This window comes from Salvelinus alpinus, chromosome 11 (genome assembly GCF_045679555.1).
Source record: "Salvelinus alpinus chromosome 11, SLU_Salpinus.1, whole genome shotgun sequence".
In the NCBI taxonomy this organism is placed as follows: Eukaryota; Metazoa; Chordata; class Actinopteri; order Salmoniformes; family Salmonidae; genus Salvelinus; species Salvelinus alpinus.
Genome location: NC_092096.1, coordinates 51,111,888 through 51,183,976, shown reverse-complemented (window position 1 = coordinate 51,183,976; position 72,089 = coordinate 51,111,888). Strand labels below are relative to the sequence as shown.

The 72,089-nt window shown below is 43.8% G+C and overlaps 1 protein-coding gene across 1 annotated transcript; it reads left to right on the top strand.

Moving 5' to 3' along the window:
• The first annotated feature begins 25,890 nt into the window (after window positions 1–25,890).
• Window positions 25,891–71,016, top strand: LOC139534337 (astrocytic phosphoprotein PEA-15). Its single transcript, XM_071333412.1, has 4 exons — window positions 25,891–26,284; window positions 69,261–69,435; window positions 70,421–70,576; window positions 70,667–71,016. Exons 2-4 carry the CDS (start codon window positions 69,264–69,266, stop codon window positions 70,729–70,731), a joined length of 393 nt encoding a protein of 130 aa, XP_071189513.1. The 5' UTR covers window positions 25,891–26,284; window positions 69,261–69,263; the 3' UTR covers window positions 70,732–71,016.
• The last annotated feature ends 1,073 nt before the right edge of the window (window positions 71,017–72,089 follow it).

The following is a 72,089-nucleotide window of genomic DNA, read 5'->3' as shown; positions in this document are numbered from 1 at the left end:
AACTAAGGGGCCTAGCCCAAACCATGAAAACAACCCCCGACCATTATTCCTCCCCCACCAAACTTTACAGTTGGCACTATGCATTGGGGCAGGTTGCGTCCTCCTGGCATCCGCCAAACTCAGATTCATCTGTCAGACTGCCAGATGGTGTGGCGTGATTCATCACTCCAGAGAATGTTGAGTGTTGCAACTGAGGAAAGGTGCTTTTTACACGCTATGCGCTTCAGCACTTGGCGGTCCCGTTCTGTGAGCTTGTGTGGCCTACTAATTCGCGGCTGAGCCGTTGTTGCTCCTCAACGTTTCCACTTCAAAATAACAGCACTTACAGATGACCGGTGCAGAACTGACTTGTTGGAAAGGTGACATCCTATAACAGTGCCACGTTGAAAGTCACTGAGCTCTTTAGTAAGGCCATTCTACTGCCAATTTTGTCTATGGAGATTGCATGACTGTGTTCATTTGGTCAAGTCGCCCCAAAATGTTCAACAGTATGCAATTGCAGCCCGCAATTCGGGGCGTTCCCTAGAGCATCCCATTAGTGGAGCAACACCGCTTGCTAGTTAGCGACACCATGTGCTAGCTTGCTAGTTAGCTAGCACACAGTGTCGCCCCTGCCTGTTGTGTACCCGAGAAAACTGTGCCTGACAGGCAAGGCCAGGGACACTGTCTACCGGTGTCGCCCCAACCTACCTCTAGCTACTCTGGTATACAGCAGGCGGGAGGCAGGGGCGACACTGTGTGCTACCGACACAGTGTGCTAGCTTGCTAGTTAGCTAATTAGCACACGGTATCGCCCCAGCCTGCTGTGCCCTGGAGTACTCCGTAGGGTAGCTGTCTAAGCTAGCACACAGTTTCCTTCGCTCCCACCTAGTCTGGTTCTCCTAGTCTGTCACATGGTAGGCTGCTGTGGTCATTGTAAATTGTGTTTGCTGTCAAACAAATGAAGACAGAGGAGATGGCACTGTTTACACAAATGTGATAGTCATTTTACCAATCTTGGAGGTATACAAGGTAAATAAAGTGGAAGATAAAATATAAGCAAAGCAATCAACCTATACTATATTAAAGTTATAATAACCTCTGATACCAAAACAATGCAAGGTGAACTAAAATTATTTATCCTTAAATAAGTGAATGAATGTACTCTGTTCATCTAAATCAAGCCTTGTGAAATGCACAGTATGATACGTGTACTGTACATCCTGTCACCTCCTTAAGACCAGATGCATGGTGGGAACTGGGAATGTGACACTTCGACTTACAGTGCTAATGAGTGCTAGCGGAGGGAGGGAGGGAAGTGGTGAAAATGAGAGAAAAAGAGAGCGAGGCAGGAATACAGAGAGAGAGAGAGACAAAGGGAGACAAAGAGAGAGGCAGGGAGATTAAGAGGGAAAGAGAGATGATGAGAAAGAGAACGGGAGAGAGAGAAAGAGGGCGAGGGTAAGAAACAGAAAATGAGGGGAAATCCATAAAATGTGTTTTAGACAGACATTGCCGTTTTGATTCTATGAGAGAATAAAAAATGATTATGAAGAAAATATAAATTGTCACTCTGGCTTGCTATGTATCGCAGTAATTGCACTCAGTAGAGACACACTGAAAGACTCGCTGCGACTGTGTATAGTGCACACAAACACGTGCGTGCACACGCACGCATATCTTGCATGGGCACACATATACTGTATATTCGCACACACACACACACACACGCATATCCATACACACACATTTGCACACACGCAAGGTCATAAATGCTCTGCATGCTCACACACACAGACACAAAATAAGACACACACCTTTCAGAACAGTCCGTATTGATGTCAGCTTGAACCTCAGATCCATCAGATCATTTAACCCGCATACCCGCCTTATCCCACCACAGCCCCTAACCAGACCTCAATAACTTGCTCTAAAAGCAAACAGGAACACAGACTATAACATACCAAACACGCACTCACAAATAAACACACTGCTGGAACAGTAATGGCCTTAGCGCCTACTCCCCCTCTGTGGCTCGCCCCCACGGTACGTATGCTAGCCTAAACGTTGCTAAGCAGTATATGTGTGTGTGTGTGTGTGTGTGTGTGTGTGTGTGTGTGTGTGTGTGTGTGTGTGTGTGTGTGTGTGTGTGTGTGTGTGTGTGTGTGTGTGTGTGTGTGTGTGTGTGTGTGTGTGTGTGTGTGTGTGTGTGTGTGTGTGTGTGTGTGTGTGTCTCATTCTCCTCTGCTGCGAGCTCACCAAATGGGTTCGGGAAACCTGTGCCAGCCTTTTGCACTGGTGTCCAGGCAACCAGAAATGGCAGAAAAGTGTGTAAGACAGCCACAGACACACACACGCACACGCAGACACACATGCGCGCGCACCACAGCCTGTGGAGTGTTACGTTGTCATTCTACAGAGATTTTGAAAAGGGTAGTGCGTGTTATGGAATACAGATGATTTTGACTGCCTTGTATTGCTATCAAAATCACTATCCTTGTAGAAGCCTTCTATTAGACCTGGGTTAATACTATCTGAAAGTGTTTCAAATACTTTATCTGTGCTTGACTGAGCTTTAATGGACCAATAGTCCTCGCACTGAAAATCCTGCTCATCTGGCACTCCACGCAGACTAGACCAAAACGCTCAAAGTATTTGAAAGACTTCAAAAAGTATTTGTACCCAGGTCTGACACATATTTACATTATATTCCATATTTCAGGATGACAAGTGTTAGTCACTGTTTGCATCCTAAATGGGACCCTAGACTGCACTACGTTTGACCAGGGCCCATAGGGAATAGGTTGCCATTTGGAACAAAGTAACTGTAAAAATTGAAAGATTCTTTGACAGTTGGGACTCGGGGACAACATGTTGCTTGGTAACTGCAGAACCTGACAGAATGAAAAAAATCAAGGCTCCAATTGAACAGTTGGTGTTGAAAGTTGGTGGAGGTGTGTGTGTGTGTGTGTTTGTGTGTGTGTGTGTCGTCCTTGAATGAAATACATTTGCCTCAGTCAATGTAACTATGTCAAACACACTAAAGACACACACACACACACACACACACACACACACACACACACACACACACACACACACACACACACACACACACACACACACACACACACACACACACACACACACACACACACACACACACACACACACACACACTAAAGAGCCAGATCTGAGGCAGAGGGTTCTTTAACCAAAGAGCAGTTCAGAGGCCACTTTCTGTGGAAAATATCTTTGTCCAATCAGCCAATCACTTCAGTTCCTCAAATGTCAATGCTTTCCTCAATTCTAATCAACCTTGAATGAACTCAAAGCAGCCATTTCACACTCAAAAGATACTGTAACATGCATTTGTATTGTCACTTGTTTTGTATATTGTTACAAAGTCAATAAAACAAATCATAAAGAAGCAGAACATTCATTTAACTGGCTCTAGTTTTGCAACCCACCATTACATTTTTTCTCTGCATCTCACTGAAACTGCAGCCATTTTGGATCTTCTCCCTCTGCCTGTGCCAAACTGAAACTGCAGCCATTTTGGATCTTCTCCCTCTGCCTGTGCCAAACTGAAACTGCAGCCATTTTGGATCTTCTCCCTCTGCCTGTGCCAAACTGAAACTGCAGCTATTTTGGATCTTCTCCCTCCACCAACACAAACACGGCAGCCTTTTTGGCATCTAAATTAATCTTCTTCTTCTTCGATGGGGTTTAACGGCGTTTGGCATCCAATGTTAATGGGGCATTACCTGAAAAAAAGAAAACATTTCGGGAAAGGGGGAAAACGACATCATACAAAATAAAACACGTCAACTAAGAAAACCCATCACACTTCAATCGGAGTCCACTCCAAAATACATCCCTACACAGACTTAGGGGCCTGTGATGGGGGTACATTCACCGACGGGATTTCTTGCACGGCCTCGGCTGTGAAATCACGAAGACCCAAAAAACGTTCAGCAGCATTTCACAATGATTCCAATTTTCTTAGACTTGTTCTCTGCTTGTGCTGTACAGTTTATGACCATTACAATAAATAATACAAAGTCCACCTTTTTAACATGTATCATTTCACTATCCCTTGGTTGATGAGAAACCTTCACTGGTCGTGGTGGCTCCACTACCATTGCTTAGACGTGGATGTCGATTAAGGAAACGCCCCGCACCTCTCTGATTCAGAGGAGTTGGGTTAAATGCAGAAGACACATTTCAGTTGGCATTCAGTTGTACAACTGACTAGGTATCCCCCTTTCCCTTTCGATAGGCGACACGTTGGACACTACTTACCCTCGCCACCTCATTCTCCCTCACACTAACAGGGCACTCCAGAATTCAGGCTCATGTGCGCCGTCCACCATACAGGTCAGTCGACGTGCAAATCAAATCAAATTGTATTTGTTACATGTGCCGAATACAACAGGTGTAAAGCTTACAGTGAAATGCTTATTACAAACCCTTAACCAACAATGCAGTTTTAAGAAAAATAAGTGTTAAGTAAAAAAATAGATAAGTGAAAAATAAAAAATATATTAAAGAGCAGCAGTAAAATAACAGTAGCGAGGTTTTATACGGGGGGTAGCGGTACAGAGTCAATGTGCGGGGGCACAGGTTAGTCAAGGTAATTGAGGTAATATGTAGAGTTAAAGTGCATAGATAATAAGCACCAACCACTCCATCGATGTCTTCAGTTATATCCTTTGCCTTTATTTCTTGCGCCACCCCAGAAATAAGCCCCTTGATAGGCGCCCTGCTACGAAGATCCATGCAGGAAACATTCCACTCCGATATCTTTTTGTCTTAAAACACGCTTCTTCTGCTCCGCAGACACACAACAAAAATCTAAATAAGACCACTTCTTGTGACTCTCACCGACTCCACACTGTCCTCCAACACATTCCAGATTTTCTGGGAGACGTTAAACAGATTTCCTAAGTGGCATTGATCCAAAACCCTGACTCCGACTAAAAAACGAGTCTAGTGTTTTCCTATTTTCCAACATAGCTTTACTTCTCTTGTTTCCCTTTTTCTTCGTCACTGTAACCCACTCATTCTCACCCAGGTACGTGGGGCACATGATGTCACCGCCTAACTATAAAGCTCCACATTTCATTTTAAATGCCTGTCTGGCAAATTCCATTTTTTCAACTATAATTGTTTTGGTTTTTTTTGCAGGAATTTTTTTTTCCTGACTTTCAAGAATGCTTAAATTGCTTTGCCTTTTCTGGTTGGCTGGCAAGTTTCACCATCCAATTATTTCAGACCTTCAGGAGTGCAAGTTTCACCATGGCACGGACCTTGGCGATATGTTGGCACATGAGTATTAGAATATGGCAAATATTAGTCAATTATTGCATTCTATTCATGCTGGCTTTCGTGGGCTACCTGTGACATGGAGCAGACAGGTGGGAGGGTATACAGGCTGTCGCCAATTTATTAATGAGCAGTTAGTTTGAATGGGTAATCGAAACACTAGGATTTTGTAGATTTTAATTTTTTTTATAGGTGTGACGTCATTATTTCCAGATGTTTTCATCGACACAAGATGGTTAAATGGAATTGTTGCATCTATTTTTTTATGTGAACTTCCCTAAATGTCGACCCCAAAAAGTTCAGGGAAACGTACAGTTGAAGTCGGAAGTTTACATACACTTAGGTTGGAGTCATTAAAACTCGTTTTTCAATCACTCCACAAATTTCTTCTTAACAAACTATAGTTTTGGCAAGTTGGTTATGACATCTACTTTGTGCATAACACAAGTCATTTTTCCAACAATTGTTTACAGACAGATTATTTCACTTATAATTCACTGTATCACAATTCCAGTGGGTCAGACGTTTACATACACTAAATTGACTGTTCCTTTAAACAGCTTGGAAAATTTCAGAAAATGATGTCATGGCTTTAGAAGCTTCTGATAGGCTAATTGACATCATTTGAGTCAATTGGAGGTGTACCTGTGGATGTATTTCAAGGCCTACCTTCAAACGCAGTGCCTCTTTGCTTGACATCATGGGAAAATCAAAAGAAATCAGTCAAGACCTCAGAAAATACAATTGTAGACCTCCACAAGTCTGGTTCATCCTTGGGAGTAATTTCCAAACGCCTGAAGGTACCACGTTCATCTGTACAAACAATAGTACGCAAGTATAAACACCATGGGACCACGCAGCCGTCATACCGCTCAGGAAGGAGACGCGTTCTGTCTCCTAGAGATGAATGTATTTTGGTGCGAAATGTGCAAATGAATCCCAGAACAACAGCAAATGACCTTGTGAAGATGTTGGAGGAAACAGGTACAAAAGTATCTATATCCACAGTAAAACAAGTCCTAAACCACCATAAAAAAGCCAGACTACGGTTTGCAACTGCACATGGGGACAAAGATCAAACTTTTTGAAGAAATGTCCTCTGGTCTGATGAAACAAAAATAGAACTGTTTGGCCATAATGACCATCGTTATGTTTGGAGGAAAAAGGGGGAGGCTTGTGTAGGGTTAAAGTTGATTTTGGGGGTCTTCTAAAGACCCCCACCATTGATTATGTGTTATTAATTTGCTTACATGCCATTGTACTTATGCTCACTGTATAGCTGAATATTGAGGCCTCCGTCTGTGTCTAGCTCTCTGCCAAAACACGCAGCCCCGTGTCTGTGAGAAAAGGTGAGAAAAGGGACTGAGGGTGATAGCGAGACACAGAAAGACAGCGTCTGTTTTTCTCTGAAACAAGCATACCGCTGAGACAGGTTCTCAGAAACATTGTGTTAAGAATAACTTGTTCTTTTAGCTGCACATGCAGGGTTTGATATAGGATAAGGTGTGATCCCGGGGATATAAGATGCTGTCTTTCTTTTGTTCGAGGCAGAACTCAGGAGAGACATAAGTTGTATGTTGATCTTTGACTTCTGTCTATGTCTGTATTCTAATTAAAATATCTTAATTTTATATATGCACATTTTAAGTAATCCTTATTTGTTAAGTAAATAACAGAGCTCAGAAAAGTGGAGCCAACACTTGCAAGCCGAAGAGCACCATCCCAACCGTGAAGCACAGGGGTGGCAGCATCATGTTGTGGCGGTACTTTGCTGCAGGAGGGACTGGTGCACTTCACAAAATAGATGGCATCATGAGGAAGGAAAATTAGGTGGATATATTGAAGCAACATCTCAAGACATCAGTCAGGAAGTTAAAGCTTGGTCGCAAATGGGTCTTCCAAATGGACAATGACCCCAAGCATACTTCCAAAGTTGTGGCAAAATGGCTTAAGGACAACAAAGTCAAGCTATTGGAGTGGCCATCACAAAGCCCTGACCTCAATCCTATAGAAAATGTGTGGGCAGAACTGAAAAAGAGTGTGCGAGCAAGGAGGCCTACAAACCGGACTCAGTTACACCAGCTCTGTCAGGAGGAATGGGCCAAAATTCACCCAACTTATTGTGGGAAGCTTGTGGAAGGCTATCCGAAACGTTTGACCCAAGTTAAACAATTTAAAGACAATGCTACCAAATACTAATTGAGTGAGTAAACTTCTGACCCACTGGGAATGTGATGAAAGAAATAAAAGCTTAAATAAATCATCCTCTCTGCTATTATTCTGACATTTCACATTCTTAAAATAAAGTGGTGATCCTAACTGACCTAAGACAGGGAATTCTTACTAGGATTAAATGTCATGAATTGTGAAACACTGAGTTTAAATGTATTTAGCTAATCTGTATGTGAACTTCCGAATTCAACTGTAGCTATTGTTGCAAATGATGGGGAATAACCAATTGCAATAAGGGAGTGTTACGCAGAGGAAAATGGGGGAGGGTCATTATTTTTCAATTTCAGTCAGGGGGAGGGTTTACATTTTTTTTATTTAGTCCAGGGGAGGGTCATGTAATTTGTAATCGATTAACAAACCTAAAATTGGTCTAATTAATTGCATAGCTTTAATGTGGAAATATACACAAAGCATACACACTGATATTGGGGCTAGGCCTACTGTAAATGTCATTATGGCTGAGCAGGGACATGCCAAACACTGTCAATAAGCAAGATAAAATTCAGGCCTAAAAAGAGATCATTCGAATCAAATTCTAAACAACACAACAACTAGGCTATGTCTAAATAACTTACAGGCACCATAATTTCTCCCTATGGGCATATAATATTAAAACAACATAGACTATGCAGGGTTTTAAGACATCCAAACTTTTCACAATAGCTGGAATAATATCTAATATAAAGAGAAAGGGAGAATGTCCACTCACAGTGATGCTGCTCCCAAATTGAATGTTTTATATACTGTATATATCACATTTCTCTAGAAGTGACATTGCATACGCACCAAGGACGTTCTCGCCATAAAACCAGGATAGTGTGAATCATTCTAAGTTTAGTTTGAATCAAATTCAATGAAAAACAAGCAATCTGTTCGTCTATTTTTCAACAACAACAGTAACTGTACGTAAAATTGTATAATATCATCAAATTTGCCAGAAAAAAAAGATGACGCTTTGCTGTTGAACCAGCCTTCAATATAGTAGGCCTAGGATACGGGTAGCCTAAGGAGGGATTTGGGTTTTAAAAATGTGATACTGGAAACAAGCATTTGTTACAGGAAAATAACTTCTACATACGAGGTTTACCGGTATTCACCGAGGTTCTCATCTCTCGTTTCATGATGGGCATGGACACATGTAGCCTACATCATGGAGGGGGTTTTACACACCTCCAAAGCATGGCTAAAATAATATAGGCTAGCCTACAATAGATACAGTACCTTCGGAAAGTATTCCTGACCCCTTGACTTTTTCCACATTTTGGTAAGTTACAGCCTTATTAAAAAAGGATTACATTTGGGTTTTTCCTCATCAATCTACACACAATACCCCATAATGTCAAAGTGGAATTAGGTTTTTAGACATTTTTACAAATTCATTCAAAATGAAACGCTGAAATGTCTTGCGTCAATAAGGATTCAACCCCTTTTTTATGGCAAGCCTAAATAAGTTCAGGAGTAAAAATATGCTGAACAAGTCGCATAATAAGTTGCATGGACTCACTCTGTGTGCAATAATAGTGTTTAACATGATTTTTGAATGACTACCTCATCTCTGTACCCCACATACTGTAGATAAAAAGGGAACGTCAGCTCACTGTTTTCTGAATTGAAGGGGGGTGTGTGAGGGTATTGTTGCTTTTGTTAAAGAAAATGGGTAAAAGCATAGGGCTACCACTTGTTAGGTGAAGATTTTTTTCTTTTGATGGATCTGATTATATAAAGTGATCGATAGCAATGAAAAACGTGACTCCAATGGATATGGGATATCTTCGGTTTGACGCTATAACATTCAAATGCTGCGCTACAACCTTCTATAGCCGAGGAGACAAAAATGCACTTTGCTTGGGAAGTAATGTGTGATTCTGTCACTGTCAATTGACGTTGAATATTTCAACAACATACTAACTCTAAATCAGTCAGGAGCAGGCTATACCCTGCCATTTAAGAAATTAATCCGGAAGCGTTTGTGACACAAAACAGGCTGGCAGGAGCGCTCAGCTATTCAACAACACATCAACACCAGCACTTCAACAACATGCCTATACACTTTGCATTTAGGCTGTATAAAATGAAATTGAAATAATAATGAGACAAAAACTTCCTTATTAGGCTATACAGTCATTCTACAGTGCCTTAGAATTCAGTTTTAGAAACACGAGTTTGTCCAGTCTTTGGTTTGAAGATCATGTGGTGAGCTATGCATGCCTAGTTTGCTAATTTAGCCTAAGAGATGCGCTTATATTTCCATGCCCTAAACGCAAATCTATTTTCTAACAACAATATCATAGAATCAAATAGAATAAATTAGAAAATGATAGTTTCCAGGAATGAAAAATAGTTACAAGTGCATATATGCCTACCTGATGTTATGCGGCTGCTGTGTTAAAAAAACAAATGTATTTTTCCCGAATTCATTGATGATTAGATACTTCAGTTGTAACTGGTTCTGTTGCGCTACATTTTTACCGTTGATAGACATCTTCAGCACTGTTCCTGACTATCCTCTTTTTTAACAATAGCCTATATAGAAATCAACATACACTCATTCGTTGTCATGCTCTGTTGTGGTATTTCAAGATTCTTATTAGGGCCTCCCGAGTGGCGCAGCGGGCTAAGGCATTGCAGTGCTTGAGGCGTCACTACAGACCTGGGTTTGATTCCAGGCTGTGTCACAGCTGGCCATGACCGGGAGACCCATGAGGTGGTGCACAATTGGCCCAGCATCGGGAGGGTTTGGCCGGTCGGGATTTCCTTTTCCCACCACACTCTAGCAACTCCTTGTGGTGGGTCGGGTCCCTGCAAGCTGACTCCGGTCGCCAGCTGGATGGTGTTTCCTCCGACACATTGGTGCGACTGGCTTCCGGGTTAAGCGAGCAGTGTGTGCGGGCAGGGTTGTGTTTTGGAGGACGTATTGCTCTCGCCTCTCCTGAGTCTCTAGGGGAGTTGCAGCGCTGGGACAAGACTGGATTGGAAATCAGGGAAAAGGGGTACAAGTAAAAAATTCATTAAATAAAAACTATTCTGTTCTATCCCTGGACACTGGCTGTGGTGTCGCTGAAAGGAACGCTTGTTGTAAGAGAAGGGGGAGGGGGAAGAGCAGACAGAAAAGAGAAACAATGAAAATGCAGAGTCATTCTGCCCCTCTCTCTCCTTTTAAACCCCTGTCGCTTTCTCTGGCTGACACTGATCTGACAGCACTGATTAGGGACTGGACAGTAGTTTGTGTGTGTGTCTTACTGACTAAGTACCTAGGCTGGTCTTCTTTCGTAACACACATCACAAGTACTAATTGGACATCAATAACAAGCATAAAGAAGGAAAGACTGCATGCTTAATATTGACATGTCAAATGATGTAGAATTGCATTAAATGCGTTTATAAAAATGTTTTTTTTAATCAGACCGCAAATAAGATGATAGATCCAAGCAGTGCTTTTATTGTAATGAATATATTTTTACCCCTACCCTTGTCTGCGGTGGAATGTGAATCCACAACCTCTAGCTACTTTGTCATGTAGCCTAATGCTTACAAAACAAAGAACAGTTACTAAAACTGCATGTCTAAAGGCTCTGGTCTGTCCCCGGTGTAACACTTCCAGTGGTGGAATAAAAGAGTCAGGTGCAGAGAGCAGGAATATCTTCAACAAGTGGATGTTTATTTCCTTATAGAAATAACATACAATACGGCGACGCCACACAAAACACTGGGCGCGTAAAGAATACTGTCCAAGGAAAAATGTATCATAGAAATCCACTACTGAACACCACCAACACGAAACAGAAAAACAAGCCCGCACAAAAGTCAGCGGGCAAACTGGGTTTAAATAACCCCTAACCTAAACACACCACAGGTGAAACAAATTAGACCAACTCAAAGGAAAACAGAAAAGGGGATCGGTGGCAGCTAGTAGACCGGAGACGACGACCGCCGAGCGCCGCCCGAACGGGAAGAGGCACCATCCTCGGCGGGATTCGTAACAGTACCCCCCTCCCGACGCGCGGCTCCCGCAGCGCGCCGACTCCGGCCTCGAGGACGACCCGGAGGGCGAGGAGCAGGGCGCTCCGGATGGAGGCGGTGAAAGTCCCTCAAGAGGGACGGATCCAAAATGTCCCCCACCGGTACCCAGCATCTCTCCTCCGGACCGTACCCCTCCCAGTCCACGAGGTACTGCAGGCCCCTCACCCGGCGTCTTGAGTCCAGAATGTCTCGTATCCTATACGCCGGGGACCCCTCGATGTCAAGAGGGGGAGGAGGGACCTCCGGTACCTCACCTTCCTGCAGGGGACCAGCTACCACCGGCCTGAGGAGAGACACATGAAACGAGGGGTTAATACGATAATAAGAGGGAAGTTGTAACCTATAACACACCTCGTTTATCCTCCTCAGGACTTTAAATGGCCCCACACACTGCGGCCCCAGCTTCCGGCAGGGCAGGCGGAGGGGCAGGTTTCGGGCCGAGAGCCAGACCCTGTCCCCTGGTGCGAACACAGGGGCCTCACTGCGGTGGCGGTCAGCGCTCCTCTTCTGCCGTTCACTGGCCTGCTTGAGAGAGTCCTGGACCGCTCGCCAGGTCTCTCTAGAGCGCTGTACCCACTCCTCCACCGCAGGAGCTTCAGTCTGGCTCTGATGCCACGGAGCCAGGACCGGCTGGTACCCCAGTACACACTCGAAGGGCGACATGTTCGTTGATGAGTGGCGGAGTGAGTTCTGGGCCAACTCCGCCCACGGAACGTACCTCGCCCATTCTCCTGGCCGGTCCTGGCAGTACGACCTCAGAAACCTACCCACCTCCTGGTTCACTCTTTCCACCTGCCCATTACTTTCGGGGTGATACCCAGAGGTGAGGCTGACCGAGACCCCCAGACGCTCCATAAACGCCCTCCATACCCGGGACGTGAACTGGGGACCTCGATCAGATACGATATCCTCCGGCACCCCGTAATGCCGGAAGACGTGGGTAAATAGAGCCTCCGCAGTCTGTAGGGCCGTAGGGAGACCAGGCAATGGGAGGAGACGACAGGACTTAGAGAACCGATCCACAACGACCAAAATGGTAGTGTTCCCCTGAGATGGAGGAAGATCCGTCAAAAAATCTACCGATAGATGAGACCATGGCCGTTGTGGAACCGGAAGGGGTTGTAACTTCCCCCTCGGTAGGTGCCTAGGAGCCTTACTCTGAGCGCATACCGAGCAGGAGGAGACATAGAGTCTCACGTCCTTAGCCAAGGTGGGCCACCAGTATTTCCCTCTAAGACCACGCACTGTCCTCTCCACCCCCGGATGACCCGAAGCAGGTAGTGTGTGAGCCCACCGAATCAATCGATCACGGACACCAAGCGGTACGTACCTAAGGCCAGTCGGACACTGGGACGGCGCAGGTTCTACCCTCAACGCCCGCTCGATGTCCGCGTCCACCTCCCATACCACCGGAGCCACCAGACAAGAGGCGGGAAGGATGGGAGTCGGATCGATGGGCCGGTCATCCGTGTCATAGAGACGAGACAGCGCGTCGGCCTTAGTGTTGAGGGAACCTGGTCGGTAAGAGATCGTAAATCTAAAACGAGTAAAGAACATGGCCCACCTCGCCTGACGCGGATTCAGTCTCCTCGCCTCTCGGATATACTCCAGATTGCGATGGTCAGTCCAGATGAGAAAAGGGTACTTAGCCCCCTCAAGCCAGTGTCTCCACACCTTCAGGGCTTTTACCATAGCTAGTAGCTCCCTGTCCCCCACATCATAGTTCCGCTCCGCCGGACCCAGCTTCTTAGAAAAGAAAGCACAGGGACGGAGCTTCGGTGGCGTGCCCGAGCGCTGTGATAGCACGGCTCCAACACCAGCCTCGGACGCATCCACCTCCACTATGAACGCTAATGAAGGGTCCGGATGCGCCAACACGGGAGCCTCAGTAAACCGTGCCTTCAACTGGTTGAAAGCTCCCTCTGCCTCGGCCGACCACTGTAGACGCACCGGCCCTCCCTTTAGCAGTGAGGTAATGGGTGCCGCCACTTGGCCAAAACCCCGGATAAACCTCCGGTAGTAATTGGCAAACCCTAAAAACCGCTGCACCTCCTTTACCGTGGTTGGAGTCGGCCAATTACGCACGGCGTTAACGCGATCACTCTCCATCACCACCCCTGAGGTGGAAATGCGATAACCCAGGAAGGAAACGGCTTGTTTGGAGAACACACATTTCTCAGCCTTGACGTATAGGTCATGCTCCAGCAGCCTCCCAAGGACCCTGCGCACCAGGGAGACATGCGCGGCGCGTGTAGCAGAATAGATCAAGATGTCATCAATATACACTACCACACCCTGCCCGTGCATGTCCCTGAGAATCTCATCTACAAAGGATTGGAAAACGGCTGGAGCATTCTTTAACCCATACGGCATGACGAGGTACTCATAGTGGCCTGATGTGGTACTAAACGCTGTTTTCCACTCGTCTCCTCCCCGAATACGCACCAGATTATACGCACTCCTGAGATCCAGTTTTGTGAAGAAACGTGCTCCGTGGAATGATTCCACCGCCGTAGCGATGAGAGGTAGCGGATAACTAAATCCCACTGTGATTGAATTTAGACCTCGATAATCAATGCACGGACGCAGACCTCCCTCCTTCTTTCTCACAAAAAAGAAACTCGAGGAGACGGGTGACATGGAGGGCCGAATGAACCCCTGTCTCAGAGCCTCCGTGACATATGTCTCCATAGCCAACGTCTCCTCCTGTGACAAGAGGTACACATGACTCCTGGGAAGTGCAGCGTTCTCCTGGAGGTTTATCACGCAATCCCACCGTCGATGAGGTGGTAATTTGGTCGCTTTCTTCTTACTAAAAGCGATAGCCAAATCGGCATATTCTGGGGGAATGCGCACAGTGGAAACCTGGTCTGGACTCTCCACCGAGGTGGCACCGATGGAAACTCCCACACACCTACCTGAACACTCCTCTGACCACCCCTGAAGAGCTCCCTGTCTCCAGGAAATGAGGGGATTGTGAATGGCTAGCCAAGGAACCCCCAACACCACCGGAAACCCAGGTGAATCAATAAGGTAGAAACTAATCTGCTCCCTATGATCCCCCTGCGTTACCATGTCCAGCGGAATCGTGGCCTCCCTGATCAGCCCTGACCCTAGCGGTCGGCTATCTAAGGAGTGCACAGGGAAAGGAGGGTCTATCTGTACCAACGGAATACCCAACTTACGGGCTAGACCGCGATCCATAAAACTCCCAGCTGCGCCTGAGTCTACTAGCGCCTTATGCTGGAGAGAAGGGAAAAACGCAGGGAAAAAAATAACCAAAAACATGTGACCGACAGGAAGCTCTGGGTGAGTCTTGTGCCTACTCACCTGAGGTGACCGAGAAGTATTCCGCCTGCCATCTCTACTCCCAGAGGCGCCTCTCCAACACCGGTCTGAAGTGTGTCCTCTCCTGCCACAATAGGTGCAAGAGAAGCCACCTCCTCCGGCCCCCCTAGATGCAGCCCCTCCCAACTCCATCGGAGTTGAAGCGGGAGGGCTGGGAGGTGGAACTGACAGGACCCCCTCTGAACGCCCGCGGGCAGCTAGCAGGTTGTCCAGTCGTATAGACATGTCAATTAACTCATCGAGAGAGAGTGTAGTGTCTCGACAAGCTAGCTCCCGACGGACGTCCTCCCGAAGGCTACATCGATAATGGTCCATCAGGGCCCTGTCATTCCACCCCGCACCAGCAGCCAAGGTCCGGAACTCCAAGGCGAAGTCTTGCGCACTCCTCGTCTCCTGTCTGAGGTGGAACAGTCGCTCACCCACCGCTCGGCCCTCCTGAGGGTGGTCAAATACGGCCCGAAAGCGGCGGGTGAACTCTGGGTAGTGGTCTCGAACCGAGTCTGGGCCGTTCCAGACCGCATTTGCCCATTCCAGGGCTCTACCCGTCAGACAGGAGATGAGGAGGCTAACACTCTCCTCTCCAGAGGGAGTCGGATGAACGGTGGCCAAGTAGAGCTCCAACTGGAGCAAAAACCCCTGGCACCCAGCCACCGCTCCGTCGTACTCCCTTGGGAGCGCGAGACGCAATGCGCCTGAACCAGATGCCGACGTTGATGGAGAAGGTTGCGCCGTCTGGGAAGGAGCTGGTGTAGATGTCGGGATACCACTCCTCTCCCATCGTTCCATCCTCTCCATCATCATGTCCATCGCCGACCCTATCCGATGGAGAACGGCGTTGTGATGAAGGACACGCTCCTCTATCGATGGAAGAGGGGTGGTTGCTGCTTCTGCTGACTCCATTACGTGGTGCGGGCTTCTGTAACACTTCCAGTGGTGGAATAAAAGAGTCAGGTGCAGAGAGCAGGAATATCTTCAACAAGTGGATGTTTATTTCCTTATAGAAATAACATACAATACGGCGACGCCACACAAAACACTGGGCGCGTAAAGAATACTGTCCAAGGAAAAATGTATCATAGAAATCCACTACTGAACACCACCAACACGAAACAGAAAAACAAGCCCGCACAAAAGTCAGCGGGCAAACTGGGTTTAAATAACCCCTAACCTAAACACACCACAGGTGAAACAAATTAGACCAACTCAAAGGAAAACAGAAAAGGGGATCGGTGGCAGCTAGTAGACCGGAGACGACGACCGCCGAGCGCCGCCCGAACGGGAAGAGGCACCATCCTCGGCGGGATTCGTAACACCCGGAGTGAGGGTAAACAGTAGTCATGTTCTCTGCTATCCACTTTATGTTTTAATTATTATTTTGGGTACAGGGGAGGGTCAATAGTTTTTTTCCCCAAGTGTTCAGGTAAAAATATATTTTACTGAAGGGAGGGCCATCCATTTTCATTTCAGAGAGGTCCGAATTGCTAATTAAATAATAAAAAGAAAAACACGTTTATTTATTAGCCTATTTGTTATAGTCATCGTGAAATAATTGTCAAAGGCATAAGATATACTGTTGGATGTAGGTCTAGATCAGTTATGGATCGATCATATACCCATAAGTGTAGGAGTACGACGTCTTTATTCTCCACACTTCAATACGGCGACCAATGTTCTACTCTGAGACGCTTCGTGGATAAAGGCCCAGGCCTTATCGACTCTCACACAGCACTAGGGAGGACACAAATGGAGGTGGATGGATGGCGGTAACTAAAGAACCACAGCTCAGACCTGCATGGGTTCCGCTCAGTTGGCTAAAACATTTTGCTACGTTTTGCAACGGCACATTCTGAACAACACATTCTCCCTGAAACAGACAGACTGGATAAATACCACCGACTGAACATGGTCTACCAGGGTTTAAAGCAACAAAAAAAGGTCAACTCAAAAAGCTGAAGTACCTCAGAAGGCAATTCAGGAGCAGGGGTTGCCATGCCTACCACCGGAACACACATCTCTAAGTACTAATTACATGTCAATATTAAGCATGCAGTCCTTACTTCCTTATGCTTGTTATTGATGTCCAATTAGTACTTAGTGATGTGTGTTATCTAAAAACGACCAGTCTAGGTACTTAGACAGTAACACACACACACAAACTACTGTCCAGTCCCTAATCAGTGCTGTCAGATCAGTGTCAGCCAGAGAAAGCGACAGGGGTTTAAAAGGAGAGAAAGAGAGGGGCAGAATGACTCTGCATTTTCATTGTTTCTCTTTTCTGTCTACTCTTCCACCTCCCCCCTCTCTTACAACAAGCGTTCCTTTCAGCGACATCACAGCCAGTGCCCAGGGATAGAACACACACAGAAGCACACACTCAGACACACAGTCCCTCTCTCTCTCTCTATCGTTCTCTGGCCATCAGATGACTAGAAGAAATGTGTTTAGGCTATATTGTACAGTAGCTTTCAGCATCCACAACAACAAAAATACTTTTGTATCGACAACAGCAATCTGTACATATTTTTCTTAATCTAGATTACCCTAAAACCATTTAATCTTCCTCTCCGCTATTTCTCTTACATTTTTTTCTTCTTTGTATCAGATATATTTATATATTTTTTATTTTCTTTCTTTCCCTTCCTTCTTTCTCAGCTAGCCTTGATGAGCATGGCCCATCAGGGAGGGAGGGTGTGTGTGTGTTTGTGTGTGTGTGTGTGTGTGTGTGTGTGTGTGTGTGTGTGTGTGTGTGTGTGTGTGTGTGTGTGTGTGTGTGTGTGTGTGTGTGTGTGTGTGTGTGTGTGTGTGTGTGTGTGTGTGTGTGTGTTCGTCTCTGAGAGCCTTTTTTGTTATTTTTCCTAAACAAGCTGATCTTGTGATGGGAAACGAGAACTTCCCGATTAGACTCTATCCTGGGGGCGAACAACTACACACACACACACACACACACACACACACACACACACACACACACACACACACACACACACACACACACACACACACACACACACACACACACACACACACACACACACACACACACCAAGGTTATAATTGTCACGCCCTGGCCATAGAGAGGCTTTTATTCTCTATTTTGGTTAGGCCGGGGTGTGACTAGGGTGGGCATTCTAGTTTCTTTATTTCTATGTTTTCTATTTCTTTGTGTTTGACCGGGTGTGGTTCTCAATCAGAGACAGCTGTCTATCGTTGTCTCTGATTAAGAACCATACTTAGGTAGCCCTTTTTTCCACCTGTCTTTGTGGGTTAACTTTGTTAACTTTGTTTGATGGCACATTGCCTTAAGCTTCACGGTTTGTTTTGGTATTGTTTATTGTTTTGTTGGCAACATTTACTATTAAAAGTATGTACGCTGACCACGCTGCACCTTAGTCCTCTTCTTACGACAGCCGTGACAGAACTTCCCACCAACAACGAACCAAGCAGCGTGGTAAGGAGGAGCAGGTTGTCCAGGATTCATGAACTTGGGAGGAGATCCTGGACGGTAAGGGACCCTGGAGGCAGGCTGGGGAGTATCGCCGTCCACGGGAGGAACTGGAGGCAGCAACAGCAGAGCGTCAGCGTTACGAAGGGACACGGCTAGCAAGGAAGCCCGAGAGGCAGCTCCCCAAAAACATTGGGGGGGATAACACGGGAAGTGTGGCTGAGTCAGGTTGGAGATCTGAGCCAACTCCCCGTGCTTACCGTGGTGAGCGTCGTACTGGTCAGGCACCGTGTTATGCGGTGGAGTGCACGGTGTCTCCAGTGCGCGTGCACAGCCCGGTGCGCTACCTTCCAGTTCCCCGAATCGGCAGGGCTAGAGTGGGCATCCAGCCAGGTCGGAGGGTGCCGGCTCAGCGCATCTGGCCGCCAGTACGTCTCTACGGCCCAGGATATCCTGCGCCGGCTCTGCGCACTGTGTCTCCGGTGCGTCTGGACAGCCCAGTGCGTCCTGTGCCAGCGCCTCGCATCTGCAGGGCGAAAATAGCCATCCAGCCAGGACGGGTTGTGCAGGCTCTACGCTCAAGACCTCCAGTGCGCCTCCACGTCCCAGTGTATCCTGTGCCTGTCCCCAGAAGGACAGGGCCTCCTGTATGTCTCTCCAGCCTGGTGAGTCCTGTGCCTGCGCCTAGAACTAATCCTCCTGTATGTCTCCCCAGCCTGGTGAGCCCTGTGGCAGCTCAACGTACCAGACTGCCCATACGTCTCCTCCCTCCAGGGATGATCCATGGCACGAAGCCTCCAGTGATGATCCATGGCAAGAAGCCTCCAGTGATGATCCATGGCACGAAGCCTCCAGTGATGATCCATGGCAAGAAGCCTCCAGTGATGATCCATGGCACGAAGCCTCCAGTGAGGAGTCATGGCACAAAGCCTCCAACGAAGGTCTCCAGTCCGGAGCCTCCAGCGACGTTCTCCAGTCCGGAGCCTCCAGCGACGTTCTCCAGTCCGGAGCATCCAGCGACGGTCTCCAGTCCGGAGCCTCCAGCGACGGTGCCCAGTCCGGGGCCCGCAACGAGGTTGCTCAGTCCGGAGCCCGCAACGAGGGTGCTCAGTCCGGGGCCCGCAACGAGGGTCCCCAGTCCGGGGTCCGCAACGAGGGTCCCCAGTCCGGGGTGGACGACGAGGGTCCCCGCACCAGAGGTGCCACCAAAGTGGGGTGAGCCAGTGGTAGAGCGGGGACTGCGTCCCGCACCTGAGCCGCCACCGCGGATAGATGCCCACCCAGACCCTCCCCTATAGGTTTAGGTTTTGCGGTCGGAGTCCGCACCTTTGGGGGGGGGGGGGGTACTGTCACGCCCTGACCTTAGAAATCCTTTTTATGTCTCTATTTTGGTTTGGTCAGGGCGTGAGTTGGGGTGGGTATTCTATGTTCTATGTTTTGTAGTTCTATGTTTTGGCCAGGTAGGGTTCTCAATCAGGGACAGCTGTCTATCGTTGTCTCTGATTGAGAACCATACTTAGGCTGCCCTTTTTCCCACCTGTGTTTGTGGGAGGTTGACTTTGTTTAGGGCACATAGCTTTTAGCTTCACGGTTTGTTTTTGTAGTGTTTATTGTTTTGTTCGGCGTCTTTTTTCCAAATAAAGAGAAGATGTACGCTCACCTTGGTCCTCTTCTTACAACGGCTGTGACAATAATGGTTTTGTGTTTTTATATTAGTTTATATTTCTATTAATTTTAGGATTCTTATGTGAAATTCAGTGTCGTCTTAGTTTGTTTTCTGACTTGATTTACTGGTTTTGATTCAGTTTAGGTTTGATTTAAAAAATTCTGTTTCATTTTTATATTATTTTTGTTTCAGTCTTAGTGTTAGGGACAGAAAGTACCCTATGCATGGGAGGCTAGGAGGCATGTATGTGTTGTAGGTTCTATTTCTTCCTGTTAGCTAGTGATAGCTAGCCATCTTGGAAATCCTAGACCTAGAGCAACAGCACTAGGTCTGGGGAGGATGTCAGATTCTCTTGGACATTTTCTGTTCTGGGGATGATCCTCTTCAGACAGACAACTCTCCCAACAAAACACAAGTTTGGGTAGGTCGGGCCAAGCCTGAAAAATCGAACTCTTTCCGAAGCGTTTTGGCAGTACAGGGGAGAATGACTGCCCCCTCCATGAAGTTCAAGGCTGACCGGGGTACTGCAGGCTGTTGTATCCAGAAAGAAGGATCCCCCATTATAGTCAATGGGAAAATAGCAATCTTTGTCTTCAATATTCTTGTAAATAATAAACAAATCGAAGACAATCATGGTACCAATCATTTATTCTATTACACCAGATGTATGTCCTTGGGCCGATTATTTTAAAATCGCACACAGAAGGAGTTACAAGGATAATTTAGTTGCTACCGGCAGCCTGCATTACCACAGTCGGCCTTCAACTTGAGATACTCAAAGAGAGGGGGTAGTTGGTCGCAGCCTGCAACATCACTTCCTGGCGTAGCTCAAACTGCGCATGTCATGTCTTGAGAATCCCCCCCATGAGACGCCATCTTACCAAGCTAAAACCGACTTCCTGAGCTTCAAATGAGCCATTGAGTCTTCACATAAGAATGAATAGTGTGATGTCATTGATGGCTTGGTCCATTCATATACTGTACAGTCAATGAGGCAGACATCTCAGAATGATTTGAAACCAAAGTTTTCGGGCAAAACCTTTTCCGTGGTTTCAGTGAAGGTAGATTATGCAAACTAGCCACTAGCGAAATGCACTCATTAAAAATAACAATATCGCTAGCTAGCTACTACTTTATGTCCGGCAGGGATGTTCACACTAGGGCAACAATCGGATAGGCGGTGACGTCACCGGATAAGGCAGTGACAGTCTTCCCTGTTCTGACTCCTCCTCTCTGTCCAGGTACTTGTAAGGATGTGTATGTTGGAATATAGGTACATTGTGGGAGGCAAACTGTCTGTCTAGAGCAGGGCTGCCCAACCCTCTTCCTGGAGATCTACTGTCCTGTAGATTTTCAGTCCAACCCTAATTTAGCATATCTGATTCAGCTAGCTAAGGTCTTGTTGAGCAGCTAATGAGTAGAATCAGGTGTGTTTAATTAGGGTTGGACTGAAAACCCACAGGACGGTAGATCTCCAGGAAGAAGGTTGGGCAGCCCTGATCTAGAGTACTAGATAGCTAATGATAGTGATGCTAAATAAGCTAGGCCTATTTGAAACATCACCATCTCCTGGCAGCATGTACTAGCCAGGTTCATAAACTTGAAAATTAAAACCCATTACAAAAAAAGCCTAAATTTAAAATAGAAAAAACTAAAACTGAACATAATTCATGATGTTTTTTTTTATCTAATTTAATTAGTTTTGGAGTCAAAGATAATAGTTTCAGTATAATTTTTGTTTTTCAAACAGGTTTGTTAATTATTTTATTTCAGTTGACTAAATTGTTTTTTCATGACTCGTTTTTGTTTTAGTTTCACATGGCAGCACGCGTGCTATGATTGTCAAACAAACATGTTAAAATATTAATGTGTGCAAAACACGTGAAAACATAATCCAGGATCCTGTCGAAATCTGTTGAGAAAATTATATAACGCCTCTGCATATCCAACCATCTAATTATTTTGGGTTAGGCTACCCTAATCTGCTGTGCTATTCAAACTTGGGTAACACTTTATTTGAAGGCTTTGGGACAAGATCTGTAAAAGACATACTCATTATCCATTGCAAAGTCCCTGAGAAAACATGGATACTTTCTATATGATATTTCTGTGTTTTCTGTTTGGTTATTGTGCTGTATCTATGTTGCTACGGCCACCTGACATCCCCCTTTAGATGTATGTAAATCAAGAACGGGATGATAATTTGCAAGTGTCAAAAACAATATGCAACTGTTATTCTTGAGCACAACAATAAGGCAAACCATGGGCCTATACTCTATTTGGACAAATGTAGTATATGCATTGTTGATACATATCAAATAATATGCAGGCATAAATTACAGGTATAATGAATCTAAATTATAAAAACAATCAATCTAGATTTTACAACTACCTATTTTTATTATGCCACATCCAATATTAATGTAATGGCGATATGTAATTACAAAGTAATGGATCTGCATCCCATCTTGTGGAGTCGATTTAATATGTAATATTGTCATTTTTATTCATACAATAATGATTATCAGTGCAAAGCAGAGTAATCCCCCCCCCCCCCCCCCCCCCACACACACACACACACACAAACACAAAAGAGTCCTCTCCTCATCTTGTATGGTATTGCCGAACACACCCACAACGGGACTATTATTCTCTCAACTTGAGATATATTTTTAGGATAAAACATTTGTACTTATTGCCAGTGGCGATTTTAGCATGTAAATCTTGGTGGGGCAAAAATAAAAAGTGGGATGCATGCCAGCAAAGCCACTACACATCACAACACTAAACAATACATTAATTGCACTATAACGGTGACAAACGGTGCCCACAAACTGTTAGAGCCAACAGCAGAGTTCCAACACCTTACCACTGCTACACCTGGCTTTCAGCGGAGCCTTGTCTGGCAGCAAAACAGTTCATTCAGCCTCATTTACTGCCTTTTAAAAAAGCATAGCTGATATGGCTTAAACAAATGTGGTTTCTACTGACAATTGAGATGTACAAACTATGGCATAAGGGGGCGACAAGTGGATAAGAGGCAATCCGTAATTTCGATTAAGACAATAATGAGTGAGCGACGATGGACGTTCTCAATATACCTATTTGTTCAGCACTTTTGATATGTACAGCGACAGAACTCAGAACATGGGCCGTTCTTACAGTGTACTCCCTGTACAACAAGTCAGAACCGTAGGATAAATAAAGGGGGCATATAAGCAGACAATGAAAGCTCTTACAATATTCGATGAATGCATTTCTCTAAAAACAGGTTATAGGCCACACGTGCACCACCAATTTAGAACAGTAGGTGAAATTAAGAGGTGAAAATAGACCAACTTATTAGGGTGAGGCACATTGAACGCCATTTGGGTCTTTGCGTGTCAAAAAAGATACACATCATATAACACTATTTGATGTGTTACATAAGCTTTTAATTTGACACGTCAAGTAACACAATTCTATTATAAAATGTTGTGTGTGCTGAATTTGCACGTGCAAGCCAAGCACTACCACTACCATCAGTAGCACTGTCAAAGCTGTAAAAAAAAGTTGGCAAACAAGCACACACCGGGCCACGAACAATGTGTTAACAATACCTCGTTGGTGAAAATAGACCAAATTATTCGGGTGAGGCACATGGGCTACTAACAGCTTACTACACAACATACACTTAGTATTACTTTCTTAGCTACAGTATACATATCTCCCTTGCATATTACATCATTTATGCAGCAGCATACAAGACATTTTTGGACTCACCTTGTGAAGGTGGCGCAGCGGTCCTTTGTGGGCAAATTTTGTCATCAAAGTCTGTCATTCTCTGTATTTATGGTGGGAACTCGGGGGGGAAAAACACACAGCCACTCCATTGAATATCAGGCTAACGTTAGTGATTGCTTTGCAATGCTTGCAGTTAGCCACTGATTCCTTCCAAACGACTCATTGTTGAATTTGAGATTTCCAACTTGTTGTGTAATCTTTATGTCCAATGGCCGATGGGCACCGATACGTTTTATCTATCATTTTTCTTCATTATTTCTCTTCATATGACAAGGATTAAAAAGGATTTGTCAGTAGATTGTCGACTTGATTCATGTTGATAACTGCTAGCTAAGACTTTGAAAGTAAGATGTTGACATGATCAGTCCAATCAAAGCTACTGTACATATAACGTGATTTGACGTAATTTTATCTGTGGCCAATGAAATTGAGCCTTCTTGGAAGGACACTTGTAATATAACTCTATGGCAGGCCCCAAAGTGCTGAAATTTTGGATGTCTACCCTTACTAAGGACTTAAACTTGGCGATGACATACTGTCCCCATGATTGACAGAACACTGAGCCAATCACAGCATAATGCTCCTGTTTTCTGCTGGCTCGCCCCACCACAGAAAGCACTGAGCTAAGCTGAAACACCTGCATTTTGGAGCTGCCTTACTCAAGAAACAAAAAAGAGACCATGTGTGTATGCAACTTTATTAATCAACTGAATGATATTTATTTTTTTACATTGTTTGCAAACTGCTTCGTGACACATATTAATGCCAAAATAACATGCAAAACAGGCAAGCCCCAAAAAATAAAAATATCTATCTATATATATATTTTTATAATTTTTTTTGCTAAAAATGTGGGGCTGTATGACGGGTCGACCACTGCTTATTGCACTTAAAACGTTTTGGCGGTAGGTATTCACATTTCATATCACGATATCCTGGGGTGAAACTTCCACTGTGTCCCCCCACATTCTGAAATGGCATTTTTGTCCCCCCCAGTTTGATCATTGGGATGTGATACAAAACGAGACAACGGTATACGACCATGCGGACGTCTCCGAGCGGTCGGGTAGGCTGTTCGGAGTGTTTATCCGACTGGACAAGAGAAATTATAATTAAGCAATAAGGCACGAGGGTATGTGGTATATGGCCAATATACCACGGCTAAAGGCTGTTCTTAGGCGCGACGCATCGTGCCTAAGAACAATAAGGTGCCTCATTGCTATTATAAACTGGTTACCAACGTAATTAGAGCAGTAAAAATACATGTTTTGTCATACCCGTGTTATATACGATATACCAGCCAATCAGCATTCAGGGATAGAACCACCCAGTTTATGATTCAAATATATATATATGCCCCCCCCGCCCCCACTTCTAAAACCAAATTTGCGCCCCCGTGGGCACTATTTTTTTTACCAGGGCTTCTGGTTTAAAGTGTAGTGCACTATATAGGGAACACCTCTAAACCATAAACACTGCTGTGAGTGTGGCATGTCTGGGTTTAAAGTTACACTTATTTTAAATAAAGGGATACATTTGCTATCCCTTCTCTCCATCTCTCTATTCTCTCTATCTCTCGTCTAATTCTCTGACCCACTACCATCCAACCACAACATGTCAATTTAATATAGTAGGCTAACCTAATATAGTAGGCCCACAAGTTACTATCGCTGAATATACAACTGCATCAGAGTGGAGAGAAAATGATATACAAATTGGGCTTGTTTTTACTGTGACAAAGAAACCTATTCCCTCAGTTTAGAGAATTCAATGTCATCTACCTCGCGCTCCTGGTTGGCGAGATGCCACGATTCTGATGCTCGCGATTCCGATGCCACACTGGATGTTAAATCGGAGGAAACAAGAGAAAAAGAGTTGGAGGACAATAACGTGTCGGGGGGTGTGGCAGTGATGGATAGCAACGGGATCAGGAGGAACGGAGGGATGGAAAAGGAGGTGGGATTTGCAAACCGGATAGCGCGGTGACATCATCTTGGAAAAATGTGTGTGCGCGAGTGTCTGCGAAACAACGGTATCAGACAGCGCGTGTGACTGGGAACGACAACCGAGAGAGAGAGAGAGAGAGAGAGAGAGAGAGAGTAAAGAAAAGGCGTTTCCATCAACGAACCGGCAAAACTGTGTATCCAGACAACCGGACGGACGGATAGAACTTGCCTTGAACAAAAAAAAGCACTTATCTACACTAGCCAATAGAATTTCGCCATAACAATTGCTTTTGTAATCGCTTTTATATGTTTATAAAATAAAATCCATCACTAGACGGCGTCCCAGAGCTGACAACATCCTAAACCAACTAGCCTACATTCTGGATAGAGGAGCTGACTGAAGAAGCCGATTTTGCAGCGAGATTGTCCGTCAATCGAATACAAAATCACATTTTGATAACTGGTAGAGAAGTGAACACTATCTCACCCACAGAACAGGGCATCTCTCTTCGCGGACTCATAGCCTACACAAAGCCCGGGGTAAGCCAACACATTTTATTAAATATTCTGGCTTCACTCACTATTTGTATGGGAGGTTATAATGTTGTCGTGTCATTGTATGCGAGTGTGTTTTTCTGTTTTTGCTTTTTGGATTTGTCATTATTCAATTATATAATAATGATTGTATGCTACTACTTGATTTATCATTATTTTGGCACCATCATCAGGGAATTCCGTTACATGATGAACCATAAACCTTACTTCCATAGCATGTATACTTTTGAGTTTCAAAACATTTGATATGACTTTCGTTTGGTTGTTGGGTTGTCTTTTGTCTTGGATGATAACCCACTTCCCAACAAGTGAACGATCCCGGCAATTATTTTTTGTTTGAATGATGGGACGTTGCTCAGGAAGAGAACCTGGCTTGAATGAACTGCTTAACCCATGAATTTGCATTATAGGCGAATGCCTTATCCTTCAAGGACCATTTCATTTACTCGATGTATTGATTAATCGCTATGATGATATTGTGTAAACTGTCACTTCTGCTTTCTCAATGTCGCTGTGTAGCCTAGCCTAGGCTAATCCCATTCGTTTTTTTTTTACATTGACATCCCTAACCACATTATCTGGAACGTTCTGTGGTGTTCAATATCGGAGAGTGGTTCAACAATAGCTTAATAATCGATGCTGTTAAACAACCTGTGACCTAGCTAATGTGTTGGTGTTTTGTCGTGCCTCATCATGACTGTGAATAATGGAAATGAGGAAAATGTTGAGCACATATCATCCTTAATCCCGACCGCTGCGCGAGCCCAGCATCAGCATGCACGAATGTGTGCACGAGTGAGCAATTGGGAAAGCGAACGACCATATAGACTACTTGCTGAAAACTACTGTTAGGCTATACTGCAATGAATAACATTGATGATTGAGACAACAATGGTGTTATTAGTGACAGTACTATAATGAAATAATAATACTAATGGTAATAATTAATATTGCTATTATTGTTGGTTAATTACATGGTTGGTTGGTTGGTTGGTTAATGCATTACTAATATATTGTCATCAAAATATTATTTTGTCATTTTTGTCAGTGATTTGGTGTACAATAAACCTTGCACTACTAGGCTACAGAGCTGGAGCTGTATCAAGCGTCTCAGAGGAGGATCTGATCTGAAATCAGTTTAGCCTTTTAAACAGTGTAAACAGTGTTAGGCACAGGTCCACACGTCTCCTGATCTGTGTGCAGTGCGCACACAATGGTTGTGTAAACTTTTTTGAAACAACCAAACCCATAGAAAATATTGGTTGTATGTCAGTCGATGTATTAAATGCGTTGTACATCTATTTCAGTACAAACTGAGTGTGTACTAGTCCAACAATAGTCAGAGGAGTTGGCTAAAAACACAGATTCGGCACCAGACTATATTTATATTGTTTCAAGTCATTCTGTAGGACGATATAACGACTACAACTGTCACGCTAAGAAAGCTACTCTGCTCTGTGCTATTTAAAAAAGGACCAGTTGATTTTGTGCTGAAGGTTTTTAAATAGTTTGTCTTCCCGAAAACCCCTTTGTGTTGACTTAGAGACTGACGAAACAATCGACCGCATACATTCCCACAGACACAGACAGGACGTAGCCAAGGGGGAAGCACATTTCTGCTGTGCTGAACAGTTTTGTCCGCCGAGCAAAAAAATAAAATCGATATATCAAATGGGAGAGGCATCCCGGCCCGGCATAGAGAGAAAGAGTGAGTGAGAGATCGAGAGAGAGAGAGAGCGAGAGAGAGAGAGAGAGAGAGAGAGAGAGAGAGAGAGAGAGAGAGAGAGAGAGAGAGAGAGAGAGAGAGAGAGAGAGGGGAGAGGATCATTAAACCAAAAAAGCAAGCTGTCTCAATGTCCTCTACCACCACGTCCAAGACACACACTCCGCTGTTCTCTTGACTCACTTATCGGAGCAGAACTTTCTTTACTGTGACCATTGAGCATTTTCTGACTGAGTCAATTGTGGAATCAGGAATGTCTCGCTCTGTACCTGAAGTAAAGGAAACTAATTGCATGAAATGCTTTGTCATGTTACGGTGTAAGATATGTCATTTAGCAGTGTTTCTGTATTGGGGTCTGCAGTCTCAGCACATATTTTGGAACCGACAGTAAGGGAGTCGGGATGTGCTTATGTGCTTAATATTTGCACGTTCTTCTCACTGACTTCCAGATGTAGAGGAAACTATGCCTTCAAGGGTGGGTGCTGTGTTGCATCGTTGAGCTGTCGGTGGTGTGTTGGGTTGAAGTTGAACCCTGCAGATAACTTGGGAATTTTGGAATTGGAACTCCTCCCAAAAATCTTTCAAACCGTGGTTCTGGAACATTATGTCATTCTGGAACGGATATGGAATTTTGATTCAGTCACACGCGAATGCACACGAATGCGCACACGCACGCACGCACCCACCCACCCACCCACCCACCCACCCACCCACCCACCCACACACACACACACACACACACACACACACACACACACACACACACACACACACACACACACACACACACACACACACACACACACACACACACACACACACACACACACAAATCCCCCCCCCCCTCTCTCTCTCTCGCTCTCTCTTTCACAAGGTCAACCATCCACTGTCTGGCAGTCCAGTGGTGTGGTGGAGAGAAGGGCTTAAGCCTCACCCAGCTCTAAGCTGGGTCGGCACAAAAACCTGATTAACCCATCCCAACAGTTGCTATGCTGCAGTGCTTCCATGCAGTCAGCGCCCTGGTAAAAAGTAGTGGACTATACAGTATAGGAAATATAGTGCCATTTGAGACACAGCCCATATGTAGGCTACACTATTCCTGGTTTGTTATGGATTATGGAATCCTCCTGGAATCGAGTGCGCACACACACACACACACAGCAGCCCCCCAATCCCCCCTCCTATATGTAATCCACTCTCTGCTTCCAGATGAAAAGTCTCAATAGCCGTGATTTGATTCGATATGACTTGATTCGATTGGACTGCTGTGTTTGGAGAAGGGTGATTAAGTGCACAGATGGAGGTAGTGTGTGTGTGTGTGTGTGTGTGTGTGTGTGTGTGTGTGTGTGTGTGTGTGTGTGTGTGTGTGTGTGTGTGTGTGTGTGTGTGTGTGTGTGTGTGTGTGTGTGTGTGTGTGTGTGTGTGTGTGTGTGTGTGTGTGTGTGTAGTGATATCGTTGTGTTCCACAGAAAGGGGCACCTCTAACTCTTCATCTTTGTTTCTCTCTTTCTCTTTCTCTGTCTCACTCTTTACTGTAGATGCTAGCATGTCTATCTGTCTGCCTGTCTCTCTGTTTGTCTGCCTCTCTTTCTGTCTGCCTGTCTCACTCTCTCTCTCTCTCACCATCTCTGTCTATCTCTATCATGTGTGTCTGTCTGTCCTCCCTATGAATTTGTCCTTCTACCCACCACAGTTTTGGTGGATTCCTCATACAGATGTAAGATCTTCATTTGATCACTCTTTTGTTGCAGAGAATGTTCCTGCACAGCAGCAAACGCAAACTTGTAGTGTATTCAAACGTTAGAAAGGCTTTTAAAGTTTGTAATTTCCACTTTAAAATGTCAGACTTGATTTGCCATAACGAAAAATGTATCAACCCCTACAACATTTTCCATTTATTATAATCCACATAATAATTCACATTTCCTGTTGCTGCATGGTTATTTTCCTGCGGTAGAATACTGGCTCAAATTAAGATCCAACATCTGTACCTTCAGTCTGATCAGTCCAGCTGTGTGTGCGTTGGTTTTCTCTGCCTCTCCTCCTGCCTGTATCTGTGGTGGGTATGGTGGCCTGTGTGTGTCATTCAGTACCAGCAGTCAATTGTTCTGTATCTTACTACACACACTGAGCTCATGCATACACATACGTGCATGCACGCGTGCACGCACACACACACACAACATTGGAAAGTTTATCTTCAGGGGGTCTGGTCTGTGTGTGTGTGATAGAGAGAGAGAGAGAGAAAGGGAAATAGAGAATTAAACTAGAGGAATTAGCAATACAAAATGGTGACATATGGACCACCCGTTTTAAAACACTCTACAACAACGTTCAAATTGATGCAAACGCAGAACAATGCAAAATACATGAGAATTTGAATGGATTAGAAAACGCTATAAAGGACAATCAAAATCCTTTGGACTCCCCAATTACTGACCAGGCGCTCTATAAGAAACTTCAGGCCCTCAAATTTAAAAAAGCATGCGGACTTGATGGCATCCTAAATGAGAAAATTTCAATTGGCTATATTAAAACTGTTTAATTTGATCCTGAGTGTAGGTTATTTCCCAGATATCTGGAATCAAGGACTCATAACCCCGATCTTTAAGAATGGAGATTTTACCCTAACAACTACAGAGGCATTTGTGTGAGCAGTAACCTGGGGACGGTTTTCTGTAGTATTATAAATGTAAGAGTTCTAAACTTCCTTAATAAGCACAATGTCTTAAGTAAAAGCCTAATTGGATTTATACCAAACATTGCACAACCAATCATATTTACACCCTAGACACCTTGATAGATAAACATGTCCACCAAAATAATACCAAAATTTACCCTTGCTTCATCGACTTCCAAAAAGCATTTGATTCTATTTGGCATACAGGACTGTTCTACAAAGTTATTGAAAGTGGTATAGGGTGTAAAACATATGACATAATTAAATCAACTGGCAATACGTGCAGCATCAAAATTGGATAGAGAATAACTGAATTCTTTAACTAGGAGCGGGGCCTTCGTCAGGGTTGCAACCTGAGCCCTGCACTCTTCAATATTTACATCAACGAATTGGCCACTATTCTAGAAAAATCCTCAGCCCCTGGTGTTGGTGTTAGTCTCCACAATTCAGAGGTTAAATGCCTGCTCTTCGCAGATGACCTGTGCCTGCTGTCACCCAAGGCACATTGCCTGCTAGAGTAGTACTGCCAGACCTGGGCCCTGGCAGTAAAACCCCCAAAAAGACAAAAACTATGATTTTCCAGAGAAGGTCCAGATCTTAGGGAATTAGACTATTGGTACAAAATTGGTACAAAATATATAGAATATTGCACACACTACAATTACTTAGGTTTAAAAATAAGCTCAACTGGACACCTAAATGAGGCACTGAATTAACTGAGAGAGAAAGCACGCAGGGCATTCTACACCATTAAAAAACAAATTCAATTTGAAATACCAATTAAAAATTGGCTAAAACTAATTGAATGTGTCATTGAACCAATTGCACTTTATGGCAGCGAGGTGTGGGGTCCCACTTGCAAAACAAGATTTCACCCACCCACTGGGACAAACACCCCATTGAAACCCTGTTCTGTAAGATTCTCCCACATGTCCAGAGGAAAACAAACAAACAATGCATGCAGGGCAGAATTAGGCCAATATCCACTAATAATAAAAACTCAAAAAAGAGCAAATATGTTTTGGAAACATCTAAAATACAGTGACCCCCTTTCATATCACTATCAAGCCCTGCAAAGTCAATAGCTGAGCAAAGAAAATAGTCCCCTCATCCAGCTTAGCTGGTCCTGGGGATGACTTCACAAACCTGTTCGACTAACACACTGAAGCCTCAGGACCAGAACATCCAATCAATCAGAATAAACCAAATTACAACACAGTCAAAATAAAACTACATTACTGGCCCTAAATCGACAGTACACCGTGGCAAATTATTTGACCATGGTTACTAATCAAAACCTTAGAAAAACCTTGACAAGGTACAGTGAGCACAGCCTTACCATTGAGAAGGGTAGACACAGGAAAAACCTGGCTCCCTGTAGAGGAAAGGCTATGCAACCACTGCACCACAGCAGAACCAGAGACAGAGCTGCATTTCCTGACAAAATGTAAAAAAATATAAAACAATTAGAGTGTCACTTCCCCAAGTTTGAAACCCTTATTCAAGGTTTCAAAGAACTCTCTGATGAGAATAGACTGCCCATCCTGTTGGGGGAGGACGCAGAGAGCTGTGGGTTGGCATCGCATGACATTGCTGCCTGCCATAAAATGAGGGACAGTGTCTGACAGACCAAACAACGTCCACATGTCCTTTATGCCATTGTTAAATTCGTGGTTATTTTGACCCTTGATTATTGTTGTTACTGTTGTCCCATTGACAATATTGATTATTATTTTAATTATGTTAATATTGTAAATCTCCAAAGTAAGCTTTGGCAATATGTACATTGTTACGTCATGCCAATAAAGCAAATATAATTGAATTGAATTGAATTTAAAGAGAGAGAGAAAGTCTGCATCTCTAGGCAGGGAGTCTGGTCTGTGCCTGTTGCTCTGCCTCTTCATCTGCTGTTGAGATGATCAAGTGGGATAGAGAGGGTAGAGAGAGGGAGTGAGACAGTGCGACAGAGGAACAGAGAGAGAGGGAGAGCTAGAGAGAGCGAGTGTGAGAAAAAGCGCGAGAGAGAGAGAGAACGAGAGAGAGCGTGAGTTTGCCCATGCCAACCACTGTGTAACCAAGGAGCCAGTGTGTGCTGTCAGCTAGCATCAGTGTAAAAAGATGGAAAGAAAGAGAGGTGGATGGATGGATGGATGGATGGAAGTGGGTGTATGCTACCATGGCACTGTGGATATCTCCAAACCTGGGTGCTGTTAAGAGATTTGTATTCCCCAAAAGAGCACACACACGCACACAAACACAAACAAAATCCCAAAGTCTTTTGTTTTCAATCCTTTCTGGCCCTTGTCTTTCTCGCCGTTCTTTTAGCTCAGTAAGACATGAATCTAGCCATCCATCCAGCCATTTGGGTCTTGGCCAGGCAGGGACTCTCCATCAGTTTAGTTTGCACAGACACACAAGCTTCATATTTGATCAGTTTCCCTTCTACAAAGCGAAGGTGAAAGACTTCCATTACTTCGTGGCTTTTTGTGAAGCTCAGTGCCAGATAACGATGTTAACTTGATTCCCCCGGCTTTGACATACACTATAACACAATAAAAAGACAGGCAGAGACACGCTCGGTTGGTGCGTGTGTGCTCGCATACGTTCGTGCATGTGTGTGTGTCAGTGTGTGCATGCATGTGGGTTTGACCTTGTGCTGTGCTGTTGCTTATGTAATCCACAGGAAGATACCTAATCAAACCAAATGTTATTGGTCGCATACACCTATTTTGTAGGTGTTATTCCAGGTGTAGCGAAACGCTTGTGTTCCTAGCTCCAACAGTGCAGTAATATCTAACAATACACAACTAGGGCTGTGGTGGTCACGAAATGTCATCAGCCGGTGAATGTCAAGCAAATAACTGTCGGTCTCACGGTAATTGACCGTTAATTAACATAAACACATTTAGCATCTCCTGGCTTCCACACATAGCCTACAAGACACTGATGCTGACCTTTGGAACATCTACATTTAAAAAAGATTAATAAATCCATCATTTATTAAAGACAGGTCAAAAGATGCGTGATATGAAGAAAACGTAGTCTATTTCAGAAGAAAAAGAATAGCATTCTCTGAGTTGTCCTTATGTTAGGTCCTGATCTGGCTATGCCAAATGGCTGTGGGCTACACTAGTTCATTTAGCAGACAACATTTGCTTAGAATTGCGTGGCATTATTTTATAGTATGAAGAATACAATTGAACAAAGCTGAATAAAATAGAATAAAATCTCCAAACGATTTGAGGGATTGCGCACCTGCGGCTATTCTATGTTGAGGAGGTTAACAAAGAAATAGGTATTCCTAGAGCTATTAATGTAACTTTAGTTGTTCTACAAACGTTGCGCTGTATGTTTAGATTTGTAATACATTGTAAGGCTGCATGATGCGACTCTAATGATGATTTGAAAACATCGCTTAAAAGGCATGAGCTCTGCGTTGTTTTTTTGCACAGGCTGTACACACTACATCAGTCACTCATTCACAATTTGAAAAGCACTTGATAATGCCTAGAATTTCACGGCGGCATCCCCTTTGTGTGGCCGTAATGCAACCTAAAAAAAATCCATGCCTTTTGCGGCCAGGGGCCGTTGTGCCCTTCCCCCTGGCCGTTGTGCCCTTCCCGCTGAGTGCTGCCCGCTCCTTCACGTGATTGAGTCTTTCTCACAGGCTACAAGTAAAGACAGACACATCGGGACGCAGCTGCGCGCGCCCTTATCCAATTCCGAGGTACATATTGAAGATATTGTAAGAACTGTCCACATTTACTTTTCGTCAGCCAACAAGATGAGAAGGCTTAACGAACAGCAAAAGCACTAGTCTATGTCAAGCTACTATCCCCCGTAGTACAAAGAACGACCTATTCTATTCTGTGCGATAAATTAAATATTCCAAACATAGTCTGGGACAATTGTGGGATGCGATAGATCCCAAATTAATTCAACCACTAGCATCAAAACATTTTTTTACGCAATGTGGCTGATGCAACAGATCAGAGCGTTTAGCTTAAAATGTTGATAAACTATTAAGCTATTTCTTCACATTATAAGCGCAGCGATGTGGACATAGTAGTAGGTTATAAGCGAAAATGTTCCATTAGAGGAAAACACCATTATCAAAAGTGACCGCAAAGGCAATTATGGATTTAATGCTTTTATTATAAAGGTGCATTTTTATGGTGAAAATGATCTTCCCCAAACTTGAAACTCACGCGCTGCTTATATATGCCAGTTAGGCTCTACACCCCTTGTAAAGCAGATTAATGTGCTTCATTTTAAGAAGTTATTTGCCAGTTTAGTTGCGATACAAATCTTATTTAAACATAGAGGCCTATGGGCTAGGCTACATGAGGTGTGCGAATATGATTTGAAAAAGTCGCAAATAAAAGGGATTATTTCTTATGCTGGGCATCGTTCACAAGTGGTAACATATAATTCACAAGTGATAGGCTAATATTGCCACCCATCAGACTATTCTTGATTTAATCTTGTCTTTACATATACTAAATAATATATGTGTGAAATTTGTTTTGATTTAGAATGGACCATTATCATGCACCTGTATCAAAACAGGGGCAGCGGGAAGAAATACATGTCATTGTCACGCCCTGACCATAGAGAGCCCTTGGTTCTCTATGGTGTAGTAGGTCAGGGCGTGACTAGGGCGTGATCTAGTATATCTATTTCTATGTCGGTGCTAATGTGGTTCCCAATTAGAGGCAGTTGATTATCGTTGCCTCTGATTGGGGATCATATTTAGGTAGCTATTTCCCCACCTGTTTTTTGTGGGATATTGATTGTTTGTTATTGTTTTTGAGAGAGTGCATGTAGCACCTCAGTACTGCACGGTCGTTGTTTGTTTCTTGGTTTGTTTTAAGTTTCACTAAAATAAAGATGTGTAACTCCAATCACGCTGCGCCTTGGTCCCGTTCTTACGACAACCGTGACAGTCATCTATGCACTTAAATAGCAAATGGAGGATGCTTTTCCCCGTGGTTTATTTTCATGCCAGCCAGGTAGACTATGCTCCTGTTGTAAATATAAGCAATGTGATTAATATTAGGAAAGTTGAGAAATAAATATAGAGGCCATCACTCTGTTTTCTCGCTCAGTTGCATAGCCTATTGAAATGTTGGGCAACATGAGCTCATGGGCTCTGATGAAGTGTTTGATTAGATTTTCGAATACATTTGCATTGATGCCAGAGTGATTAGAAGGACAATAGATTGCTGAGTACCAGGCAGTTAGCAAGTTTGGTAGGCTACTAATGACCATCATCAGCTCTGTAATTACCGTGACTAAACGGTCACGTGGAATTTGACTGCCTTCATGACTCGTGACCGCCGGTGTGGTGGTAATATGGTCACCGCAACAGCCCGATACACAACAATACACACAAATCTAAAAAGTAATAGAATGGAATGAAGAAATATAGAAATATATAAAAATATGTGATGGGATTTGTAGACAATATGGAGAGTATATGGATAGAATATGTAGTATATCTGAAGAATAGGATATGTACAGCAATAGTTAAATAGCATGTACTTGACTAGAGTACAGTATATACATATGAAGTGGGTAAAACAGTATGTAAACAGTATTCCATGACCATGTACATAGGGCAGCAGCCTCTGTAAGTTGCATGGTAGAGTAACCGGGTGGTAGCTGTCTTGTGACAGTGACTTAAGTTCAGGGCAGGGTACTGGGTGGGGGCCGTCTACTGGTGACTATTTAACGGTCTGATGGCCTTGAGATAGAAGCTGTTTTTCAGTCTCTCGGTCCCAGCTTTGATGCACCTCTACTGACCTTGCCTTCTGGATGGTAGCTGGGTGAACAGGCCATGGCTCGGCTGGGTGAGGTCCTTGAAGATCGTCTTGGCCTTCCTGTGACACCAGATGCTGTAGATGTCCTGGAGGGCAGGCAGCGTGCCCCCGGTGATGCGTTGGGCAGACCACACCACCCTTCAGAGAGCCCTGCGGTCGCGGACGGTGCAGTTGCCGTACCAGGCGGTGATACAGCCCGACAGGATGCTCTCAATGGTGCATCTGTAAAAGTTTGTGAGGGTCTTATGGGCCAAGCCAAATTTGTTCAGCCTCCTGAGATTGAAGAGGAGCTGTTGCCCCGTCTTCACCACACTGTCTGTGTGGGTGGACCATTTCAGATTGTCAGTGACGTGTAGGCCGAGGAACTTGAAGCTTTTCACCTTCTCCACTGCGGCCCCATCGATGTGGATGGGGTCGTGATCCTTCAGCTGTCTCCTGAAGTCCACGATCAGCTCTTTTGTGTTGTTGAGGGAGAGGTTATTTTCCTGGCACCACTCCGCCAGGGCCCTCATCTCCTCCCTGTAGGCTGTCTCGTCGTTGTTGGTAATCACGCCTACCACTGTTGTGTCATCTCTTTCCTTATCTTATAGGTACTGCATTTGGTGTGCAGGAAAATTTGCAGCACCAAATGAGTGATCAAATTAAGATCCTACATCTGAGGCACTTTCTCAGACATGTTACATTGTGTTGACTGTGTGTTATGTCATGTGTTTGGACAAGTGTTTTCATTCTGTAAAGCCAGTTAATAATATTGGTTAGTAAAACACATGTGCAGAAGGATTAGTGTATATACCACGAGCTCAGTCCCTGTCAGCTTATCAACAGCTGCCGTTTGTCTGAAATACACACACACACGCACACACACACACACACACACACACACACACACACACACACACACACACACACACACACACACACACACACACACACACACACACACACACACACACACACACACAGAGAGAGACATACACACACACAGTCTACTTCCCATTGAATGTGGGCCAAACTCCTGATTATAGTCACCCTGCTCAGCTCTGCTGTCTGAAAATAGCCCAGCAGCAGGATGGGAGGAAAATGGCCGACGTTTTGTATTGGGGATTTATTTGGCTAATTAAATAAATCAGAGGGAGGACAGGACAGGAAAGGACAGCGGCTTTGACTTTGACATTGAAAAGTAATACTAATACTCCTGTTTGTTTTGACGAGAATAACAAAAGCCTCCTACTTTAAGTCCCGTAGAGATGAAAACACTGGAAAAAGAGAGGGAAAGACACTGCAGGAAAAAGAGGGAGAAAAGGGGAAGCTGAAGAGTGATGGTGAGGGTTCGAGCACTTTGCGAGATGCCCAAACGGTTACTGAACGAGGGCTGGGCCAGATGAGTGTGTGTGTGGGGAGGGGGAAGGCACCTGTTTGTGAAGCTATTGTCTATATTTCAAGCTGTTTTCCATTGATTCTGAGTCAGCCGTAACGTGTTGCGAAACAAATGATAACGGGCTATTTACTGCAAGACCTGATCCCAGTTCAGCAGACGTCAAGGTTTCAGGTGTCAGCTGGTGGTTATGTAATGACATCCTGTATGTTCTATACCCAACAGATCCAGGGTTGCTTTTGATTCTCGGCTCCTAATGGGTAACCTGATCCTATAGGACATCTGTATGGTTAGGGGCAAGTGGGTGTGGTTCCTTGACAATTTATTCTTAAAACGAGAGGCCGCCAGGATCTTCAATTGAAAGACTCTTGCTCCCTTCGGTCTCAACGTCGAGTTTGATCTGAAGCCATTCTTGTGATTGTTGTGTTTCTGCTACCCATTGCAAATAATGTTTGTAGGCCAATGTAGCCAAATCTATGATCTTATGGTATCCATTCATGCTTTTTTCTATCTTCTATTTATATCTGTAAATCAACCAATGAAGTCAAGCCAGGATTGCAGACACCTGTGTGTGTGTGTGTCCTTTCAAACTATATAAACTAGTGACTAGTGTTTGTCGTGATACCTTAATGAAGACAGTTTGGCTGTTGAAAAGTCGGTTATAAAATGATTGCGTCTGAGCTCCTAGTGTGCTGCTCTCCTTTTTTTTTCACGAGGCAAGTCGGCAACTACAGCCAGGAATGTTACATTGCTTGACTTTTCTTTCAGATGGGAAGGAGGGACGAAAGGAGGGATAGGGAGGGGAGGGGGAGAGAGGGAAAGGAGTGCATCTTTTCAGAAGAGGAGGGGGAGGAGGGAAAAGGAGGAGTGTGTCTGAGTCACCTACAGTTACAGACATCCTCGGGAAAGAGGGAGAGACCGAAAGAGAGGAGAGGAGAGCAGTAGGCTTGGGCGGTATACCGTATACACGATATATCGGGGTATTTGGAAAATACCATCAATACCGTTGAAACTATTCCTTTGAAGTTTTTTAATAAAATCAAATATTTGTCGCTACTTTTGAAGTTATTACCTGCAGTCAACTTGTGCAATACGTTAGGATATAAAGCAGATTGTGTTCTTCAGTTTATTTTACGTTATGAAGCTCACCGTAGTTCCCCGGAACAGTTGAGCCAGTCACATGTTTGTTTGTAAGTAGCACGATGGGAGAAAGCGGGAGCTGGTGAGTCCACAGCGTTCTATATCTATCAGAGTCTCTGTTGTGCGGTGCACATAAGGTGATGAAGCGACACTTGTATGCAATTCACTACTGAATGTTTGCGATCAGACATCTTATAATTGCTTTCTGCCAGGAGTCACAGAGCTCTGGGTGAGTTATCTGTACAGCCGCCATTTTTTCCCCTCTGCTTCCTACTAGCGTTATTTTCTTCTTCTCCCCTCTGCTCCGTGTACACATGGTGCTCTTCCTTCAGGAAAGCATGCATCACATCTTTGTTCATTTGCGTAATTTCTCTCGTTCACTTTCGCTTGTAAATGTCCACGCTCACCAACAATGACGTTCGGTAGCTACTAGCTATGCTTGTATAACTTTATGAGCTGGATTTGCCTGTCTTTGCAATTAGTTTAATATTTTCACTGGTTAGAATTTAGGTAACGGTGATTTTGCTATTAGTTTGTGCTAAATTTGTTTGTGTTCTGGTAATAGAGGCTTTTCTTGCATTTGTAGCTCCCCCTTGTGTGCTATGCCGGTAATACCGTAAATCCTGGGATATGGAAAAGGACGGTAGGACTATATGACAATCTGGATACTGCCAAAGCCTAGAGAGGAGGAAGTTATCATTCAAGTCATGGCAGTCACTCTTATCCATTGGCTTAAAGGGGATAGTGTCACTCAGATCTGATGATGTCAATGTGGGGAAAGATAGGTGACCTCACCTTATCTTCCCTTCTTTGTGGTATATATTTATACTATAATAGCTGTATTTGAGCCACTGACCACCCCTCCCGTGCCCTTCTAGTTCATCTACATCTATATTATAATAGCTCAAACCCACACTTAGCGTTACAGTCCGTGTGTAAATAAGTAGTATGTTGCAGAGATAAACAATCAATTAGAGAATGACTTCACTCCCAAGCAGCATCACTGTGTGATTCTACACTTTACAGCATGATGTGTGTGTGTGTGTGTGTGTGTGTGTGTGTGTGTGTGTGTGTGTGTGTGTGTGTGTGTGTGTGTGTGTGTGTGTGTGTGTGTGTGTGTGTGTGTGTGTGTGTGTGTGCTTGTCTGTGTACACTTCGCTATTTTCCATTAGCGGAATCAGCAGCAGTGAGGAGGAGGAGGAGGAAGCAATATGATTCAGAGAAAATTAAACTCAATCAATCATCCAATCCTCATCTTCCTGTGTTTGTGTGTGAACTGGCTTCCTGGAGCAAGATTGGAGGACATTACCAGAGGACATTACCAGTGGCAATTTTGCCTATTAAGGGGCACTTGGTCGAGCGAAGATACAGCGCCCTATGGGGTGTCAATGTAACAGTAATGGCCATGTTGTACACTCTCATACTAAACCAACCAATGGAGAGAAGTAAAGGGAGAAGTAATATGTTTTGGCATGGAATTCATCTTTTAAACAAAATTGTAGCATGTTACAAATGGTACCTCATATGGTGCAAGAGCTAGACAGTGTTTTAGTGACTGTTTGAGTTGTCGTGCACAACCATTCGACGTGGACAGGGTCAACACACACACACACACAGCATTGTTCTAGTCTAAGTGTTCTTCATTTTTTTCATCAAGCATTCGTGCGTAACTGTGTGAGTGGATTTGTGCACCTGTTTGCATATTGCAGTGTGTGTATTTGAATGTGTAGGAGGCTGCAATATTGGTTGTGTGTTAGGCTGTTGACAGCAGTGTGAACGTCATGTGGTTGTTTTTCACCCTGTGAGAAGTTGTCAGCCAAGTTATAGCACTCTTTCTTTCTTTCTTTCTTTCTTCCTTTCTCTCTCTCTCTCTCAATTCAATTCAATTCAATTCAAGGGCTTTATTGACATGGGAAACATTATTAACATTGCCAAAGCAAGTGAAGTAGATGATAAACAAAAGTGAAATAAACAATACAAACATTGTTTGCAATGTTTACAAATACAGTGAACATTACAATTATAAAACATGAGCTGGCGCACACCCAGAAAAATCATTTTGTGTGGAGGTGCTGACTAACGGCGAATAAACTATAAACAATTAAAAATAAAGAGAGTCACACACTCCATATATCAACTCCCAGTAATTTATTGGGTAAATCACCAATGTTTCGGCATCACTGTGCCTTCTTCAGGGTAATGTCATGAATACTTGAACCAGGTTATGTAGACACACAGTGCAATTAGTGCAACCAATGACAGTAGTGAGGGGTGTGTCATAATGATGAAGTAATTTTTTGGTTCAACCCTAATGCATAATAAGCATCATCAACAGGGTGAACATATTAGGTGTACGCTAATAAGCTGTAGAAAGAATATATACATTAATAAAAAAAGTTCATAAAAGAGAGAATTGTACATAAGAAGGGCCTGAGATCAAAGTCAATATTCAGACCACTAGGGGTCAATGTTTTTAGATCGGATATCCAGTAAGCCTCCCTTTGTAGTAGTAGGATCTCGATGTTACCTCCTCTCCTTGGTAGAGCAACATGCTCAATGCCTTGTGTATTTGAGGGAGGAGATTGGATGGTTAGCTTCAACAAAGTGAGCTGCTGCTGGATAGTCAGTGTTCTTACACCTGATTGAGCTGCCGTGTTCAGCTATGCGTTGTTCTAATTGTCTTTTCGTTTGTCCTACGTAGGTTTTTCCACATGAACAGGTGATGAGATAGATTACTCCCTTGGTCTTGCATGAGATGACACCCCTAACAGGGATTTTTCGGACCTGTACCTGGGTGTCTGAAGAAGGATGTTTTTATAGTGCTATTGCACTTTGCGAATGAGCCACATTTGTAGTTCCCATTTGGAAAGGGAAAGGGGGGATACCTAGTCAATTGTACATCTGAATGCGTTCAGCTGAAACGGCTCTTCCGCATTTAACCCAATGGGTGTCAAGAGTGTCTGAGTGCAAAAGGACGGTTGCGTTGTTTTTCTTCGGTTGAGTTTGAAGTAATTCCTCTCTTGATTTGTTTGATATTTACATCATTGCAGCATCAAGAGTTTTGTCCTTGTAGCCTCTAATTTTTATTTTTCATTGCTGTCAAAATCTGTCTGGTGGTGTCCACAGATTCGTTTAACCCTGCATAACTGGCTGTATGGTAGACCATTCTTGAGGGGAAGGGGATGCATGCTATCCGCACATAGCAAAGTATTGCGGTCTGTGGGCTTTGTGTATAAATCTATGTGTAATGCATCATTCTCTTTGATCATCCATAAGTCCAGGTAGTTTATTTTTCTCTCATCAGTCTGCATGGTGAATTTGAGGCATTCAGAGCTCTCGTTTAGTTTAGTCGAGTTTGGAATTAATTTAGTTCCTGCTGACTTCCTTCCCAGAGCACAAAGACGTTGTCTATGTATCTCTTCCATAGGAGGATTTTAGAAATTAGTGTGTGTGTCTGTTTTGTAAAGGAGTGCTTCCTAAAATTGGCCCACATACAGGCTTGCATAGTTGGGTGAAAGTAAACATTACACCCACAAAAGTTCCAAAAGAATAAAGACATTTCAAATGTCATATTATGTGCAAATAGTTCAAGTACAAAAGGGAAAATAAATAAACATAAATATGGGTTGTAGTTACAATGATGTTTGTTCTTCACTAGTTTCCCTTTTCTTGTGGCAACAGGTCACAAATCTTGCTGCTGATATGGGATTGTTTTCGAATTCTTTGTGGGTCTGTGTAATCTGAGGGCAATATGTGTCTCTAATATGGTCAAACATTTGGCAGGAGGTTAGGAAGTACAGCTCAGTTTCCACCTCATTTTGTGGGCAGTGTGCACATAGCCTATGGCGGCCTTTCTTAATAGCAAGGCTATGCTCACTAAGTCTGTACATAGTCAAAGCTTTCCTTAAGTTTGGGTCAGTCACAGTGGTAAGGTATTCTGTTTAGGGCCAAATGGCATTCTAGTTCGCCCTGTTTTTTTGTTAATACTTTCCAATGTGTCAAGTAATTATCTTTTTGTTTTCTCATGATTTGGTTGGGTCTAATTGTGTTGCTGTCCTGGGGCTCTGTTTGTGTTTGTGGACAGAGCCCCAGGACCAGCTGTAGTTCATTCAATGTAATTGGAGAATCCAGTGGGTTCTGGTAGTCTTTAATAGTTGATTCTAAGATTTGTATTTGATCATGTATATGTTTTTGCTGTTTGTTCCATACATCTCCGTTTTGGATAGAAAACTCTTTGTGTTGTTGTTTGTTTAGTGTTTTCCAATTTTCCCAGAAGTGGTTAGGGTCAATGGATTCTTCAATTATATTCAGCTGATTTCTGATGAGCTGTTCCTTCTTTTTCTGAAGTGTATTTCTGTTTTGTTTCAGTGATTCACCATAGTGAAGGTGTAGGCTCAGGTTTTCTGGGTCTCTATGTGTTTGGTTGGATAGGTTTCTCAATTTCTTTCTTAGGTTTTTGCATTCTTCATCAAACCATTTGTCATTGTTGTTCATTTTCTTCGGTTTTCTGCTTGACATTTTTAGATTTGATAGGGAAGCTGAGAGGTCAAATATACTGTTTAGGTGTTCTACTGCCAAGTTTACACCTTCACTATTACAGTGAAACATTTTGTCCGGGAAGTTGTCTAAAAGGGATTGAATTAGTTTTTTGCCTAATTGTTTTTTGGTACGTTTCCACACTACTTTCCTTCCATCTATAGCATTTCTTAATATTATTCAGTTCCTTCTTCCATGGTGTTATCTGGAGATGGGCAATTAAAGAGTGGGAGGGGGCAAGGGACCAGGATCTGAGAGAGAGAGATAACAGTCTTAGTAGAGAGAAAGGAGAAAGAGGATAAAGGCTTCCGCGTGCTTCCCAGCCAAAAAAGACTTTGCGCATACAGTGCATTCGGAAAGTATTCAGACCCCTTGACTTTTATGTTACGTTACAGCCTTATTCTAAAATGGCATCCAAATGGCGAAGGTTCACCTTCCAGCAGGACAACGACCATAAGCACACAGCCAAGACAATGCAGGAGGGGCTTCGGGACAAGTCTCTGAATGTCCTTGAGTGGCCCAGCCAGAGCCCGGACTTGAACCCGATCAAACATCTCTTGAGAGACCTGAAAAGAGCTGTGCAGCGACCCTCCCCATCCAACCTGACAGAGCTTGAGAGGATCTGCAGAGAAGAATGGGAGAAACTCCCCAAATACACGTGTGCCAAGCTTGTAGCGTCATACCCAAGAACACTCAAGGATGCAATCGCTGCCAAAAGTGATTCAACAAAGTACTGAGTAAAGGGTTTGAATGCTTATGTAAATGTTGTGCATTGTTATTATGGGGTATTGTGTGTAGATTGATGAGAAAAAAATAACAATTTAATCAATTTTAGAATAAAGCTGTAACATAAACATAATGTGGAAAAATTGAAAGGGTCTGAAAACTTTCCGAATGCACTGTTTGTTTCCAATGCCAATAAAGTGCCTTTGAATTTAATTGAGAGGGTGTGGAGGGAGAAAGAGAGGGAGGAGAGGGAGAGGGAAACAGAAGAGGTGTTGGAAGAGCGGGAAGGTGATGAAAGGAATGAAAGAACAAGCTGTTTTCTCCTTTAACACTTGTCGGAGGTTTGACGTCATCCAAGTGGCGGGTCTTACCTAAGACTAGTGTGTGTGTGTGTGTGTGTGTGTGTGTGTGTATGTGTTTGTGTGTGTCCTGTCTAAGACTAGGCTGTGGACCCAGCCCTCAGTAAAGCGAGGAAGAATTGGATTTAAGTCTCCTATAACTTCAGACAAAGCTGAATCATTGTGCTCACATCCATTCACTCATAAACTCAAGTTACACAAACCGACACACACACCACACACACATACACATGCACACCTGCACATGCTGATGAATACTAACAAATACTCTTGTTGATGCTGGATGATCATTGACCTCCACTCTGTTGACTTGATGACCTTTTAACCTTAACTCAATGTGGCTCCAGGAAATTAGTGGCTCTCGACATTTGAGAGCTGGTTAAAAACATGTAAAGCATGTGACAAGTGCTCACTACTCTCTTTCATTAGGCCACACGCGAAATACCCAATATTCTCTGCTTCTCTGTTCTCTGTTCTCCATTCTCTCTCTCTCTCTCTCTCTCTCTCTCTCTCTCTCTCTCTCTCTCTCTCTCTCTCTCTCTCTCTCTCCCTCTCTCTCTCTAAAAGCTTGGGGTCACTTAGAAAAGTTTTTGTTTTTGTTAATATTGTAACTTACTTTTGTAGCTGGAAAGTTAAAAAATAAAATAAAGCTTTTCTTTCAAAAACAAGGACATTTCTAAGTGACCCCAAACTTTTGAACGGTACTGTATATCTCTCTTACCCTCCAGCATCTCGCCTCTTGTCTCCTTGATTCCTGTGTGTTCATCTCCCACTCCCACACCCCATTAGGCGGCATCCCAAATGGCACCCTTTTCCCTGCATATTGCACTACTTTTGACTAGAGCTCTGGTCAAAAGTAGTGCACTATAAAGGGAATAGGGTGCCATTTGGTATGCAGCCTAGGAGCTACCAGACATAACCCCAGACTTGTCTGGTTTACTTGATTATAAAAGACCTATCAAAATGTCTATCTGAGCAGGCTTAAGGGCAAGATGTCCTCAAAATGTCTGTGTCTGTGTGTCTGTCAGTGTGTGTGTGTGTGTCTGTCTTCTCTCTCTCAATCTCCATCTCTCTCTCCATCTATGATTCAGTTTTAGCTCTCATTAGCAGTAGTAGTCTTAAGGTGTCACATTGTCACTTGGGTGGCTCTGGATCTAGCTCTGTCTATGCCTAATTAGTGCAGTAGTTGTCAGTTATTTTATTCTCTGTTGATAGAAGAAACGTTGCTGTTATGTGTTGACTCATAGCGGAGACAGAGGGTGAATGAAGAAAATAAAGGGGGAAAGGAAGCGATAGAAGGAAAGACGGGAGTAAAGATATATTTTTGACATTTGGTTCACAACAGGATGTCTTGAGAATGATGTCATAAACATATGATTCACACACACGGCAGTGAAAAGTCACAAATTATTAAGTGGGGCACACGCTTACACTTCTCTCTCTCCCACACAGAGAGAGAGAGAGAGAGAGAGAGAGAGAGAGAGAGACCCTTCCTTTTACCAACGCATTTCTCTCTCGTTCTCTTTCACCTCCCTCTCTCTGTTTGTCTCTCTCCCTTTCCCTGCACCCAGAGGCAGAAGGATATTTTTATCTGGCGTAACGCAGAGCCACTAATAAGGCATTATAATACTGAAATACATTTTGATTAGATTTCATACTACAGCACTATAGTACTCCATTCCATGTATGTCAACCAACATTCACAGTCACAAACAAACACACACACACACACACACACACACATACTTCACATAAAGATTATAATGATAAAAATACTAGTCTTCCATCACACATATCCTGCCACATTATTACTGTAATATTATCTGAAATTTGTTGAGGGGGAAATGGTTTTGGGTTATCTTTGTGTGCATTTAATTCATTGTTTCTGTACTCCCTCTGAAAAAAAGGACAAAACTACACTGAACAAAAATATAAAAGCATCATGTAAGGTGTTGGTCCGATATTTCATGAGCTGAAATAAAAGATCCCAGAAATGTTCCATACGCACAAAAAGCTTGTTTCTCTCAATTGTGTGCACAAATATGTTTTACATCCCTGTTACTGAGCATTTCTCCTTTGCCAAGATAATCCATCCACCTGACAGGTGTGGCATATCAAGAAGCTGATTAAACAGCATGATCATTACACAGGTGCACCTTGTGCTGTGGACAATAAAAGGCCACTCTGAAATGTGCAGTTTTGTCACATAATACAATGCCACATATGTCTTAAATTTTGAGGGGGCGTGCAATTGGCATACTGACTGCAAAAATTCCACCAGAGCTGTTGCCAGATAATTTGATGTTAATTTCCCTAATATAACATGCCTCCAATGTCATTTTAGAGAATTTGGCAGTATGTCTAACCGGCCTCGCAACCGCAGACTGGGCGGTTTGCTGATGTCAACATTGTGAACAGAGTGCCCCATGGTGGCGGTGGGGTTATGGTATGGGCCGGTATAAGCTACGGACAACGAACACAATTGCATTTTATCAATGGCAATTTGAATGCACAAAAATACCGTGATGAGATCCTGAGGCCCATTTTTTTAAGGTATCTGTGACCAACAGCTAAATATCTGTATTCCCAGTCATGTGAAATCCATAGATTAGGGCCTCATTTATTTATTTCAATTGACTGATTTCCTCATATGAACTGTAACTCAGTAAAAGCAATGAAATTGTTGCATGTTGCGTCCATATTTTTGTTCAGTATAAATAAAAAGTTGGTCACAAAAAAATTGAATTTGTTGCAGTGAATTATGGGATAGAAGTGATGTGTATGGTGTTTTTTTTTTCTCCAGACAGTCTCTGCCTGATGCAATACATTGTCATCTAGGACAGATAAACAGAGAGGGGGTGGGGGGAGGTGGAGAGGGGAGGGGGAGAGAGAAGAGAGAGAGACAAAGGGGAGAGAGAGAGAGAGAGAGACAAGGGGGAGAAAGTGAGAGACCCCACAGAGCCCCAGGACAGCAACACAATTAGCCCCAACCAAATCATGAGAAAACAATAAGATAACTACTAGATAATTAGCCTATGTGCATTCAACAGGTGCTTTTGATTTGGAAGGGATGCTATAGCACAATGCTCGTCCCTCACAATGCAAGTGAACGTCAGCATGATTCTTTGTTAGAAGGAGGCTATTGTGCATGCACTACACAAAACACAATCCTTCAAACAAATTCCACCGTACAGTATATATGCTATGCCTTCAGTCAGAGTCTAAATGCTAGGAATCCATGCAATTTATGACGCTAGCTAATACTAACCTGCACTTTTTGCTGCTAATTTGCAACTATTCATAATCCTCCTGATGCTATCTGCTCATGTTAGCCGCTAATGCTACCGTAAACATTAGTGGTTTACGGCTAGTAAGCAGTTCTTAATGACTTCTAATTTGAGTGTTTACCAGGTGCGGAAGACTACTTATGTGGTTGTTTAGCCCTCCGAACACGTGATTATTTCGAGGATTAAAGAATTACTGAAGACCTGGCTATTCGTCTCCTTAAAATTTGTGTGTGTTTGTAATCCCTATATAGTGTACTACTATGGGCCCTGGTCAAGAGTAGTGCTCTACATAGGGAATATGATGCAATTTGGGACACAAAGAGACTCTGTGTGTCTGTGGGCCATTCCGCCGAATCGGTGCCATTTGCATGTTATAACTTTTCAAAATTAAACTTCATTCTTTATCTTTTTTCAGCACTGTATCTAATAGCACACATGTTTAACTATTCAAAATGTTTAATGGTCAATGTCAAAACTCTTACAACTGTTTAAATATCAATTAAAAGTCATGCCGACTAGTTTAATTTGTTTTTCCCATCAATAAAGTGGGTATTTTAAAGAAAAAATTGGTTACATGTTCAAAAAATATATATCTGTAGCTAAAAAGTCAACATATGCAGGTGAAATGTATTTCTTTTTAAAATACAAAGCCATTTTTTTTTTAAGGGGAGACCCCAACCTAAATTTGATCAAAAATCTATCGTGTGATTTATCAAACAATTGTTTAAATGATGGACCAAACATAATTGAAAAATAAGTGGTTTATCTTTATTATTTTGTATAAAAAAACAATTAAATAATAGGTATGAACATTGGGTCACAGGAATGAGTGCTGAGTAACAGGAATGAGCGCTGAGTAACAGGAATGAGCGCTGAGTAACAGGAATGAGCGCTGAGTAACAGGAATGAGCGCTGAGTAACAGGAATGAGCGCTGAGTAACAGGAATGAGCGCTGAGTAACAGGAATGAGTGCTTGTGTGTGTGTGAGAATAACTGGATGTCACAGAATTTCCTTCAATTAAACAAAGATAAAACAGAGGTCATTATATTTGGCCAAAAAATATCTTAGTCTAAATAGCAACATAAAACCAGTAACAATTGTGTGTGCGTGCTTTTGCATGAGCGTGTGTGCATGTATGTGAGCGTGTGCTTGTGTGTGTGTGTGTGCGGGGTGGGCGGTGGAGAGAGAGAGAGAGAGAGAGAGAGAGAGAAGGTGTGAGTATCGCTCCTCCCCCTGCAGCATGTGTCTGGCTCCTGCCTCTGCACAGTATGGGTTCTCCATCTTCCTCTACAAAAGGCAAGACAGGCAACAAATACAAAAAGCTGATCATCTCTACATTGACTACCAGTACCTAATATTAACTTGAAAATACTATTTTCTGCATATAAAAACGCAACATTCACTTGCAAACACGACATACAATTGCATTTCATATAGAACTGCAATAAATGAATGAACAAAAATGTGCCTTTTCTAAGAAACAGTCTCGAGTTTGGCGCTGGCGCTAACTCTCCTCCTGACCTAGAAGTGCTTAACAGCTCTGTCTGGTGAAAGCTGGGGGCTATCTGGAGGTGTGGTGAGGTGCTTTAGGGCTACTTTCCTGGACTTGATCCTGTAGTAAGTCTCTCTCCACTTTTTGCGACTTCTGCGCTTTTCCCTCTTACTAATGTTATTGACTGTTTTCGTCCTGCCTGATGCTATGTCCTCCCTGTATTTCTGCTGTTCCTTTTTTAAGTATCTCTCTTTCTCCTTTCTGTGTCGGCATCGCGTCGAGCGCGATAGCGTCGCTGCCTCTCTGCAGCACTTAATTGGCCGGCTCCCTGTAAGTAATGTGTTCACATTGTAAAACAGAAAACACCTTCAGTAATTCCAACTGTAAAACTTAAAATCAAGGGAATAGTATCAATCAATGTATATACCAGATACACATTTAAAATAGCTATTTCATTCAAACTTCTCACTCCTGTTACTCGTATTCAGTCCTGTTACCCTTCATATGAGTAACAGGACTGAAAGTAACAGGACTGAGTTTTCAGCATAGCATTAGCAAATACATGAAATGTATCCACATGGCATCAATGCTAATAGCATGAGAACATTTAGCACCTTCAAGTGGTTTACCAAAACTATCTTTAAAAAAAAAATAAACATAATAACATCTAAGAAATAATTTAGATTGACATTCTCAGTCATACTTACAATATGATGAAAAAGAATACAGAAAAAAGAGTGAGAGAACTTACTTTTGGTCTTCCCATGGCCTTCAGGAGACTCAAATGATGCTACTTCCTGTTGATCATGTGACTTGTGGAATGTCCCACATTTTCAGAGGGGGGAATGTGTCAGGGTAACAGGACTGAGTGAAAACCTGGGGACACGACTAAAATGTGTATTTTAACTAACATATTATGAATTTCCGATGATAAAATGTATTTTATGTCTAAATTGGAAATAGAGTCACACAATAATAATAAAAAGATTTCTGAAGGATTCTAATCATTATATTTCATGGTGAAGTGTAGTGGGGACGGGTTAAAATCCTATTTTGTCAGTGGTCTAGGTAGTTTTTATTAAGGTTATACATGATGTACAGTATCTTCAAATTGTAATTAGGACAAAGTGCAGGACACCTTGCTTGATAATATAATGTATTATACAGATACTTTTCGTGCATATTTATGCATGTAATGTCCTGGAGACGGAAAAGGCACCGATTCGGTGGAATGGCCCCTGTATTGTCAGAGTGAACTGTTCACCCCTTGGCCGTTTTCCACTAACCTATTTACCCCATCCCTCCATCCCCCTGTCATTCTATCCCTCCCTCTCTCTTTTAATCTCAAATGTACGCTCCCCTTCTGCCCTCTGATACTGATATTTGGCAGTGTTCTCTCTCTCTCTCTCCCCCCTCTTTGTCTCTCTTTCTCTCCCCCTGTCTATCACTCTCTCTCTCTCTCCCCCTGTCTATCACTCTCTCTTTCTATTTCACTCTCTCCCCCTGTCTATCACTCTCTCTCTCCCCCCTCTGTCTCTCTCTCTCTCTCTCCCCCCTCTCTCTCTCTCTCTCTCTCTCTCTCTCTCTCTCTCTCTCTCTCTCTCTCTCTCTCTCTCTCTCTCTCTCTCTCTCTCTCTCTCTCTCTCTCTCTCTCTCTCTCTCTCTCTCTCTCTCTCTCTCTCTCCCCCCTGTCTATCTCTCTCTCACTCTCTCTCTCTCCCCCCTGTCTCTCTCTCTCTCTCTCTCTGACCATCTGGTCTGGAGGCTGAGTGTGCATCCCAAATAGCACCCTATTCCCTTTACAGTACTGTATCGGAATACAGCCTAAGGAATACAGCCTAAGGCTACATACAGTAAGGCTATTGCCATTTATATTAAACCAGGCGGAGCCCGCAAAAGAGAAGTACACAAATACAGAGGGAGAAAGAAATGGAGAGAGAGGGGGGATAGAGGAGAGAGGGAGTTAAAGAGAGAAAGGGAGAGAGAGGGAGAAAGAGATAGAGGTTTGGCGAGAGGAGGGGTAGAGGAGAGAGGGCGAGAAAGAGAGAAAGGGAGAGCGAGGGAGGCATGAAGACAGAGAGAGACGGAGAGACAGATAGCGAGGGAGAGAGAGAGAGAGACTGGTGAACTGAAAAGATGAGTTGCTTCTTAATACAGATGGTGAATCCAGCTGCTGTTTCTTTCCAAACGCTGCTCCCGACAACCGGCCAGGAAGTGTTGGTCACTCACAGCTGGGTTACCACGACAACCAGGCTTGACGCCGTAAGCCCAATGAAACCTTTGGAAAGGTAGTAAACATAAGGAAGGGAATGTGGAGAGAGAGAGAGAGAGAGAGAGAGAGAGAGAGAGAGAGAGAAATGGAGAGAGGGTGAGAGAGAAAGAGAGGGAGAGAGAGAGAGAGAGAGAGAGAGAGAGAGAAATGGAGAGAGGGTGAGAGAGAAAGAGAGGGAGAGGAGAGAGGGCGGAGGAAGAAGAGAAAGGTGGTGGGAGTTACAAAGAGGTTATAGGAGTAAGGAAAGGAAGGAGGGAGGGGGAGGGGACAGGCGGGCTAAAGGAAGGAAATGAGGAAGGAAAGAGAGGGATGACAAGGATCTCATTGTTGTACTCAGAGGGGTAGTTATCTGCAAAAGGAAGGAAACACAGCACTGTGTGTTGGTGTACTACTGCATGCGAAGTACATCAGAGGAGGCTGGTGGGAGGAGCTATTGGAGGACGGTATCAAACACATCACACATCTGGAAACCACATGTTTGACTCCGTTCCAAATATCCATTGCAGCCATTACAATGAGCCTGTCCTCCTATAGCTCCTCCCACCAGCCTCCTCCGATTTAAATTGTTCTCTCATCCTCTGCCTCTCCCTTCCTCTCTCGCTTTCTCTCTCCCTCTTACTCCCTCCCATCTCTGTGTGTGCGTGTGTGAGGAGAAAGCTATTTTGTTGGATTTCTCCCATGGTTTCTGTTTGACCTTTGATCCCTTGTCTTATACAACAGCTACCGCTCTGCTGTGCCAGCCGGCCGTGGGCATCAGTATGCCCGACACACCCACACACCCACCCACAGACACACACACACACACACACACACACACACACACACACACACACACACATACACAGACACTTTGCTCACAGTCTTACACATCCTGCTGTGGATAGTCTGTATGGATTCAGAAATATACAGTACCAGTCAAAAGTTTGGACATACCTACTCATTCAAGGGTTTTTCTTTATTTTTAATATTTTCTACATTGTAGAATAATAGTGAAGACATCAAAACTATGAAATAACACATATGGAATCATGTAGTAACCAAAAAAGTGTTGCCTTGATGACAGCGTTGTACACTCTTTGCATTCTCTCAACCAGCTTTAGGAGGTAGTCACCTGGAATGCTTTCCCAACAGGTTTGAAGGAGTTCCCACATATGCTGAGCACTTGTTGGCTGCTTTCCTTCACTCTGCGGTCCAACTCATCCCAAACCATCTCAATTGGGTTGAGGTCTGGTGATTGCTGATGGCAGGTCATCTGATGCAGCACTCCATCACTCTCCTTCTTGGTCAAATAGACCTTACACAGCCTGGTGTGTAAGGTCATTGTCTTGTTGAAAAACAAATGATAGTCCCACTAAGCGCAAACCAGATGGGATGACATATCGCTGCAGAATGCTGTGGTAGCCATGCTGGTTAAGTGTGCCTTGAATTCTAAATATATCACCGACAGTGTCACCAGCAAAGCATCCCCACACATCACACCGCCTCATCCATGCTTCACAGTGGGAACCACACATGCGGAAATCATCCGTTCACCTACTCTGTGTCTCACAAAGACACCGCGGTAGGAACCAGAAATCTCACATTTGGACTCATCAGACGAAAGGACCGATTTCCACCGGTCTAATGTGCATTGCTCGTGATTTTTGGTCCAAGCAAGTCTCTTCTTATAATTGGTGTCCTTTAGTGGTGGTTTCTTTGCAGCATTTCGATCATGAAGGCCTGATTCACGCAGTCTCCTCTGAACAGTTGATTTTGAGATGTGTCTGTTACTTATTTGGGCTGCAATCTGAGGTGCAGCTAATTGCCGATTTCTGAGGCTGGTAACTCTGGGTCTTTTTTTCCTGTGGCGGTCCTCACGAGAGCCAGTTTCATCATAGCGATTGATGGTTTTTGCGACTGCACTTGAAGATACTTTCAAAGTTCTTGACATTTTTCGGACTGACTGACCTTCATGTCCTAAAGTAATGATGGACTGTCATTTCTCTTCGCTAATTTGAGCTGTTCTTGCCATAATATGGACTTTTATGAAATAGGGCTATCTTCTGTATACCACCCCTACCTTGTCACAACACAACTGATTGGCTCAAACGCATTAAGGAAAGAAATTCCACAAATTACATTTTAACAAGGCACACCTGTTAATTGAAATGCATTCCAGGTGACTACCTCATGAAGCTGGTTGAGAGAATGCCAAGAGTGTGCAAAGCTGTCCTCAAGGCAAAGGGTGGCTACTTTGAAGAATCTCAAATATAAAATAAATGTTGATTTGTTTATCACTTTTTTGGTTACTACATGATTACATATGTGTTATTATGTCTTCACTGTTATTCTACAATGTAGAAAATATAAAAAATAAAGAAAAACCCTTGAATGAGTAGGTGTGTCCAAACTTTTGACTGGTGCTGTAGATAGACCATGAATTGAGATTGACGATTCTGAGATACTGTGCTGACTACTGGGTTGAAGTGTCTGTTAGTAATTAGGTTGATCATGTGTGTGTGCGTCTGTGTTTATTAGTGTGTGTGTGTGTGTGTGTGTGTGTGTGTGTGTGTGTGTGTGTGTGTGTGTGTGTGTGTGTGTGTGTGTGTGTGTGTGTGTGTGTCACAGAAGGTTGGTGGCACCTTAAATTGGGGAGGACGGGCTCACGGTAATGGCTGGAGCGGAATAGGTGGAATGGTATCAAATACAGTCGTGGCCAAAAGTTTTGAGAATAACACAAATATTAATTTCCACAAAGTTTACTGCTTCAGTGTCTTTAGATATTTTTGTCAGATGTTACTATGGAATACTGAAGTATAATTACAAGCATTTCATAAGTGTCAAAGGATTTTATTGATAATTTCATGAAGTTGATGCAAAGAGTCAATATTTGCAGTGTTGACCGTTATTTTTCAAGACCTCTGCAATCCACCCTGGCATGCTGTCAATTAACTTCTGGGCCACATCCTGACTGAAGGCAGCCCATTCTTGCATAATCAATGCTTGGAGTTTGTCAGAATTTGTGGGGTTTTGTTTGTCCACCTTGAGGATTGACCACAAGTTCTCAATGGGATTAAGGTCTGGGGAGTTTCCTGGCCATGGACCCAAAATATCGATGTTTTGTTCCCCGAGCCACTTAGTTATCACTGGCCTTATGGCAAGGTGCTCCATCATGCTGGAAAAGGCATTGTTCGTCACCAAACTGTTCCTGGATGGCTGGGAGAAGATGCTCTCGGAGGATGTGTTGGTACCATTCTTTATTCATGGCTGTGTTCTTAGGCAAAATTGTGAGTGAGCCCACTCCCTTGGCTGAGAAGCAACCCCACACATGAATGGTCTCAGGATGATTTACTGTTGGCATGACACAGGACTGATGGTAGCGCTCACCTTGTCTTCTCCGGGCAAGCTTTTTTCCGGATTCCCCAAACAATCGGAAAGGGGATTCATCAGAGAAAGTGACTTTACCCCAGTCCTCAGCAGTCCAATCCCTGTACTGGTGGTGCCCCGATCCTGCAGCTGAATCAACTTAAGGAGACAGTCCTGGCACTTGCTGGACTTTCTTGGGCGCCCTGAAGCCTTCTTCTCAACAATTGATCTGCTCTCCTTGAAGTTCTTGATGATCCGGTAAATGGTTGATTTAGGTGCAATCTTACTGGCAGCAATATCCTTGCCTGTGAAGCCCTTTTGTGCAAAGTAATGATGACGGCACGTGTTTCCTTGCAGGTAACCATGGTTGACAGAGGAAGAACAATGATTCTAAGCACCACCCTCCTTTTGAAGCTTCCAGTCTGTTATTCAAACTCAATCAGCATGACAGAGTGATCTCCAGCCTTGTCCTCATCAACACTCACACCTGTGTTAACAAGAGAATCACTGACATGATGTCAGCTGGTCCTTTTGTGGCAGGGCTGAAATGCAGTGGAAATGTTTTTTGGGGGATTCAGTTCATTTGCATGGCAAAGTGGGACTTTGCAATTAATTGCAATTCATCTGATCACTGTTCATAACATTCTGTAGTATATCCTAATTGCCATCATACAAACTGAGGCAGCAGACTTTGTGAAAAGTAATATTTGCGTCATTCTCAAAACTTTTGGCCACGACTGTACATCAAACATGTGGTTTCCATGTGTTTGTTGCCATTCCATTTGGTCTGTTCCAGCCATTATTATAAGTCATCCTCCCCTCAGCAGCCTTTGCTGGTGAGTGTGTGTGTGTTTCTCCACTGAGACACTGGTGTGGAATGCAGCAGCAGTAGCTAATACCAGATGGGGCGTTCTCCAGAAACTCACTCTTCAAAGAGCAGCAGTGGAGGCCTCCCAATTTATGTAACTCACACACACACACACACACACAGACACACACACACACACACAAATGGAGCACTGCATACACACACACACACACACACATTTTATCTTCTCCTTTGGAAGAATGGTATAACTCACAGGGGAGAGAGAGGCGGTTGATTACTTCTAATCGTATAACTTTGTTGCAAAGTGTCTGCGTGTGTGCGTGCGCGTGCCCTCACTCTCATTCTGTTCAGAGAGGAAAGGCACATTTAGACATTGTCAAGGCCCTATGGGAGGTTAGATTATCAGAAGGCCAGCTGTCTTTGCCTGCGTCTCAAGTGGCACCCCATTCCCTACTTAGGGCACTACTTTTGATGCTGGTCTATAAAGGGAATAGGGTGCCATTTGGGACGCATCCTTTGTGTTTCCTTTTGTTTGTGTGTACGATACAAAGATCACATCACCAGACAATGTTATGAAGGGGAGAGGAAGGAGGAAGGAACAGAAAGGGTCAAGGAAAGGAAACGGTGAAGAGGACAGAGACAGCGAGAGGGGGGGAGAGAAAAAGGAAAGTTAGAGAGAGAGAAGAGATACCTAGACAGAAGGGGGTAGAGAGAGAAAAAGAGAGACACAGTAGGAGGTAGAGAGAGAAAAACATAATCATTATGTGGTGGTTAATTTCTTTACTATCAAATGAGGAGAGACAAACTTAGCACACAAGTCAGAGTTATACTTAAACTAAATATTTATTCACTTATTAATAAGGGACACATATAAGGGACACAAACACACACATATAAAGTGAATCGATTGAGTGCTCTAAGTTAATGATGGCTGGTCAACGAATCACACCCAGATGATTCGTTGAGAGCCCTGAGACAAAAGTACAAAGGTCTCTTATAGCCAACATACACCCCCTTCAGGCTACATGACAAACAACAGATGTATGGAATGGGTCCCAAGGTTAAGAATTGTATGAAAGATACAGCAGACAGTATCTGCTGGTTGTAAAAACAGTTCTCTTTGTGTAGAGACCCCTGGGTTCATCTCTCCCTGGTACCTTATAGAACAGAAACATTAACTCATGCTCTGGAATGCGGTATCACTCAAAGACATCGTAAATCTTCCAAAGGCCCATCCTCTGTAGAACACACACAGATGAGCGTTCTAACAACCCCTTATTCTGTTGAATAAAACAACCATTTCATGCAATAACAGCATTATAACATAATCTTGTAATTTCTCCATCATAGTTACAATAAAGGATGTACTGTACATATTAAAAAATAAGACAACTATTTATACACACACACACATATAAATATACATACATAGCCAATTATTTCCCTTGAATGAGGAAATGGGCCAGTGGCCTACATTCCCGGGCACTTTGCTGTGCTTCGTCTCTCTCCAGATTAGTGTTCACTCTCTCTCCTTTCAGCCTCTCTCTCTTTCTCCTCAACTCCCTCTTCCTCTCTTCTACCCATGCCTATGTGCTGGCCGGTATTTACACTCAGGGGGGACCAGTCTCTCTCTTTTCTTTAGCTGTCTCTTCTCCCTCTTCCTTTTCTCCTCTCTCCCCTCTCGCTCTCTTTCTCTCTCTGTGTGTGTCTCTCTCACTCCTCCCTCTCTCTCTCTCTTTGTCTCTTTCTCTCTCATCCCTCTCTTTTCTCCACGCATGCCCGTCCTGCGGCCGACAATCTTTTTACACTGATGCTAGCTGACAGCACACACACTGGCTCAGTGGTTACACGGCAGTTGGCATGGCCAAATGCTCTCTCTCTCTCTCCCTATCGCCTTCTTTATTCCCCGAACACAGTCCCACTGTAGGGGAAATGGGTTTGGAGGGAAGGGGAACATATTGGTTTTAAAGACTGGTTGGATGGAGCTTTTAAATTCTGTCGCTGAGCAGGAAGGCAGTTGAAAGGCAGGGAGGGAGGGAGGGAGGGAGGGAGGGATGATCAGAGTAGGAGTGGAGGAAAGGAGGAGAGGAGTAGAGTAGAGGCGGTTGGAAGGCAGGGAGAATGTGAGGGAGGTAGAGAGTGTCAGAGGCTATAGATGTGGGAGAGATTTAAAAAAGAAGTGTGGAGAAAGAGAGGAAAGGAGGATAGGAGAGGGGGATGGCGTGCCCTGAATGGTGGTGTTTCACCTGTGGTGAGATCGCATCTTAATTTGGTGTGCGGGTAGGCACATGCATGCATTCATATGACAATGCTATGCTTAATTCAAATCAAATTGTATTTGTCACATGCTTCGTAAACAACAGGTGTAGACTTACAGTGAAATGCTTACTTACGGGGCCCTTCCCAACAATATAGAGAAAAGAAAAGAGGAATAATATTTAAAAAATAATAACACAGGGAATAAATACACAATGAGTAACAATAACTTAGCTATAAATACACGGGGTACCAGTACCGAGTGGATGTGCAAGGGTACGAAGTAATTGAGGTAGATATGTACGTAGGTATAACGTGACTAGGCAACAAGATAGATAATAAACAGTAGCAGCAGCGTATGAGATGAGTCAAAATAGTTAGTGTAAAAAGGGTCAATGCAGATAGTTAAATAGTTAACCAATAGCTACCGGACTAACTATTTAGCAGCCTTATGGCTTAGGGGTGTTTAGCGTCCTGTTGGTTCCAGACTTGGTGCATCGGTACCGCTTGCTGTGCGGTAGCAGAGAAAACAGTCTATGACTTGGGTGGCTGTAGTCTTTGACAATCTTTAGGGCCTTCCTCTGACACTGCCTGCTAAAGAGGTCCTGAATGGCAGGGAGCTCGGCCCCAGATATGTACTGGGCCATACGTATTACCCTCTGTAGGGCCATGCAGTCGGATGCCAAGCAGTTGCCGTACTAAGCGGTGATGCAGCCAGATTCTCTCAATGGTGCAGCTGTAGAACTTTTTGAGGATCTGAGGGCCCATGCCAAATATTTTTTAAATATTTTTTTATTTATCCTTTATTTAACTCTCATCGTCGTCTGTTATCAGGCCAAGTACGTCATGTCGTCAGCAAACTTAATGATGATGTTGCCGTTGTGCGAGGCCACGAAGTCGTTAGTTAACAGGGAGTACAGGCGGGTACTAAGCACACACCCCTGAGGGACCCGCGTGTTGAGAGTCAGCATGGCGGATGTGTTGTTGCCTACCCTCACCACCTGGGGGTGGCCCGTCAGGATGTCCAGGATTCAGCTGCAGAGGGAGGTGTTCAGTCCTACGGTCCTGAGCTTAGTGATGAGCTTGGAGGAAAAATATGGTGTTGAACACTGAGCTATAGTCAATGAACAGCATTCTCACATAGGTGTTTCTCTTGCCCAGGTGAGAGAGGGCAGTGTGGAGTGCAATAGAGATTGCATCATCTGTGGATCTGTTGGGGCAGTATGTGAATTGGAGTTGCTCCAGTGTGTCTGGGATGATGGTGTTGATGTGAGCCATGACCAACCTTTCAAAGCATTTCAAGGCTACAGATAGTCATTTAAACAGGATACCTTGGCGTTCTTGGACACAGGGACTATGGTGTTCTGCTTGAAACATGTATGTATTACAGACTGGGTCAGGGAGAGGTTGAAAATGTCAGTGAAGACACTTGCCAGCTGGTCAACGCTTGATCTGAGTACACATCCTGGTAATACGTCTGGCCCCGCGACCTTGTGAATGTTAACCTGTTTAAAGTTCTCACTCACATTGGCTATGGAGAGCGAGATCACACAGTCGTCCAGAACAGCTGGTACTCTCATGCATGTTTCAGTGTTGCTTGCCTCAAAGCCAGTAGAGAAGGAATTTAGCTTGTCTGGTACAGTGGTTCCTCCTTTAAAAGTTGTGAGCTTACACCGCGGGACACCCAGCGTCACGACTTCATTGCTCCAGACCACCACAACGGGGAGTTAGAGCCCTCATTATGCATTTGGGTCCCAAGGTTTTTGTATGACCAATCATACCGAGTGATTCCAATGACGAATTTGACGCGGGCCACCGCTCCCTGGTGACTTTCTTCAGCAAAGATGGCTGACAAAACATTACGGGGGAAGCAAAGGTAAGTAGTTAAAACGTCATAACGAGTCAAGCAAAACATTTACAATTGAGAGGAATATGTATATACAGTGGGGAGAACAAGTATTTGATACACTGCCGATTTTGCAGGTTTTCCTACTTACAAAGCATGTAGAGGTCTGTAATTTTTATAATAGGTACACTTCAACTGTGAGAGACGGATTCTAAAACAAAAATCCAGAAAATCACATTGTATGATTTTTAAGTAATTAATTTGCATTTTATTGCATGACATAAGTATTTGATCACCTACCAACCAGTAAGAATTCCGGCTCTCACAGACCTGTTAGTTTTTCTTTAAGAAGCTCTCCTGTTCTCCACTCATTACCTGTATTAACTGCACCTGTTTGAACTCGTTACCTGTATAAAAGACACCTGTCAAAACACATTCAATCAAACAGACTCCAACCTCTCCACAATGGCCAAGACCAGAGAGCTGTGTAAGGACATCAGGGATAAAATTGTAGACCTGCACAAAGCTGGGATGGGCTACAGGACAATAGGCAAGCAGCTTGGTGAGAAGGCAACAACTGTTGGCGCAATTATTAGAAAATGGAAGAAGTTCAAGATGACGGTCAATCACCCTCGGTCTGGGGATCCATGCAAGATCTCACCTCATGGGGCATCAATGATCATGAGGAAGGTGAGGTATCAGCCCAGAACTACACGGCAGGACCTGGTCAATGACCTGAAGAGAGCTGAGACCACAGTCTCAAAGAAAACCATTAGAAACACACTACGCCGTCATGGATTAAAATCCTGCAGCGCACGCAAGTTCCTCCTGCTCAAGCCAGCGCATGTCCAGGCCCGTCTGAAGTTTGCCAATGACCATCTGGATGATCCAGAGGAGGAATGGGAGAAGGTCATGTGGTCTGATGAGACAAAAATAGAGCTTTTTGGTCTAAACTCCACTCGCCGTGTTTGGAGGAAGAAGAAGGATGAGTACGACCCCAAGAACACCATCCCAACCGTGAAGCACGGAGGTGGAAACATCATTCTTTGGGGATGCTTTTCTGCAAAGGGGACAGGACGACTGCACCGTATTGAGGGGAGGATGGATGGGGCCATGTATCGCGAGATCTTGGCCAACAACCTCCTTCCCTCAGTAAGAGCATTGAAGATGGGTCGTGGCTGGGTCTTCCAGCATGACAATGACCCGGAACACACAGCCAGGGCAACTAAGGAGTGGCTCCGTAAGAAGCATCTCAAGGTCCTGGAGTGGCCTAGCCAGTCTCCAGACCTGAACCCAATAGAAAATCTTTGGAGGGAGCTGAAAGTCCGTATTGCCCAGCGACAGCCCCGAAACCTGAAGGATCTGGAGAAGGTCTGTATGGAGGAGTGGGCCAAAATCCCTGCTGCAGGTTGTGCAAACCTGGTCAAGAACTACAGGAAACCTATGATCTCTGTAATTGCAAACAAAGGTTTCTGTACCAAATATTAAGTTCTGCTTTTCTGATGTATCAAATACTTATGTCATGCAATAAAATGCAAATTAATTACTTAAAAATCATACAATGTGATTTTCTGGATTTTTGTTTTAGATTCCGTCTCTCACAGTTGAAGTGTACCTATGATAAAAATTACAGACCTCTACATGCTTTGTAAGTAGGAAAACCTGCAAAATCGGCAGTGTATCAAATACTTGTTCTCCCCACTGTATGTAAACATGATTAAAATGACCAGTGTTACATGACTGTGTACAGTGCATTCAGAAAGTATTCAGACCCCATGACATTTTCCACAATTTGTTACGTTTACATGCTTATTCTAAAATGGATTCACTTGTTTTTTCCTCCCTCATCAATCTACACACAAACTGAAACATCTCAAGGACAGGATTGTGTCGAGGCACAGATCTGGAGAAGGGTACCAAAACATATATTTAATAAATGTGCCAAAATGTCAAAACTGTTTTTGCTTTGTCATTCTGTGGTATTGTGTGTTGATTGATGAGGGGGGGGAAACGATTTCATCCATTTTAGAATAAGGCTGTAACGTAACAAAATGTGGAAAAAGTCAAGTGGTCTGAATACTTTCCAAATGCACTGTATAAGGTTGTTGAACTAAAATGTTTGTAAACAAAGTAAGTGTAAAAATATATATATAGCCTCAAAACATGGTTAAACCTATAATAGTAATATCCTGGATGGTCAGTCCTTGCACCCATAGCTCTATAAAATTTAGTTGAGAGTGGTTACATTTTTCCAGCCCCATCCCTCAACTTTTTACTGAAATGGGGCGGGTAGGATGCTTAATTATTGTTTCTACTGCTGATTGCCGCTTTAAGGAACTGTATTGTGGCCTTCCATGGCTTCCTGTTTCACTGGGATATAAAATGAGGTAATACGCATGTAAAATCCATTTGTCATCCATCACCATTGTGAAAGGCAAGGAATTCACAGACGAAAAGAGACAAATGTTTGTGGATTTTCATAAATCAGACAATCGGTTAAAAAAAAACGTCAACAAAAAAAAGATACCGCTATGAGTGCAGTAATTAAGATGTTTAAAACCACTGGAACAGTGGTAAACGTGCCTGGTAAAGGACGCATTTGTATCTTGTCCCACGTATACTGAGGAAGATGGTTCGAGAGGCAAGTAAAAATTCAAGGGCCACAGTTGGAGAATAACAGAACTTGGTGGCATCTTGGGGTCACCAAGATTCCAAAACTACAATTAGACGCCACCTCCATTCCAATAGGCTCTTTGGAAGAGTTGCTAGGGGGATAAAGCCTGTTAAGCGCAACAACAAATGTAAACACCTGGAGTGATGAGACAAAAATAGGGCTCTATGGTCACGCAAACCAGTGGTGGGTTTGGCATTTAAAGAACGATGCATATGCAGAAAAGGACCTCATAACTACTGTAACATATGGTGATGAATCATTGATGTTACGGGGCTGTTTCGCTTGCATTGGTCCTGGGGCACTTGTTAAGGTCAATGGCATCATGGACTTTACCCATTACCAGGACATTTTAGCTGAAAACCTGGTTGCCTCTGCCAGGAGGCTGAAACTTGGCCTCAAGTGGATCTTCCAGCAAGACAATGACCCCAAGCACACATCAAAATCCACAAAGATCTCCGGACTTGAACCCATTGAAAACCTGGGGTCCGTATGCGTACACTGAAGGATATCAAGGATCTGGAAATATTTTGTATGGCAGAATGGTCTAAGATTCCTCCCAGTGTGTTCTCCAATCTCAAAAACATGATATACTGTGAAAAGGCTAAGTGCCATTATCCTCGCAAAGGGAGGTTGCACAAAGTATTGAAAACAGCGGTGCCAATCCTTTTGACACCTATCATTTTGAGATAAAAACGATTACTTGTTCAACAAAATCTCTTTCTCTAAACAATTGTATAAGTATAAAATAATAGAACTGTCCAGGTTTTTTGAGCATACAATATAGCTCAGAATTTATATTATCTATTTGAGACACAATTTTTTACTCATCTTTATCAAGGATGCCAATCATTTTTACGAGATGACTGTAATACTGTAGTCGAGAGGAAAAGTGGGGCTGGCATGGAGGGATTGAGTTTAGAAAAGTTATCGGAGAAGTGGGGTTTAATAGTGAGTGAGAGATTCAAGAGAACGGCTGATAGAGAGACAACAAAGCAGGCATAGAGATACTGAAAGTGAGAGGGGAGGAGGGAGGGAGGGAGCCATGTCATCATGCCCTATGAAACAAAATAGGGGCAAAATAGTGAGAGGGGGAGAGAGAGGCAGACAGAGAGCAACACATAACAGAGGAAGCGGGGGTAAAGAGAGCGTGAGAGAGAGGCAGATTAGAGAAAAGGAGAACACAGGTCGATTGAGAGGGAGGGATAGCGGTAGAGAGAGCGAGAGAGAGAAATGGAGGTGTTTTATTCCCTTCCTAAATCCCGGTCAGAGTGATTTTTGCAGCTCACAGTAACGTGGTTGTCATGGTTACATATAAAGATCGCATTTTTGCCATTTTAGCCTGGTCAAGCTTTGAGGCACATGGTTCAAAAGCCCCCCCCCCCCACACACACACACAAAATATATTCGTCACGGAGCTGTCGAACAGTGAGCCTGTGTGTTAGTGTGTGTGTCTGTGTGTCTGTGTTGACATTAGTCAGACGTTGTCGCCATAGTCACATTGGCACCATGTTGTCACATTCAAAAGCTCAACACTCTACTCTCTACTCTTTCTCTCCTTCTCCTTCTCTCTCTCTATCCCGCTAGCCCTTTCTCACTCTCTCGCTCTCGCTCTCTCTCTCTCTCGCACCAGGAGCTTCTGGGGTAGAGTGGAACTTTCCCTGGTCGCTAGGTAACAGTCTCCGGGCTGAAAGACAAAGCAGGGCCTGGTCTCCATGGCAACTTGAGCAGTGTGAAGAGTGAATGGAGTTTGGGTAGTGGTGGTAGTAGTAGTGGTGTGTGTGGGCAATAAAGGGGAGGTTGGTAATTATTCTTACAACAGTGTAGTGTCTGTGTCGGTGTGTATGGTGCCGCCTGTTTAGCCAGACAGTGACATGCCCCCCACTCAGACACACACACAAACTCACACACACAAACGGACCATACAGGTCCCTTAGCTCTATTTGACGAGCACACCCCTCACTCACCCAGCAATAGAGAACAGGCATCCAAAGGTTGAGTAGCTATTGCAATAGAGTGATGGCGCTAGAGAGAGAGAGAGGGCGAAAGAAAGGGAGAGAGTGAGAGAGCGAGGGGGGAGGGGAGTCAGAGAGAAAGAGAAAGGGGGACCGTGAGAGAGAGGAGAATACTCAATCGCTCTCACTTTGCCCCCTCTTGCATGGCTCACAGTGAGAAATATGGTTCAACAGGTGTGTGAGGCATGTTTTTACCCTCATAGTTTGGCCGCTGTTTCCTTTAGCTCCATGACAATTGTATGTGTGCCTGTGTGTGTGTGTGTCTGCGTGCCTGCCTGTGTGCGTGCACACGTGTACAGGTGAAGTCGGAAGTTTACATACACTTAGGTTGGAGTCATTAAAACTCGTTTTCAACCACTCCACAAAATTCTTGTTAACAAACTATAGTTTTGGCATCTACTTTGTGCATGACACAAGTAATTTTTCCAACAATTGTTTACAGACAGATTATTTCACTTATTATTCACTGTATGACAATTCCAGTGGGTCAGAAGTTTACATACACTAAGTTGACTGTGCCTTTAAACAGCTTGGAAAATTTCAGAAAATCATGTCATGGCTTTAGAAGCTTCTGATAGGCTAATCATTTGAGTCAATTGTAGGTGTACCTGTGGATGTATTTCAAGGCCTACCTTCAAACTCAGTGCCTCCTTGCTTGACATGATGGGAAAATCAGAAGAAATCAGCCAAGACCTCAGAAAAAAAATTGTAGACCTCCACAAGTCTGGTTCATCCTTTTTCCAAACGCCTGAAGATACCACGTTCATCTGTACAAACAATAGTATGCAAGTATAAACACCATGGGACCACGCAGCCGTCATACCGCTCAGGAAGGAGACGTGTTCTTTCTCCTAGAGATGATTGCACTTTGGTGCGAAATGTGCAAATCTATCCCAGAACAACAGCAAAGGACCTTGTGAAGATTCTGGAGGAAACCGGTACAAACGTATCTATATCCACAGTAAAACGAGTCCTCCTATATCGACATAACCTGAAAGGCCGCTCAGCAAGGAAGAAGCCACTGCTCCAAAACCGCCATTAAAAAATAGCCAGACTACGGTTTGCAACTGCACATGGGGACAAAGATCGTACTTTTTGGAGAAATGTCCTCTGGTCTGATGAAACAAAAATAGAACTGTTTGGCCAGAATGACCATTGTTATGTTTGGAGGAAAAAGGGGGAGGCTTGCAAGCCGAAGAGCACCATTCCAACCGTGAAGCACGGGGGTGGCAGCATCATGTTGTGGGGGTGCTTTGCTGCAGGAGGGACTGGTGCACTTCACAAAATAGATGCCATCATGAGGAGGGAAAGTGATGTGGATATATTGAAGCAACATCTCAAGACATCAGTCAGGAAGTTAAAGCTTGGTCGCAAATGGGTCTTCCAAATGAACAATGACCCCAAGCATACTTCCAAAGTTGTGGCAAAATGGCTTGAAGACAACAAAGTCAAGGTATTGGAGTGGCCATCACAAAGCCCTGACCTCAATCTTATAGAAAATATGTGGGCAGAACTGAAAAAGCGTGTGCGAGCAAGGAGGCCTACAAACCTGACACAGTTACACCAGCTCTGTCAGGAGGAATGGGCCAAAATGAACCCAACTTTTTGTGGGAAGCTGGTGGAAGGCTACCCGAAACGTTTGACCCAAGTTAAACAATTTAAAGGCAATGCTACCAAATACTAATTGAGTGTATGTAAACTTCTGACCCACTGGGAATGTGATGAAAGAAATAAAAGCTGAAATAAATCATTCTCTCTACTATTATTCTGACATTTCACATTCCTAAAATAAAGTGGTGATCCTAACTGACCTAAGACAGGGAATTGTTACTAGGATTAAATGTCAGGAATTGTGAAAAACTGAGTTTAAATGTATTTGGCTAAGGTGTATGTAAACTTCCGACTTCAACTGTATGTGTGAGAACAGTAGGTCTTGTTTGCGAGGTGGATAATAGCACAGTGGCATTGCTCTCTAGTCAACTGAACAGTCTATATGGTGTGCTAGGCTCTAGAGCAGCCAGAACTGGGTTCAAATACTATTTAAAACTCCAATAACTTTGCTCTAGCCTGCCTAGTGTCAGATGGGCGGGGATTACAGATTTGAAACTATTCTCTTGGTCCATGAAGCCAGTTAAGCTCAATGAAGCACAGATGCAGTGTTTGAAATTACTTTGAATACTGTTGGAACCCGTTTTGCTTGGGGCTAGGCCAGATGGCTGCCAGGGGGTAGATTTAGGAGTTTACTCACGGGGGAGAGGGGCTGCCTGGGCTAGGCTGGCGTCCTTGTCCCCCCTCTCCCACTCCTTACACTGGGATAGAGGGGTGGAGGGAGTGAGCGAGAGAGGGAGATAGGTAGAGAGACAGAAGAGACCAGCAGACGTTCTCTCCCCCATTCACCCTCCACACACTGGGATAGAGGGAGGGAGGGAGGGGTGGAGGGAGAGGTAGAGAGACAGAGAGCAGCAGACAAAAGCATGTTTGTGTTCATGAGAATGTGAGGTAGACAGTGGCCCTACTATGTGTGGAAGCAGTGTCAGCCTCATCCTAGAGAACGAGGGGGGGGGGGGGGTTAAGAAAGAGGGAGAGGGAGGTAGGAGGCATGGAGAGAGAGAGCGATGAAGAGTCGAGAGAGCGAGTGAGACGGGGAGAAAAAGAGAGAGATAAGGGGGAGAGAAATAGACTAGAAAGGAATAGAATAGATCATCTGTCTCGTGTTGTATTTCTCCACACACACAAAAGCAGGGCTGGTTTATTGTGTTGCAATAGAGAGACCCTTTAGGGTTACAGGGAAAGGGAGAGAGGGCCCACAGACAGACAGACAGACAGACAGACAGACAGACAGACAGACAGACAGACAGACAGACAGACAGACAGACAGACAGACAGACAGACAGACAGACAGACAGACAGACAGACAGATTGACGCACGCACTCACACTCATCTGAACAAATACACACACACACCTGCACTGCATTCCATTTTCCATTCACCCGGCGCTAGGAGTGTATTATCCCACGCAACACTCTCTCTTTGTTGACTGAAAACTGTTTTGAATTGAGGGGAGATGAATGTGACATTTAAGGAAATGACTATGTGTGGCTGGAGGGGTGGGGTGCGGGGGGGGGCGGCAGGGCCAGTAAAACACACTGTTGTTTTATTGCTCTCCCTTAGTCACAGATCTAGGTTCATTTCACCCACACCCTATCATAACCTTCACCATTTAAGGGAAAATGACACAAACTGACCGCGTAACAGTGTCTGTCAGGAGAAAGATGACTAAGGGAGGGAGAAGACATCCATTGATGCGCGCACACACACACACACACCATTGGGCGTACTGTTAGGTGTACCATTGGGTCTGTATATGGATCACTGCCCTCTCCTGGTAGAAGAGAGTATGACACCTCTAGTATTTAGGTCATCCCTGAGCCTTGTTAATCATACATACACATCAGTGGAGCTGGTGGGAGGAGCTATAGGAGGACAGGCTCATTGTAATGGCTGGAATGGAATTGATGGAATGGAGTCAAACCTCTGGTTTCCATATGTTTGATGTGTTTGATACCGTTCCATTTATTCTAGTCCAGCCATTACAATGGGACCGTCCTCCTATAGCTCCTCCCACCAGCCTCCTCTAATACACACATGCACACACACAAGTCGCATTCGGAGAGATCCACCAAGAATTCTTCTTCTCCTTTTCAAGGCAAGACAGCTGTATGTGTGTGCCGTGTGCGTTACCTTTTATTGTAGGTAGATGCCATTGTACAAGAGCACACACACACACATACAGTACACACACACACACACACACACACACACACACAGGAAACACCTGAAAAACACTCAGTTACTGTCACACTGTTACTCAAAACTCAGTCACCCACATCAAATACATTCTTTCACAAAGAGGATAATCTTATCAGGTGCATTGTCACATCGGCACCACAGTGTCACTCAACAGCTAAACATTGTCATATTAACAGTCCCGGACGCATACAGTGTATTGATGTGTATTGATGTTTGTGTGGCTTAGTAGTAAGTATAGCCACGTTCCAGCCTCCCATCTACAGAGTTCCCTGACTTTACCGGAGAGATCCAATAGAATAGAAGGACTGCTTCTGTGCTCCCCATTCTATCTTACTCTTCTATTCTCTATCTCCCATTCGCTCTCATCTTTCTATTTCTCTCTCTCTATCTGTATATCTATTTCGCTCTCTCTCTCTCTCTCTCTCTCGCTCTATCTATCTCGCTCTCTTTCTCTGTTGCTCCCCCTGCTCTCTCTTTTTCTCTCTTCCTCTCTAGAGAGATGTTTCCCCTAACCACAGATGTAGGATCAGATTACACAACCCAAACTGTAACCATTAGGGAGTTGGAAATACAACTGACTGTAGGACAGTGGTTAGGGGTAATGTCTAGAGAAAAGAAAATTGACACACTAAAGAAAGGTAGCCACACGCTCATACTTTGATGCAAAGTATGTGTTTAAGGTTCACTGTTTCAAAATTAGCTAACAGCTCTCTCTCTTCTCTCTTTCCCTTCCTGCCCTCCCTTCTGCCCTCCCTTCCTGCCCTCCCTCCCTCAGACCATGTCGGAGTACAGTTCTTTGCTCAGTGACCTGTCTGAGAACATCACCAACGAGGACTTGGACCAACTCAAGTCAGCCTGCAAGGAGGACATCACAGAAGACCAGAGCAACACAATCACCTCCTCCAAGGAGTGGTTCAACTACCTGGAGAAAAACGAAAAGCTGGCACAGGGTGAGAGAGGGAGAGTTTTTTTCAACATTTGGGAAGGGAAGGGAGGAGGAGGAAGGGAGAGAGGGAGGGAGAGATGGAGGGGAGTGTAGGGCCCTATAAAATCTGTTGTATTTTTTGCCTGATTCCGTTTAGTTTTTTCCCCAAAATTTTCCCGAACTCCACAACAATGCTTAAACCACATCAGGAGACCACTTTTGAGGTCTGGGAAAAATCGAAGGAATTTAGATTTTGGGGTGTGGTTACCCTTTAATTCATGTGCACACCAGCCAGAGACCGTTGTTTTGTTAGCGATGTTTCTGTAGTGTTCACCTGATTGCAGAGTTTGCAAAACAAATGGCCACAGGATTGATGCAAATAATCACGATATCATTCTGCCAGATAGGCTAAATTGTAGTTTAATTGAGAAGGTTTTTGGGGAACCTTTTCATCTCTACCAGAAGATGTTATCATTAGCATCATCATTGCTAGCGGCTACACAAAGTATATGCGTGCACCGCACACATACACACAGACTTCGGCGTTCCTGTGCCGTTTCAGAAAGTTGCAGGAAAGTACGAACCACCGATGCATGTTGTTCATGTCTTATGATTTACTTGGGTAAATTCACACATTTTCAAATAAGTTCAATACATGTAGTTGATTTCCTACTAAGGTCAATACATTTTGGAACATTGTTGAATTCCGTGTAAATGGGATTCCGTCAACGTTCTCCGCAACACGGATTTTATAGGGCTCTAGGAGTGGAGAGTGACCAGGAGAGGAATGACAAACTGGCACAGTGTGAGAGATGCAGAGAGAGAGGAAGGGGACGGAGGAGAGGGAGGGATGGAGGGTCGTTTCATGGCGCAAACGAGCGAAGATCTTATAACGCACGTTTAAGAAACGTTTCAAATGAAATCACTTTCATATTACAATTTGTATTCTTGCACAGATCTTTGCTGTTTTGCACCTCAAAAATGATCACCCTATGTTGCCCGTCTTATAGATAACCTGTCGTACATCGAGCACATCTTTGAGATATCACGACGACCAGACCTGCTGACCCGAGTCATTGAGTATCGCACCACCGTACTCAAGATCTCTGAGGACGACGAGATCGACACCAAGCTCACACGCATCCCCTCCGCTAAGAAATACAAAGGTGACAAGCTCACACGCATTCTCTCTGACAAAAAACATTCAACTTTTACTGAGACTTTACTCTTTTTTCTTTCTCTTTCTCTCTCCTCAGATATCATTCGCCAACCCTCTGAAGACGAGATCATCAAGTTGGCTCCTCCCCCTAAAAAAGTGTGAGGTCATCACCCCTGACCTTTGCACTTTGACCTCTGGCACTCCAACCATCTCGACCCCCCCCCCCCTCCTTCGCCCCCCGCCTCACCCCCGTTCCACTAGCAGACACCACATGACACAGACACTAGCAGCCCCTCTCCAATTAACCAATCAGATCGCCACGATGCTTCGCTGCCACGTCTGCCGCGATCGCCTCTTCCCTGACTAAAGGAGGAAGAGAGGAAGAGCTCAAGATGAGAGAAAGATGGAGAGAACAAAAAAGAGAAAGAAAGAAAGAAAGAAAGACAGAGCCAAAGCTAAAATCCTAACCCTCTTTGTTAAAAGATGTGTGGGTTAGTTTGTGTACCTGTAACACTGTTTTGAGAAAACTGTGCAACCATATTATTCAATCAATCTTGCAGTGCACTTGAATTGCTATATCACTAAGGGGCAAATCCTAACTTCAGTCCAATGTTGACTTAGTCATGCATTGGGATACTACGTGAAAATGTGACTTAAGTGTAAGTTAGAATTCCACTTAACTTAGCATTATGCATTGCTTTATCAGTTGAGCAAGAAGACACCTATAATAAAGGGTGTCATATTCCCTTTATTCAAAACTCGGATGACATCAGATCATTGGATATTAAAAAGTATTTTGTTAGATAGTCGTAGAAAAAGCCAATATTTGCCTTTAGACCAGCCATAGCATGGAATTATCGAAGAAGAAAATGTTATGATATTATAAGTTTATGTATTCGGTAATTCAACATTAGTCAAATGTTATCGCTTAAACAGTCACACTTATTTACCCTCATTGTGATTTTACACAGAGATTCAATGCTCCTTTACTGTGAAATCGTATTAATAAAAGACACCTTATTGTGAAAGCGTATTATAAAAACGTATACAAAATGATTATATTGATCAACTTAAAACACCTTATGAAGCAGTATACGAACCATATGATATGAAAAAAAAGTCAACAAAATATTTGATATCCTTATAAAATACATTTAAATGTTTGTTTTTTATATAGTTAATATAGTGCTTCGTGTGGTGTTGATCGGTATAATATTTTTGTATATGTTTTATCATACGCTTTTACAATAAGGTGTACCTATAAACGTAATTATTTTACTCGATAACAACAGCAACAAAAATGTTTAATGGGCAGTTACTTTGCTTTAGTAGCAGGGCTCCAGACAATTTTCTCCAGTGCCAAGAAAGACTCTTGAGATGGTAGCCTATGATTACAAAAAGTAACCTATTTCATCTAACATATCAAGGACATGCAGGATGGATATTTTTGATGTGCAACCTGCCAAAATAGGATCCAGAATTATCAGATAGATTATTGGCTCTTCGGAGAATTTGCCCGA

Bases quoted from the DNA above. Each gene is read 5' to 3' on its own strand.
- LOC139534337 (XM_071333412.1), top strand. From the start codon at position 69,264: ATGTCGGAGTACAGTTCTTTGCTCAGTGACCTGTCTGAGAACATCACC. The intron at 69,436-70,420 runs GTGAGAGAGGGA...CCCGTCTTATAG, and splicing joins AAACGAAAAGCTGGCACAGG to ATAACCTGTCGTACATCGAG. The intron at 70,577-70,666 runs GTGACAAGCTCA...CTCTCTCCTCAG, and splicing joins CTCCGCTAAGAAATACAAAG to ATATCATTCGCCAACCCTCT.